This window comes from Cinclus cinclus, chromosome 36 (assembly GCF_963662255.1).
Source record: "Cinclus cinclus chromosome 36, bCinCin1.1, whole genome shotgun sequence".
Taxonomy (NCBI): Eukaryota; Metazoa; Chordata; class Aves; order Passeriformes; family Cinclidae; genus Cinclus; species Cinclus cinclus.
In genome coordinates this window covers 253,833-323,589 of record NC_085081.1, presented here as the reverse complement: position 1 = coordinate 323,589, position 69,757 = coordinate 253,833, and the positions used below count along the sequence as shown (strand labels likewise).

The window sequence follows — 69,757 nt, the reverse complement described above, 5'->3', positions numbered from 1 at the left end:
TGGTCTGGACACACCGTGGCCACCCGCTGACCATGTGACACACGTGACCTTTGCGGCACTGGACATCGTGACAGGACGGTGGCTGATGGACACACTGCGGCCACCCATCGGTCATCTTGCAGATGGTGTCCTTGGGACAGTGAAGGTCAGCACAGGACGGTCTCGTGATGGACGTCTTGGTCTGGACACACTGGGGGTGACCACTGACCATGTGACACGCGGTGTCTTTGGGACACTGGACATCGTGACACGAGGGTTGATGATGGACACACCGGGGTTGACCATCGGTCATTTTACACGCGGTGTCCTTGGGACAGTGAAGGTCAGCACAGGACGGTCTCTTTGGGGACACCTTGGTGGGGACACACCGCGGCCACCCACTGACCATGTGGCACATTGTCCCCTTCTGGCACTGGACATGGCGACAGGACGGTCGCTGATGGACACACTGCGGCCACCCATCGGTCATCTCACATCGGGTTCCTTGGGGACAGTGGAGGTCACTGCAGGATGATCTCCTGATGGACGCCTTGGTCTGGACACACTTTGGCCACCCATCAATCATCTGACACGAGGTGTCCTTGGGACAGTGGAGGTCACTGCAGGACGGCGGGCGATGGACACACCTGGGTTGACCGTTGGTCACCTGGCATGAGGTGTCCTTGGGACACTGGACATCATGACAGGACGGTGGCCTTGGGGACTCTTTTGTCTGGACACATTTTGGCCACCCATCAATCATCTGACATGAGGTGTCCTTGGGACAGTGGAGGTCACCGCAGGACGGTGGCCTTGGGGACACCTTGGGCTGGACACACTGTGGCCGAGCGTTGATGAGGTGACACGAGGACCCCTTCGGACACTGGATGTCCTGGCAGGTGGGCAGGTGATGGACACACCGGGGTTGTTCATCTATCAGGTGACACGAGGTGTCCTTGGGACAGTGGAGGTCACCGCAGGACGGTGGCCTTGGGGACACCTTGGGCTGGACACACCGTGGCCACCCATTGACCATGTGACACACGGTGTCCTTCCTGCACTGGACGTTGTCGCACGATGGCCGGTTGTGGACGCACCGGGGTTGACCATCGGTCACCTGGCACGAGGTGTCCTTGGGACATCGGAGGTCATCACAAGATGGAGTCTTGACGGACGCCTTGGCGGTCACACACCGGGGTTGACCATCGGTCATCTGGCACGAGGTTCCTTGGGGACATCGGAGGTCACCGCAGGACGGTGGCCTCGGCTCCACCTCGGTCCGGACACACCGTGGCCACCCTCCGAGCAGGTGACACGAGGAGCCCCGGGGACACCGGATGTCGTCACACGCCGGCGGCTCGTGGACGCACCGAGGGTCATCGTCCACCAGCTGGCACGAGGTGCCCCGGGGACAGCGCATGTCCCCGCAACCCGCTGGCCTTGGGGACACCTCGGTGGGGACGCACCTCGGCCACCCCCGGCTGACGTCACACGTGGTGCCTCGGGGACACCGGGGACACCAAACGCTCCGGCGGTGACGACGGACACAGACCGGCCACCCGTCGGCCATCTTGCATTGGGGACAGCCGGCCAGGGGACACGAGGGGACAGGGACACATCTGGGCCACCCTTCGGCCATCTTGCACCGTGTCCCCTCCCCACAGCGGACGTTGTCACACGAGGGGACAGGGACACATCTGGGCCACCCTTCGGCCATCTTGCACCGTGTCCCCTCCCCACAGCGGACGTTGTCACACGAGGGGACAGGGACACATCTGGGCCACCCTTCGGCCATCTTGCACCGTGTCCCCTCCCCACAGCGGACGTTGTCACACGAGGGGACAGGGACACATCTGGGCCACCCTTCGGCCATCTTGCACCGTGTCCCCTCCCCACAGCGGACGTTGTCACACGAGGGGACAGGGACACATGTGGGGCCAAGGTCGGTGACCTGGCAGGTGCCACCAGGGCCGCAGGTGACACCGGAGCAGCCGCGCCAGGACAGGGGATCGGCACCTGGGAATGGAGAAAAATGGGGGAAAATGGGAGAAATGGGGAAAAAGGGGGGGGAAGGGGCGGAAATGGGGAAAATGGGGAGAAGGTGAAAAGGGGGAAAATGGGGGAAAGAGAGGGAATGGGGAAAATGGGGAGAAGGGGAAAAGGGAAAAAGGGGGGAAGTGGGGAGAAAATTGGGGAAATTGGGAAATGGGGGAATGGGGGGAAAAGGGCAGAAAATGGGGAAAATGGGGGAAATGGGGGGAAATGAGGAAATGGGGAAAATGGGGGAAATGGGGGAAATGGGGAAAATGGGGGAAATGGGGGAAATGGGGGGAAATGGGGAGAAGGGAAAAAGGGGAGAAGGTGAAATGGGGGGAAATGGAGAAAATTGGGAAATGGGGGGAAATGAGAAGGGGGGGAAGGGGGGAAAAGGGGAAAATTAGGAAAATTGAGGAAATGGGGGAAATGGGGAAAAGGGAAAAAGGGGGAATGGGGAAAAAAGGGGGGGAAGGGGCGGAAATGGGGAAAATGGGGAGAAGGTGAAAAGGGGGGAAATGATGGAAATGGGGGAAAAGGGGGAAAGAGAGGGAATGGGGAAAATGGGGAGAAGGGGAAAAGGGGAAATGGGAAAAAGGGGGGAAATGGGGAGAAAATTGGGGAAATGGGGAGAAAAGGGCAGAAAAGGGGGAAAAGGGGAAAAATGGGGAAAATGGGAAGAAATGGCAGGAAATGGGGGGGAAAGGTGGAAAAGGGGGAATGGGGGGAAAGTGGGGAAAGGGAATAAATGGGGAAAGGGGAAAAGGGAAAAAGGGGGGAAATGGGGAGAAATGGAGAAAATTGGGAAATGGGGAGAAATGGGAAAATTGGGAAATTGGGAAATGGGGAGAAATGGAGAAAATTGGGAAATGGGGAAATGGGGAGAAATGGGGAAATGGAATGGGGGGAAATGGGGGGGAATGGGGAAAAGGGGAAAAGGGGGAATGGGGGAAAAAGGGGAAGAGAGGGAATGGGGGAAATGGGGAGAAGGGGAAAAGGGGAAATGGGAAAAAGGGGGGAAATGGGGAGAAATGGAGAAAATTGGGAAATGGGGAAATGGGGAGAAATGGAGAAAATTGGGAAATGGGGGAAATGGGGAGAAATGGGGAAAATTGGGAAATGGGGAAATGGGGAGAAATGGGGAAAATTGGGAAATGGGGAAATGGGGAGAAATGGGGAAAATTGGGAAATGGGGAAATGGGGAGAAATGGAGAAATGGAATGGGGGGAAATGGGGGGGAATGGGGAAAATGGGGAATGGGGGAAAAAGGGGAAGAGAGGGAATGGGGGAAATGGGGAGAAGGGGAAAAGGGGGAAATGGGGAGAAAATTGGGAAAATGGGGAAATGGGCGAATGGGGGAAAAAGGGCAGAAAATGGGGGGGAAATGGGGAAAATGGGGGAAAATTGGGAAAATGGGGGGAAATGGGGAGAAGGGGAAAAGGGGAAATGGGAAAAAGGGGGGAAATGGGGGAGAAATGGAGAAATTTGGGAAATGGGGGGGAATGAGAAGGGGGGAAGGGGGGGGAAAGGGGAAAATTAGGAAAATTGAGGAAATGGGGAAAAGGGGGGAAATGGGGGGAAAATTGGGAAAATTGAGGAAATGGGGGAAATGGGGAGAAGGGGAAAAGGGGGAAATGGGGGGAAAATTGGGAAAATGGGGAAATGGGGAGAAGGGGAAAAGGGAAAAAGGGGGGGAATGGGGAGAAATGGAGAAAATTGGGAAATGGGGAAAACGGGGGGAAATGAGAAGTGGGGGAAGGGAAAGGGGGAAAAGGGGAAAATCAGGAAAATTGAGGAAATGGGGGAAATGGGGGATTTGGGGGGATTTTAGAGGAAAATTGAGGAATTTGGGGGGATTTAGGACGGGAAATTGGGAGTTTGGGGGGTTTGGGGGATCTGGGGGGATTTTTGGGGGGAATTTGGGAGATTTGGGGCTGGAAATGAGGAATTTGGGGGAATTTGGGAGTGGGATTGGGGAATTTGGGGGAAATTTGGGGCTGGAAATTTTGGGCTGGAAATTGGGAATTTTGGGGGAAATTTGGGAATTTTGGGGGCAATGTTGGATTTGGGGTAGAAAAGGGGATTTAGGGGTGGGAATTTGGGGGGATTGGGGGAAGGAAATGAGAAATTTGGGGTAATTTGGGGGGGAAATTTTGGGGGAATTTGGGGCAAAATGGGGGATTTGGGGGAATTGAGGGAAAACGGGATTTAGGGCTGGAAATGGGGGATTTTGGGGGGATTTTTGGGGGATTTTGGGGGGGATTTGGGGCTGGAAATTGGGATTGGGGGGAATGAGGGGAGGGAGAACGGGGAATTTGGGGGGGAATGGGAGAAAAAAGGGAATTTGGGGGGGATTTGGGACTGGAAATTGGGAGTTTGGGGGGATTTGGGGGGAAATTTGGGGGGATTTTGGGGGGAATTTGGGAGATTTGGGGCTGGAAATGAGGAATTCGGGGGAATTTGGGAGTGGGATTGGGAAATTTGGGGGAAATTTGGGGGAAATTTGGGGGAAATTTGAGGGGAATTTGAGGGGAATTTGAGGCTGGAAATTGGGAATTTGGGGAAAATTTGAGGATTTTGGGGGCAATGTTGGATTTGGGGTAGAAAAGGGGATTTAGGGGTGGGAATTTGGGGGGATTTGGGGAGAATTTGTGGAAAACGGGGAATTTGGGGTGGGAAATGGGAATTCCGGGGGTAGAAATGTGAAATTTAGGAGCGAAGAATTCCAAAAATTTTGGGCTGGATAAATCGGATTTGGGTCAGAAATCACCAAATTTGGGTCGGAAATTATTGAATTTGGGGCTGGAAAAGCCAAATTTGGGGCTGGAAAAATCGAATTTTGGGTCTAAAACCCCTAAATCTGGGGTGGAAAAGTCGAATTTTGGGACAGAAAACCCCAAATTGTAGGCTGGAAAAGCCGAATTTGGGGGTGGAAAATTTGGATTTGGGTCGGAAATCCCCGAATTTGGGTCTGGAAAAGTCGAATTTTGGGTCTGAAATCCCCAAATTTGGGTCCAAAATCCCCATATTTGGGCTGGAAAAGCCGAATTTGGGGGTGTAAAAATTAAATTTTGGGTTGGAAATGCCCAAATTTGGGGTGGAAAAGCCGAATTTGGGACCTGAAAATTCGGATTTGGGCCGGAAATCCCCAAATTTGGGGCTGGAAAAGCCAAAATTTGGTCTGAAATCCCCAAATTTAGGTCAGAAATCCCCAAATTTGGGCTGGAAAAGCCGATTTTGGGGCTGGAAAATTTGGATTTGGGTGGGAAATCCTGAAATTTGGGGCTGGAAAAGTCGGATTTTGGGTCTGAAATCCCCAAATTTGGGTCAGAAATCCCCAAATTTTGGGCTGAAAAAGCCGAATTTGGGGCCGGAAAATTTGGATTTGGGTCGGAAAAAGTCGAATTTTGGGTCGGAAATCCCCAAATTTTGGGCTGGAAAAGTCGGATTTTGGGTCAGAAATCCCCAAATTTGGGGCGGGACAGGTGGGTCAGGGTGGGGGGAGGGGCAAGCCTGGGATTTGGGTGGGAAAATTTGGGATTTGGGACTCACGGCAGCCGAGCAGGACCCAGAGGAGCAAAAAAATCCTGGGGGGCCCCATCTGCCCGTGGGGGGAGGGGCGTGAGAAAATGGGGGGGGGGGGGACCCCGGGATTTGGGAATCTCCCGACCCCAAAAATCCCCCCCCCAAAAAAATTTAAGAGGAACCCAAAAAGTTTCCCCCAAAATTTTCCCCCAAAATCCAAGGGGAACCGCAAAATTCCCCCCAAAAATTTAAGAGGAACCCCCAAAATTCCCCCCAGATTTAAAGGGAACCCCAAAAATCCTGCCCCCCAAAAATCCCCGACCCCAAATTTAAAACGAACCCCAAAAAATCTCCCCAAAATCAAAGGGGAACCCCAAAAATTTTCCCCCAAATCCCCCCTCAAATTTAAGGGAACCCCAAAATCCCCCCCCAAAATCCAAGGGGAACCCCAAAAAATCCATCCCCGGATTAAAAGGGAATCCCAAAAATGTCCCCGAATAATCCCCCCCAAATTTAAGGGAACCCCAAAAATCCGCCCCAAAAATCAACCCCAAAAATCCCCCAAATTTAAGGGAACCCCAAAATCCCCCCCAAAATCCAAGGGGAACCCCAAAAATCCATCCCCGGATTAAAAGGGCAACCCCAAAAATCAACCCTACAAATCCCCCAAATTTAAGGGAACCCCAAAAATCCCCCCCAGAATCAAAAGGGAACCCCAAAAATCCCTCCCCGGATTGAAGGGGAACCCCCAAAAATGCCCCCCAAAATTTAAGAGGAACCCCCAAAAATTCCCCCCAGATTTAAAGGGAATCCCAAAAATTCTGCCTCCAAAAAATCCCCGCCCCCCAAATTTAAGATGAACCCCAAAAAATCTCCCCAAAATCCAAGGGGAACCCCAAAAATTTCCCCCCAAATCCCCCCACAAATTTAAGGGAACCCCAAAATCCCCCCCCAAAATCCAAGGGGAACCCCAAAAATCCATCCCCGGATTAAAAAGGCAACCCCAAAAATCAACCCCAAAAATCCCCCAAATTTAAGGGAACCCCAAAATCCCCCCCAAAGTCCAAGGGGAACCCCAAAAAATCCATCCCCGGATTAAAAGGGCAACCCCAAAAATCAACCCTAAAAATCCCCCCCAAAGGAACCCCAAAAATCCGCCCCAAAAATCAACCCCAAAAATCCCCCAAATTTAAGATGAACCCTAAAAAATCTCCCCAAAATCCAAGGGGAACCCCAAAAATCCCTCCCCGGATTGAAGGGGAACCCCCAAAAATTCCCCCCAAAATTTAAGGGAACCCCAAAAATCCCCCCCCAAATTTAAGAGGAATCCCCAAATCCCTCCCAAAGTCCAAGGGGAACCCCAAAATCCCCCTCCCCTCCCCCCAGGCTCACCTTGCCGCCTCCGGCTCCCCCCGAAATTCCCGGGAATTTAAAGGATCCCCGGAGCGGCCTCAGCCAATGGGAGGTGGCCACGCCCCCCCAGGTCACGCCCCCCAGGCCACGCCCCCTCCGGGATATCAGAGATAAGATCTTGGGGGGAGGGGCGGGGAGAGCGAGATAAGATCTGGGAGGGGGAGGGGGGAACTGGGAAGGACTGGGAAGGACTGGGAGGGACTGGGATGGACTGGGATGGATTGGGATGGACTGGGAAGGACTGGGAGGGACTGGGAGGGACTGGGAAGGACTGGGAGTGAACTGGGAGGGACTGGGATGAACTGGGAGGGGCTGGGATGAACTGGGAGGAACTGGGATGAACTGGGAGGAGCTGGGATGAACTGGGAGGGGCTGGGATGAACTGGGAGGAACTGGGAGGGACTGGGAGGGACTGGGATGAACTGGGAGGGGCTGGGATGAACTGGGAGGGACTGGGATGAACTGGGAGGAACTGGGAGGGGCTGGGATGAACTGGGAGGGACTGGGATGAACTGGGAGGGGCTGGGATGAACTGGGAGGGACTGGGATGAACTGGGAGGGGCTGGGATGAACTGGGAGGGACTGGGAGGGACTGGGAGGGGCTGGGATGAACTGGGAGGGACTGGGATGAACTGGGAGGGACTGGGATGAACTGGGAGGGGCTGGGATGAACTGGGAGGGACTGGGATGAACTGGGAGGGGCTGGGATGAACTGGGAGGAACTGGGATGAACTGGGAGGAACTGGGAGGGACTGGGATGAACTGGGAGGGACTGGGATGAACTGGGAGGGGCTGGGATGAACTGGGAGGGACTGGGATGAACTGGGAGGGGCTGGGATGAACTGGGAGGGACTGGGAGGGACTGGGAGGGGCTGGGATGAACTGGGAGGGACTGGGATGAACTGGGAGGGACTGGGATGAACTGGGAGGGACTGGACTCTTTCCCACCATGAATCCCTCAGATGATCTCTCACCTTCATCCTCATCTTCATCTTCATCCTCATCCCGTCCATCCCTTCATCTTCATCATCTTCATCTTCACCTTCATCTTCATCCCACCCACACCTGGAGATTCCTTCATCCTCATCCTCATCTTCATCTTCATCCCAGCCCATCCATCCTTCATCTTCATCATCTTCATCTTCATCTTCATCATCCTCATCATAATCCCCACCCAGCCATTCCTTCATCTCCATCCCTTCCATCACCTTCATCACCTTCATCATCTTCATCATCCATCCATCCATCATCATCTTCATCTTCATCATCCATCCATCATCTTCATCTTCATCTTCATCATCCATCCATCCATCCATCCATCATCATCTTCATCTTCATCTTCATCATCCATCCATCCATCCATCATCATCTTCATCTTCATCTTCATCATCCATCCATCCATCCATCATCATCTTCATCTTCATCTTCATCATCCATCCATCCATCCATCATCATCTTCATCTTCATCTTCATCATCCATCCATCCATCCATCATCATCTTCATCTTCATCTTCATCATCCATCCATCCATCCATCCATCATCATCTTCATCTTCATCATCCATCCATCCATCCATCTTCATCTTCATCTTCATCATCCATCCATCCATCCATCCATCATCATCTTCATCTTCATCTTCATCATCCATCCATCCATCATCCATCATCATCTTCATCTTCATCATCCATCCATCCATCCATCATCATCTTCATCTTCATCTTCATCATCCATCCATCCATCCATCATCATCATCTTCATCTTCATCATCCATCCATCCATCCATCCATCTTCATCTTCATCTTCATCATCCATCCATCCATTCATCATCATCATCTTCATCTTCATCTTCATCTTCATCTTCATCTTCATCTTCATCATCCATCCATCCGTTCATCATTGTCTTCATCCTCATCTTCATCCTGACCTTCATCTCCGTCCATCCATTCCATCATCCTCATCCTCCCATCCCCCATCCCCCACCCCCCATCCCCCATTTCCCATCCCCCATCCCCAATTCCCATCCCCCAACCCCCATCCCCCATCCCCCACCCCCCATTTCCCATCCCCCACCCCCCATTTCCCATCCCCCACCCCCCATTTCCCATCCCCCATCCCCAATTCCCATCCCCCATCCCCCATCCCCCATCCCCCATTTCCCATCCCCATCCCCAATTCCCATCCCCCATCCCCCATCCCCCATCCCCCATTTCCCATCCCCCATCCCCAATTCCCATCCCCCATCCCCCATCCCCCATTTCCCATCCCCCATTTCCCATTTTCCCATTTTCTTTAATTTCCCCAATTTCCCCCATTTTCATTTGTTTTTCTCCCCAATTTTCCCAAATTTCCCCCAATTTAAATTTTATTTTTCTCTCCAATTTCCCTTTTTCCCATTTTTTTCCCAATTTTATTTTTCTCCCCAATTTTCCCCATTTTTCCTAAATTTAAATTTTATTTTTCTCCCCAATTTTCCCCATTTTTCCCCAATTTAAATTTTATTTTTCTCCCCAATTTTTCCCATTTTTTCCCCAATTTAAATTTTATTTTTCTCCCCAATTTTCCCCATTTTTCCCAAATTTAAATTTTATTTTTCTCCCCAATTTTCCCCCCAATTTAAATTTTATTTTTCTCCCCAATTTTTCCCATTTTTTCCCCAATTTAAATTTTATTTTTCTCCCCAATTTTCCCCATTTGCCCCCAATTTAAATTTTATTTTTCTCCCCAATTTTCCCCATTTTTTCCCCAATTTAAATTTTATTTTTCTCCCCAATTTTCCCCATTTTTTCCCCATTTTTCCCAATTTTATTTTTCTCCCCAATTTTCACCATTTTTCCCAAATTTAAATTTTATTTTTCTCCCCAATTTTCCCCATTTTTCCCCAATTTAAATTTTATTTTTCTCCCCAATTTTCCCCATTTTTCCCAAATTTAAATTTTATTTTTCTCCCCAATTTTCCCATTTTCCCCCCCAATTTAAATTTTATTTTTCTCCCCAATTTTTCCCATTTTTTCCCCAATTTAAATTTTATTTTTCTCCCCAATTTTCCCCATTTGCCCCCAATTTAAATTTTATTTTTCTCCCCAATTTTCCCCATTTTTTCCCCAATTTAAATTTTATTTTTCTCCCCAATTTTCCCAATTTTCCCCAATTTAAATTTTATTTTTCTCTCCAATTTCCCTTTTTCCCATTTTTTTCCCAATTTTATTTTTCTCCCCAATTTTCCCCATTTTTTTCCCCCCCAATTTAAATTTTATTTTTCTCCCCAATTTTCCCCATTTTTTCCCCAATTTAAATTTTATTTTTCTCCCCAATTTTCCATTTTTTTTCCCTCCCCCAATTCCCAAATTTTCCCCAAATTTTCCCCTCCCCCCGTTCCCTTCCCGGGTCCCTCCGCTCCCTGCTCGGGATAATTGGGATCTTTGTCCTGGGAACAATGGGGGGAGGGGCACCCAAAAATCGGGGGGGGGGGGGGGGGGGGGGGAACCCAAAAATTTTGGGGGGGGGCGCCCTAAAATGTGGCTGGACCCAAAAATTTTGGGAACAGTCAAAAATTGGGGGGAGGGGTAAACCCAAAAATTTTTTTTGGGGGGGGGGGGGGGGACGACAAAAAAATTTGGGGAGGGTGAACCCAAAAAATGTGAGGGGGGGCATAAAAATTGGGGGGGGAACACAAAAATTTGGGGTGGGCACAAAAATTTGGAGGGGAGACCCAAAAATTTGGGGGGAGACCCAAAAATTGAGGGGTGGGACCCAAAAATTGGGGGGGAAGACAAAAATTGGGGGGGGATCCAAAAATTTTGGGGGGGGACCCAAAAATTTGGGGGGGGGGAGACCCAAAAATTTGGGATGGGGACCCCAAAAATTGTGGGGAGGGGGGGGACACAAAAATTTGGGGTGGGCACAAAAATCTGGGGGGGGAACCCAAAAATGTGAGGGGGGGAACAGAAAAATTTGGGGGGGGGGGGGACCCAAATATTTGGGGATGGGGAACCCAAAAATTTGGGGGGGTGAACACAAAAATTTGGGGTGGGGGAACCCAAAAATTGGGGGGGGACAAAAAAATTTGGGGGGGGGGGAAGGAACCCAAAAGTGGGGGGGGGGAACCCAAAAATTTTGGGGGGGGAACCCAAAAATTGGGGGGGGGAACACAAAAATTATGGGGGGACACAAAAATTTGGGGGGGGGGGGGGGGAAGGAACCCAAAAGTGCGGGGGGATCCCAAAAATTTTTTGGGGGGAGAACCAAAAATTGGGGGGGGGGGAAACCAAAAATTTGGGGGGGGGGGGGAGGGAGTGGATTCAAAAAATGGGGAGGACCCAAAATTCTGGGGGGAGGAGACCCCAAAATCGGGGGGGGGGACACCCAAAAATCAGAGGAGGGAGACCAAAATTTTGGAGGGGGGGGGGGCACTCACAAATTTGGGGGGCACCCAAAGAACCCCAAAAATGAACCTGCCCCCCCCCCCCCCCTCAGGAATTCCCAATAATTTTGGGGTCTCCCCGGGGAATTTTGGGGCCCATTGAGAATTTTGGGGACCCCCCCCCCCCCCCCCCCAGAAATTTGGGGGCCCCCCGGGAAATTTTTTGATCACACGCAGCCCCTCCCCCCCCCCCCAAAAAAAAAAAAAAATTGGGATTTTTTTTTTTTTGGGGTTCCTCGGGAATTTTTGGAACTTCCCCCCCCCCCCCCCCCCCCCCCCCCCCGAATTTTAGTTCCTCCCTCCCCCCCCCCCACCCCCGGGAATTTTGGGCCCTCCCAGTTCCGGTTCCGGTTCCGGTTCCGGTTTCTCCCTCCCCCCGGTAATTGCTGAGCAAAGCTCGGGCGGGGCTGGGGCACCACGGCCCGGGAACCTCACCTGGGCACACCTGGGCACACCTGGGACACCCCAAAAAAAATCTGGGGATCCCCCCCCAAATCACCTGGGATCCCCCAAATCACCTGGGAGCCCCCAAATCACCTGGGAGCCCCAAAAATCCCCGGAAAATTCCCCAAAATTCCATGGGTTGGGGACACCTGGATGGTTCCAAACTCACCTGGGCACTCCTGCGACACCCCAAAATCACCAGGACACCCCGAAATCACCTGGGACTCACCTGGGACACCCCCAAACTCACCTGGGCACTCCTGGGACACCCCAAAATCACCTGGGACTCACCTGGGCCACCCCAAAATCACCTGGGGCTCACCTGGGACACCCCGAAATCACCAGGGACTCAACTGGGACACCCCCAAACTCACCTGGGCACACCTGGGACACCCCAAAATCACCTGGGACACCCCCAAAATCACCTGGGACTCACCTGGGACACCCCGAAATCACCTGGGACTCACCTGGGACACCCCCAAACTCACCTGGGCACACCTGGGACACCCCCAAAATCACCTGGGGCTCACCTGGGACACCCCAAAAATCACCTGGGCACTCCTGGGACAACCCAAAATCACCTGGGACACCCCCAAAATCACCTGGGACTCACCTGGGACACCCCCAAACTCACCTGGGCACACCTGGGACACCCCCAAAAAAATCTGGGGATCCTCCCCCAAATCACCTGGGATCCCCCAAATTACCTGGGAGTCCCAAAAATCCCGGGAAAATTCCCCAGAATTCAAAGGACTGGGGACACCTGGATGGTCCCAAACTCACCTGGGCACTCCTGGGACACCCCAAAATCACCTGGGACAGCCCCAAAATCACCTGGGGCTCACCTGGGACACCCCAAAATCACCTGGACACCCCGAAAATCACCTGGGACTCACCTGGGACACCCCAAAATCATCTGGGACACCCCGAAAATCACCTGAGACTCACCTGGGACCCCCCCCAAACTCACCTGGGACACCCCAAAAATTTGGGTTCCCCCCAAATTACCTGGGAGCCCCAAAAATCCCCGGAAAATTCCCCAGAATTCAAAGGACTGGGGACACCTGGATGGTCCCAAAGTCACCTGGGCACACCTGGGACATCCCAAAATCACCTTGGACTCACCTGGGACACCCCAAAAAAATCTGGGGATCCCCCCCCAAATCACCTGGGATCCCCCAAATTACCTGGGAATCCCAAAAATCCCCGGAAAATTCCCCAAAATTCCAAGGGTTGGGAACACCTGGATGGTCCCAAACTCACCTGGGCCGCAGCTCAAGCTGGACTGGGAGCACTGGGATGGACTGGGATGTACTGGAAGGGCACTGGGGGGCACTGGGATGGACTGGGCAGAACTGGGCTGAACTGGGAGTGATCCGGGCTGAACTGGACTGAACTGGGTTGGACTGGGATCAACTGGGAGGGCTCTGGGGGGCACTGGGATGAACTGGGAGGGACTGGGGAGCACTGGGATGGACTGGGCTGAACTGGGATGGACTGGGATAAACTGGAAAGGACTGGGAGGGCACTAGGGGGCACTGGGCTGAACTGAGATGTACTGGGAGGCACTGGTTTGAACTGGGAGGCACTGGGCTGAACTGAGATGAACTGGGAGGCACTGGTTTGAACTGGGAGGCACTGGGCTGAACTGAGATGAACTGGGAGGCACTGGTTTGAACTGGGAGGCACTGGGCTGAACTGGGAGTGGTCTGGGCTGAACTGGGCTGAACTGGGAGTGCACTGATTTGAACCGGGAGTGCACGGGGCTGAACTGGGAGTGCACGGGGCTGAACTGGGAGTGCACTGGTTTGAACTGGTTTGAACTGGGAGCCGCCCGGACCGGCCGGGGCGGCTCCGCGGGGATTTAAAGGCAGCGGCGCCTTCCTCCCCTCCCCCTGCTCCTCCTCCTCCTCACCATGGAGCGGCTGCTGCGGCTGCTGCTGCTGGCCACTGGTTTGTACTGGTTTGTACTGGTTTGTACTGGGAGGGAGCGGGGGGCACTGGGAAAGGGCTGCGGCTGCTGCTGCTGGCCACTGGTTTGTACTGGTTTGTACTGGTTTGTACTGGGAGGGAGCGGGGGGCACTGGGAAAGGGCTGCGGCTGCTGCTGCTGGCCACTGGTTTGTACTGGTTTGTACTGGGAGGGAGCGGGGGGCACTGGGAAAGGGCTGCGGCTGCTGCTGCTGGCCACTGGTTTGTACTGGTTTGTACTGGTTTGTACTGGGAGGGAGCGGGGGGCACTGGGAAAGGGCTGCGGCTGCTGCTGCTGGCCACTGGTTTGTACTGGTTTGTACTGGTTTGTACTGGGAGGGAGCGGGGGGCACTGGGAAAGGGCTGCGGCTGCTGCTGCTGGCCACTGGTTTGTACTGGTTTGTACTGGTTTGTACTGGGAGGGAGCGGGGGGCACTGGGAAAGGGCTGCGGCTGCTGCTGCTGGCCACTGGTTTGTACTGGTTTGTACTGGGAGGGAGCGGGGGGCACTGGGAACAAACTGGTGGGGGGCACTGGTTTGTACTGGGAGGGACTCGAGCACTGGTTTGTACTGGGAGCACTGGGCGGGCGCTGCTACTGCTAGTGCTGGCCACTGGTTTGTACTGGGAGGGACTGGTTTGGACTGGGGGAGACTGGGAGGGCAGTGGAAAGGAACTGGGAGAACTGGGAGTGAACTGGGAGCACTGGGGGAAGTGGAATTGAACTGGGAGGGACTGGGAGGGACTGGGAGGACGCTGGGCCATACTGGGATGGAGCCAGAGGTGAACTGGGGACACTGGTTTGAACTGGGAGGGACCTGGGAGGGAACAGGGGTGAGTGGGAGGCGATCGAGGGGGTGGAACTGGTTTGTACTGGAAGGTGAACTGGGGGCACTGGGAGAGGAACTGGGAGGAAACTGGGAGAGGAACTGGGGATACTGGGAGCAACCGGGATGAACTGGGAGGAAACTGGGAGCAACTGGGAGGGAGTGGGTGGGAAGCAAGAGGTCACTGGGAGCACTGGGAGGGAACTGGGATGAACTGGGATTTACTGTCAGGGCCCTTTGAGGGCACTGGGAGGTCACTGGTCCAAACTGGTTTGAACTGGGATGATCTGGGGAGGTACTTGGTAGTAACTGGTCCAAACTGGTTTGAAGTGGGATGAACTGGGGAAGTACTTGGAGGTCACTGGTCCAAACTGGTCCATACTGGTCAGCAGCAGCTGCGGGCACTGAAAGAACTGGGGAAGAACTTTGGGGGCACTGGTTTGAACTGGGATGAACTGGTTTGAACTGGGATTCACCTTGGGGGGACTGGTTTGAACTGGTTTGAACTGGGATTCACTTTGGGAGTACTGGGCTGAACTGGTTTGAACTGGGATTCACCTTGGGGGGACTGGTTTAAGCTGGGATTCACTTTGGGGGGACTGGTTTGAACTGGGATGAACTGGTTTGAACTGGGCTGAATTGGGATTCACCTTGCGGGGACTGGCTTGAACTGGTTTGACCTGGGATTCACTTTGGGGGCACTGGTTTGAACTGGGATGAACTGGTTTGACCTGGGATTCACTTTGGGGGCACTGGTTTGAACTGGGATGAACTGGTTTGACCTGGGATTCACTTTGGGGGCACTGGTTTGAACTGGGATGAACTGGTTTGAACTGGGATTCACTTTGGGGGCACTGGGCTGAACTGGGGACAGCACTGGGAGATTACCAGTCTGAACTGGTCCATACTGGTTTATGCTAGTTTTAATTGGCCCATACTGGTTTTAACTGGTTTATAGTGCTCCATACTGGTTTTAACTGGTCTATACTGGATTTAATTGGTTTCTAATAATTTTAACTGGTCTGTACTGGTTATAACTGGTTTCTACTGGTTTTAACTGGTCCATACTGGTTGTAACTGCTCCATACTGGTTTCTACTGGTTTTAACTGCTCCATACTGGTTTATACAGCTCCAAACTGGTTTCTACTGGTTGTAACTGGTCCATACTGGTTGTAACTGGTTTCTACTTGTGGTAACGGGTTTATACTGGTATTAACTGGATTATACTGTTGGTAACTGGTTTATACTGGTTGTAATGGGTTCATACTGGGTGTAACCGGTTTATACTGGTTGCAATGGGTCTATACTGGTTTATACTGGTGGTAATTGGTGGTAACTGGTTTATATTGGTCCATACTGGTGGTAACTTCTTTCTACTGGTTTTAATGGGTTTATACTGGTTGTAACACGTCCATACTGGTTTCTACTGGTTCATACTGATTGTAACTGGTCCATACTGGTCCATACGGGTTCATATTATTTTTTTACTGGTCCATACTGGTCCATACCAGTTCATGCCAGTTTTTTACTGGTCCATACCGGTTCATACTGGTCCATACTGGTTCATACTGGTCCATACCAGTTCATGCCAGTTTTTTACTGGTCCATACCGGTTCATACTGGTCCATACTGGTTCATACTAGTCTTTTACTGGTCCATACTGGTTCATACTGGTTCATACTAGTCTTTTACTTGTCCATATTTATTCATACTGGTTCAAACTGGTCCATACTGGTTCATGCTAGTTTTTTACTGGTCCATACTGGTTCATACTGGTCCATACTGGTCCAAACCGGTTCATATTATTTTTTACTGGTCCATACTGGTCCATACAAGTCCATACCAGTTCATACAGGTCCATACCAGTTCATACTGGTCCATACCGGTTCATATTAGTTTTTTACTGGTCCATACTGGTCCATACTGGATCATAGAGGTTCATACTGGTTCATACTGGTTCACACTAGACTTTTACTGGTCCATATTGATTCATACCGGTTCATACTGGTCCATACAGGTCCATACTGGTTCATACAGGTCCATACTGGTCCATACCGGTTCATACTAGCCTTTTACTGGTCCATACTGGTCTGTACTGGATGATACTGGTCCATACTGGTTCATACTGGTCCGTACCAGTTCATACTATTTTTTTACTGGTCCATGCTGGTCCATACTGGTGCATACAGGTCTGTACTGGTTCATACAGGTCCATACCAGTTCATACTGGTCCATATCAGTTCATACTGGTCCATACCGGTTCATACTGGTCCATACCGGTTCATACTGGTCCATATCAGTTCATACTGGTCCATACCGGTTCATACTGGTCCATACCGGTTCATACTGGTCCATACCGGTTCATACTGGTCCATACCGGTTCATACTGGTCCATATCGGTTCATACTGGTCCATACCGGTTCATACTGGTCCATACCGGTTCATACTGGTCCATACCGGTTCATACTGGTCCATACCGGTTCATACTGGTCCATATCGGTTCATACTGGTCCATACCGGTTCATACTGGTCCATATCGGTTCATACTGGTCCATACCGGTTCATACTGGTCCATATCAGTTCATACTGGTCCATACCGGTTCATACTGGTCCATACCGGTTCATACTGGTCCATACCGGTTCATACTGGTCCATACCGGTTCATACTGGTCCATACCGGTTCATACCAGTCTTTTACTGGTCCATATTGATTCATACCGGTTCATACTGGTCCATACCGGTTCATACTGGCCCATACCGGTTCATGCTGATTTTTTACTGGTCCATGCTGGTCCATACCGGTCCAAACTGGTCCATACTGGTTCGCAGCGGCGGCGGGGGCGGACGAGAACCGGATCGTGGGCGGGGCCAGGTGCGAGCGGCGGCTGCACCCGTACCAGGTGCTGCTGCTGCAGCCAGGGGGCGCCATCCACTGCGGGGGCGTGCTGATTGGCCGGAGCTGGGTGCTGACCGCCGCCCACTGCCGCACCGACAGGTGAGACACACCTGGGCACAGGTGAGACACACCTGGGCACACCTGGGGACACCTGGGGACACCTGGGGACATGTGAGACACACCTGGGCACACCTGGGTACACCTGGGCACAGGTGAGACACACCTGGGTACACCTGGGTACACCTGGGCACAGGTGAGACACACCTGGGTACACCTGCGTACACCTGCGTACACCTGGGGACATGTGAGACACACCTGGGTACACCTGGGGACACCTGGGGACATGTGAGACACACCTGGGTACACCTGGGTACACCTGGGGACACCTGGGGACATGTGAGACACACCTGGGTACACCTGGGGACAACTGGGGACATGTGAGACACACCTGGGTACACCTGGGTACACCTGGGCACAGGTGAGACACACCTGGGTACACCTGCGTACACCTGGGTACACCTGGGGACATGTGAGACACACCTGGGTACACCTGGGCACAGGTGAGACACACCTGGGCACACATGGATACACCTACATACATGTGAGACACACCTGGGTACACCTGGGGACATGTGAGACACACCTGGGTGCACCTGGGTACACCTGGGGACACCTGGGGGGCGCCATCCACTGCAGGGCTGTGCTGATTGGCCGGAGCTGGGTGCTGACCGCCGCCCACTGCCGTACCGACAGGTGAGACACACCTGGGCACAGGTGAGACACACCTGGGCACACCTGGGGACACCTGGGGACACCTGGGGACATGTGAGACACACCTGGGTACACCTGGGGACATGTGAGACACACCTGGGCGCACCTGGCTACACCTGGGGGGCGCCATCCACTGCAGGGCTGTGCTGATTGGCCGGAGCTGGGTGCTGACCGCCGCCCACTGCCGCACCGACAGGTGAGACACACCTGGGCACAGGTGAGACACACCTGGGCACACCTGGATACGCCTACATACATGTGAGACACACCAGGGTACATGTGAGACACACCAGGGCACACCTGGGTACACCTGGGTACACCTGGGGACATGTGAGACACACCAGGGTACATGTGTGACACACCTGGGGACAGGTGAGACACACCTGGGAACAGGTGAGACATACGTGGGGACATGTGAGACACACCTGGGGACAGGTGAGACACACCTGGGGACATGTGAGACACACATGGGGACAGGTGAGACACACCTGGGCACACCTGGGTACACCGGGGGCATGTGAGACACACCTGGGGTACACCTGGGCACACCTGGGTATATGTGAAACACACCCGGGCACAGGTGAGACACACCTGGGCACACCTGGGGTACACCTGGGGACAGGTGAGACACACCTGGGTACACCTGGGCACATCTGAGATATGCCAGGCGCACCTGGTGCACACCAGGGGGAACCTTGGTACACCTAGGATACACCTGGGCTACACCTGGGCACACCAAGCCTCATCTGTCCCATTATAAATCCCCCAGTTACCTGTCCCAGGTGAGCTCAGTAATCCCAGGTGTGCTCACCTATCCCAGGTGTGCTCACCTGTACCAAGTGTGTTCACCTATCCCATGTGAGCTCACCTATCCCAGATGACCTCACCTGTGCTCACCTGTGCTCCCTTTTACCTGTCCAGCCCCCTGCGGGTCCTGCTGGGCGAGCACAGCCTGAAGGAGCGCGAGGGGGCGGAGCAATGCCTCACCTGGGCGCGCGCCTTCGTGCACCCGCGTTACCTGCCCGGCCGCCATGACAGTGACGTCATGCTGCTGCGCCTGAGCAGCCCCGCCCACCTGAGCCCCCGCGTGCGCCCCGTGCCGCTGCCCCGCAGGTGTCCCCAGGTAGGGGACAGGTGTGTGGTGTCCGGCTGGGGCAGCACCCGCAGCCCGCAAGGTGAGACCTGGGGACGGGTGAGGGGGTGGGAGGGACAGGTGAGGGGGTGGGGACACACCTGGGGCAGGTCAAGCGGTGGGGGACAGGGGACACCTGGAGGGGTCAGAAAAGGGGATTGGGTCAGGTGAGATTTGGGGGGACAAGTGAGGGACAAATGAAGAACATGGGAGGGGGCAGGTGACACTTGTCCTCACCTGTCCCACACCTGTACTCCTGTCACACCTGTCCTCACCTGTCCCACACCTGTACTCCTGTCACACCTGTCCTCCTGTCACACCTGTATTCCTGTCACACCTGTCCTCACCTGTCCCACACCTGTACTCCTGTCACACCTGTCCTCACCTGTCCCACACCTGTACTCCTGTCACACCTGTACTGCTGTAATACCTGTCTCTCACCTGTACTCCTGTCACACCTGTCCTCACCTGTCCCACACCTGTACTCCTGTCACACCTGTCCTCACCTGTCCCACACCTGTACTCCTGTCACACCTGTATTCCTGTCACACCTGTCCCACACCTGTACTCCTGTCACACCTGTACTGCTGTAATACCTGTCTCTCACCTGTACTCCTGTCACACCTGTACTGCTGTAATACCTGTCTCTCACCTGTACTCCTGTCACACCTGTACTGCTGTAATACCTGTCTCTCACCTGTACTCCTGTCACACCTGTCCCACACCTGTACTCTTGTCACACACCTGTCCTTCACCTGTCCCACACTTCTCCTCACCTGTCCCTAATCGTTCTGACCTGCACCAGGTGCGTTCCCGGATGTTCTGCAGTGTGGGGAGGTGTTCACCTGGTCCAACGCTGCCTGCGCTCACCTGTACCCAGGTGCCATCACTCCCAACATGCTTTGCGCCGGCGGCCGCGCCGGTGACAGCACTGACTCCTGCCAGGTGTGGCCAGGTGTGGGGGAAACACACCTGAGAGGGCGGGAGGGGATCAGGTGTGTGTGGGACTCACCTGTGTGGGGAGAAAGGGTGGGAAACACCTGGGGTGACTCACCTGTATGGGCAGGAGAGGATGGACTCACCTGAATGGGCGGGGAATGGAAATGGGATACACCTGGGGGGACTCACCTGTGTGGGGGAGCCTCACCTGTGTGAGATGGACTCACCTGTGTGGGGATGAATGGGAGTGGGACACACCTGGGGAACACATGGGGAGCATCACCTGTATGCAGGGGGAATGAGAGGGGGACACACCTGTGGGGACTCACCTGTAGGGGGAGGAAGGGGGCTGAGACTCACCTGTATGGGGGGAAATGGGTGGGACACACCTGTATGGGGACTCACCTGTATGGGGGGAAATGGGTGGGACACACCTGTATGGGGACACACCTGTATGGGGGGAAATGGGTGGGACACACCTGTATGGGGACTCACCTGTATGGAGGGAAATGGGTGGGACACACCTGTATGGGGACACACCTGTATGGGGACTCACCTGTATGGGGACTCACCTGTCTCACCTGTCGCAGGGAGACTCCGGGGGCCCGCTGGTGTGCGGGGGGTACCTGCAGGGCGTGGTGTCCTGGGGGCTGCAGGTGTGCGGCCAGGAGGGCAAGCCAGGTGTGTACAGCCGGGTCTGCGCCTTCACCAACTGGATCCGCCGCACCATCCACGACAACGGCGGAGACGAGACACCTGGGCACACCTGAGATACCTGGGCATACCTGGAGAGCATCTGGGGGGCACCTGGGACCTCCTTGACCTCACCTGTAACACCTGAAGGGCTCCTTTTAGCACCTGAGTGGTTTCTTGACTTCACCTGCTACACCTGAGGGGCTCCTTGTAATACCTGGGGGGACCTGGGGGCTCACCTGGCCCACCTGAACACACCTGGATGTCACCTGGTGCACCTGAGGGGCACCTGGTGGTCACCTGGCCCACCTGGGGGGCATAGGGATGTCACCTGGCACACCTGAGCGCATCTGAGCACACCTGGGGGGCTCCCTGTAACATCTAGGGGGTCACCTGGAGGGTCACCTGGGGGGCACTTGGTGACCTGGCCCACCTGAGCACACCTGGATTTCACCTGGCATATCTAGGGATGTCACCTGGCCCACCTGAGCACACCTGGATGTCACCTGGCACATCTAGGGATGTCACCTGGCCCACCTGAGCACACCTGGATGTCACCTGGCACATCTAGGGATGTCACCTGGCCCACCTGAACACACCTGGATGTCACCTGGCACATCTAGGGATGTCACCTGGCCCACCTGAGCACACCTGGATGTCACCTGGCACATCTAGGGATGTCACCTGGCCCACCTGAACACACCTGGATGTCACCTGGCACATCTAGGGATGTCACCTGGCCCACCTGAGCACACCTGGATGTCCCAGCAAGAACCCAAAATCCCTCCCAAGCCCCTCCCCCGCAAGAAAGAGGGAGGGGAGAAAAAGGCGGGAAATGGGAATTCTGAGGGGAAATGGCGGGAAACGCGAGGGGAGAAGGCTCCCAGTTGGCTCCCAGTGTTCCCAGTTCATTCCCAGTTGGCTCCCAGTAAGACTATCTGTTGGCTCCCAGTGTTCCCAGCTGGTTCCCAGTTGGTTCCCAGTGCTCCCAGTTGGCTCCTGGTTCTCCCAGTTAGCTCCCAGTTAGCTCCCAGTTGGCTCCCAGTGTTCCCAGTTAGCTCCCAGTTGGCTCCTGGTTCTCCCAGTTAGCTCCCAGTTGGCTCCCAGTTGGCTCCCAGTTGGCTCCCAGTGTTCCCAGTTGGCTCCTGGTTCTCCCAGTTAGCTCCCAGTTGGCTCCCAGTAAGGCTCTGGGCTGTCCCCAGATCCACCCATGACGTCACACCCTCCCCAGCCAATCAGAAGACGCAATGGGGGCGGAGCCAGACCAGCTCTGAGCTCTGATTTGTCTTTATTGCAAGGGGAGGGGTCAGAGGTCACTCGGGGTCAGAGGTCACTCGGGGTCAGAGGTCACTCGGGGGTCAGAGGTCACTTGGGGGGTCAGAGGTCACTCAGGGGTCAGAGGTCACTCGGGGTCACAGGCCGGGTCAGAGGTCACTCGGGGTCACAGGCCGGGTCAGAGGTCACTCGGGGGTCAGAGGTCACTCGGGGTCACAGGCCGGGTCAGAGGTCACTCGGGGTCAGAGGTCACTCGGGGTCACAGGCCGGGTCAGAGGTCACTCGGGGTCAGAGGTCACTCGGGGTCACAGGCCGGGTCAGAGGTCACTCGGGGTCAGAGGTCACTCGGGGTCACAGGCCGGGTCAGAGGTCACTCGGGGTCACAGGCCGGGTCAGAGGTCACTCCGTCGGCCCCCATGACCTGTCGGATCCAGGCCAGCTCGGGCTGGACGCGGGCGTAGACCCCCGGGCGGCCGGGCTGACCACAGGGGTGCCCCCCCCAGGACACCACGGCCTGGAGCCGGCCCTGGCACAGCAGGGGACCCCCGGAGTCCCCCTGGGGACAGAGGGGACAGTGAGGGGACACTGGGGACACTGGGGACACTGGGGACAGAGGGGACAGGGAGGGGACACTGGGGACAGAGGGGACAGAGGGGACAGAGGGGACAGGGAGGGGACACTGGGGACACTGGGGACAGAGGGGACAGAGGGGACACTGGGGACACTGGGGACACTGGGGACACTGGGGACAGTGAGGGGACACTGGGGACACTGGGGACAGAGGGGACAGGGAGGGGACACTGGGGACACTGGGGACACTGGGGACAGGGAGGGGACAGTGAGGGGACACTGGGGACACTGGGGACAGGGAGGGGACAGAGGGGACAGAGGGGACAGAGGGGACAGTGAGGGGACACTGGGGACACTGGGGACAGAGGGGACAGTGAGGGGACAGTGAGGGGACACTGGGGACATTGGGGACAATGGGGACACTGGGGACACTGGGGACACTGGGGACAGGGAGGGGACAGAGGAGACAGGGAGGGGACATTGGGGACATTGGGGACAGAGGGGTCACTGAGGGGCCGGGGGGTTCAGTGGGGACATTGAGGGGACCCCCAGAGTCACCCTGGGGACATTGGGGACACTGGGGGTTGGGGACAGGGTGGTGGCACCTGGGACAGGTGAGGGGCCATAGGCGACACAGGTGACACACAGGTGACACAGGTGACACAGGTGACACACAGGTGATACACGGGTGACAGATACAGGTGACACAGGTGACACAGGTGATACACGGGTGACAGATACAGGTGACACAGGTGACACACAGGTGACACACAGATGACACAGGTGACACACAGGTGGCACACAGGTGGCACACAGGTGACACACAGATGACACAGGTGACACACAGGTGGCACACAGATGACACAGGTGACACACAGGTGACACACAGGTGACACACAGGTGACACAGGTGACACACAGGTGACACAGGTGATACACGGGTGACAGATACAGGTGACACACAGGTGACACACAGGTGACACACAGATGACACAGGTGACACACAGGTGACACAGGTGACACACAGGTGACACAAGTGACACACAGGTGACACACAGGTGACACAGGTGACACACAGATGACACAGGTGACACACAGGTGACACAGGTGACACACAGGTGACACAAGTGACACACAGGTGACACACAGGTGACACAGGTGACACACAGGTGACACAAGTGATACACAGGTGACAGATACAGGTGACACACAGGTGACACACGGGTGACACAGGTGACACACAGATGACACAGGTGACACACAGGTGACACACGGGTGACACACCTGGCAGGAGTCCTTGCCGCCCTCGCTCACACCTGCACACAGCATGTCCGGGGTCACCTGCTCCCCGTAGGCCTCGCGGCAGGTGCTGTCCCCGAGCACGGTGACATTGAGGCACTGAGGGACATCCGGGTACGACTCTGGGGACAGGGACACACCTGGCACACCTGGGGACAGCTGGGACACACCTGGGGACAGCTGGGACACACCTGGGGACACACCTGGGGACAGCTGGGACACACCTGGGGACACCTGGGACACACCTGGGGACAGCTGGGGACACACCTGGGGACAGCTGGGACACACCTGGGGACACCTGGGACACACCTGGGGACAGCTGGGGACACACCTGGGGACAGCTGGGACACACCGGGGACACCTGGGGACACACCTGGGGACAGCTGGGACACACCGGGGACACCTGGGGACACCTGGGGACACACCTGGGGACACACCTGGGGACAGCTGGGACACACCTGGGGACACACCTGGGGACACCTGGGACACACCTGGGGACACACCTGGGGACACACCTGGCACACCTGGGGACACCTGGGACACACCTAGGGACAGCTGGGACACACCTGGGGACACACCTGGGGACACACCTGGGGACACCTGGGACAGGGATACACCTGGGGCCCTCCCAATCCCCTGCCAATTCATACCAGTCCCTCCCAGTGCCCTCCCAGTATGAACCAGCATAAACTGGTGTAAACCGGTCCCTCCCTGTCCCTTCCCAGTCCCTCCCAGTCCAAACCAATCCCCTCCCAGTATAACCCAGTACAAACCAGTGCTTCCCAGACCCTCTCAATCCCTTCCCAGTCCCCTCTGGATCCACCTCAGCCCCTCCCAGTCCTTCCCAGTATGACCCAGTCCCTCCCAGACCCTCCCAGTATAACCCAGTCCCCTCACAATCCCCTCCCAGTATAACCCAGTCCCTCCCAGTGTCTTCCCAGTACAAACCAGTGGCTCCCAATCCCCTCCCAGACCCTCCCAGTATAACCCAGTCCCTCCCAATCCCCTCCCAGTCCCTCCCAGTATAACCCAGTCCCTCCCAGTCCCTCCCAATCCCCTCCCAGTCCCTCCCAGTATAACCCAGTCCCTCCCAGTCCCTCCCAATCCCCTCCCAGTCCCTCCCAGTATAACCCAGTCCCTCCCAGTGTCTTCCCAGTACAAACCAGTGGCTCCCAATCCCCTCCCAGACCCTCCCAGTATAACCCAGTCCCTCCCAATCCCCTCCCAGTCCCTCCCAGTATAACCCAGTCCCTCCCAGTCCCTCCCAATCCCCTCCCAGTCCCTCCCAGTATAACCCAGTCCCTCCCAGTCCTCTCCCAATCCCCTCCCAGTATAACCCAGTCCCACCCAATCCCCTCCCAGTCCCTCCCAGTATAACCCAGTCCCTCCCAGTCCCTCCCAATCCCCTCCCAGTCCCTCCCAGTATAACCCAGTCCCTCCCAGTCCGTACCCTCGGGGCTGCTGGTGCTCCCCCAGCCCATCACGGTGCAGGTGGAGCCGGGGCTGGGCGGGGCCTCGGGGAGGGGGAGGGGCCTCACCTGCGGCCCGCAGGTAAAGGGCGGCTCCACCCTGAGCAGCATCAGGTCGTGGGAGCGGCCGGGATCGCGGGAATTCCCAAAAGAATTCCCGGAAGGAAAAGGGAGGGAGGAGAAGTTCCCGGAATTCCCGGGACCCGCCCCCGAATCCCGGGAATTTTCCTCCTCCCGCCCGAAGTCCGGGTGCACCACGAGCTCCACGGCGGCTGCGAACTGCTCGTGGCCGCTCACCTGAGCCAGGCTGTGCTCACCTGCGCGCACCTGCAGGTGGCTGGGGGGGTGGGACGGGCGTTCCCAGTTCCAACCGGTTCGAACCAGTTCAAACCGGTAACCTCCAGTCCCTCCCAGTGTCTTCCCAGTACAAACCAGTCCCTCCCAATCCCCTCCCAGTATAACCCAGTTCCCTCCCAGTCCCTCCCAATCCCTCCCAGTCCTTCCCAGTCCCTCCCAGTCCCCTCCCAGTCCCTTCCAGTATAACCCAGTCCCTCCCAGTCCATCCCAGTCCCTCCCAATCCCCTCCCAGTCCCTCCCAGTCCATCCCAGTCCCTCCCAGTCCCTCCCAGTCCTTCCCAGTCCCTCCCAGTCTATCCCAGTCCCTCCCAGTCTCTCCCAATCTCCTCCCAGTCCTCTCCCAGTCCATCTCAGTCCCTCCCAATCCCTCCCAGTCCTTCCCAATCCCTCCCAGTCCCTCCCAGTCCCTCCCAGTCCCCTCCCAGTCCTTTCCCAGTCCCTCCCAATCTCCTCCCAGTCCCTCCCAGTCCCTTCCAGTCTATCCCAGTCCCTCCCAGTCTCTCCCAATCTCCTCCCAGTCCTCTCCCAGTCCATCCCAGTCCCTCCCAGTCCCCTCCCAGTCCCTCCCAGTCCATCTCAGTCCCTCCCAATCCCTCCCAGTCCTTCCCAATCCCTCCCAGTCCCTCCCAGTCCATCCCAGTCCCTCCCAGTCCCTCCCAGTCCCCTCCCAGTCCTTTCCCAGTCCCTCCCAATCCCCTCCCAGTCCCTCCCAGTCCATCCCAGTCCCTCCCAATCTCCTCCCAGTCCCTCCCAGTCCCTTCCAGTCTATCCCAGTCCCTCCCAGTCTCTCCCAATCTCCTCCCAGTCCTCTCCCAGTCCATCCCAGTCCATCCCATTCCCTCCCAGTCCCCTCCCAGTCCCCTCCCAGTCCCTTCCAGTTTATCCCAGTCCCTCCCAGTCCCTCCCAGTACGGACCTGGCCCAGCAGTGGGCGGCGCTCAGCACCCACTGGGGGCTCAGCAGCGCCCCCCCGCACACGAACTGGTCAAACTGGAAGAGCCGAACCAGCCCCGCGTGCTCCCCCCGGGGGCACTCGGATCCCCCCAAAATCCGGGCGGGATGGGGCACGGCTGGGGGAGGGGAGGGTCAGCATTCCCAAAATTCCCAACATTCCCAACATTCACCCCCAAATTCCCGAAATTTACCCCCTCCCCCCCCCCCCCCAAAAAAAAAAAAAAAAAAAAATTAAAAAAAAAAAAATTTTCTGGCGTTTCTCAAAAAAATCCCCGCTCGGAAATCGTTCAAAACGACGGAAAACGCCCCCCCAAAAAAATAAAAACTCCCCAAAAAAATCGTCCCCAAATCGTCGTTAGATCCCCCAAAATTCCCGAAATTCCCGAAATTCCTGAAATCGCCCAAAAATCCCGAAATTTCCCCCCAAAAAAATCCCGGAATTCCTCAAAAAATCCCACTCGGAAAATTGTTCAGAATGATGGAAAACGCCCCCAAAAAATTCCCAAAAATTCGTCCCCAAATCGCCGTAAAATCCCCCAAAATTCCTGAAATTCCTGAAATTCCTGAAATTCCCAAAAATCCCGAAATCTCCCCCCAAAAAATCCCGGAATTCTTCAAAAAATCCCACTCGGAAAATTGTTCAGAATGACGGAAAACGCCCCCAAAAAATTCCCAAAAATTCGACCCCGTAAAATCCCCCAAAATTCCTGAAATTCCCGAAATTCCTGAAATCGCCCAAAAATCCCGAAATTTCCCCCCAAAAAAATCCCGGAATTCCTCAAAAAATCCCACTCGGAAAATTGTTCAGAATGATGGAAAACGCCCCCAAAAAATTCCCAAAAATTCGACCCCAATTCGCCGTAAAATCCCCCAAAATTCCCGAAATTCCTGAAATTTCCAAAAATCCCGAAATCTCCCCCCAACAAATCCAGGAATTCCTCAAAAAATCCCACTCGGAAAATTGTTCAGAATGACAGAAAACGCCCCCAAAAAATTCCCAAAAATTCGACCCCAAATTGCCGTAAAATCCCCCAAAATTCCCAAAATTCCTGAAATCGCCCAAAAATCCCGAAATTTCCCCCCAAAAAAATCCCAGAATTCCTCAAAAAATCCCACTCGGAAAATTGTTCAGAATGACGGAAAACGCCCCCCAAAAAATGTCCCAAAAAATCGCCCCAAAATCGCCATAAAATCCCCAAAAATTTCCCCCAAATTCCCGAATTTCCCAAAAAATTCCCAAAATTTTCCCCAAAAATTCCTGAAACAGCCAAAAAATCCGAGGTGGAATTGGTTAAAATGGTGAAATTTTCCCCAAAATTTCCCCAAATTTTTTCCCAAATCCCCCCCAAATTTCCCCGAATTTTTCCCCAAATTTCCCCAAAATTTCTCCAAAATTTCTCCAAAATTTCTCCAAAATTTCCCCAAATTTCCCCAAAATTTCCCCAAAATTCCAACTTTTTTCCCCAAATTTTCCCTAAATTTCCCCAAATTCCCCCAAATTTCCCCAAATTTTCCCTAAATTTCATCAAATTCCCCCAAATTTTCTCCAGATTTTCCCCAAATTTCCCCCAAATCTCCCTCAAATTTCCCCAAATTTTACCCCAATTTTTTTCCAACAAATTCCCCCCAAACGTCCCCAAATTTCCCAAATTTCCCCAAAATCCCCCAAATCCCCCCAAATTCCCAAATATTTTCCCCAAATCCCCCCAGATTTTCTCCAGATCTTCCCCAAATTTCCCCAAATTTCCCAAATCCTTCCGATTTTCCCCAAATCCCCCCAAATTTTCCCAAAGTTCCCCCAAATTTTCCCAAAGTTCCCCCAAATTTTCCCCAAATCTCACAATTTTCCCTAAAATTCCCCAAATCCCCCCAATTTTTCCCCAATTTTCCCCAGTTTCTCTAAAATCCCCCCAAATCCCCCCAAATTTCCCCAAATTTCCCCAAATTTCCCCAAATTTCCCCAAATTTCCCCAAATCCCCCCAAATTTAACTCTAAATTTCCAATTTTTTCCCCAAATCCCCCCAAAATTCCCCAAATCCCCCCAAATTTCCCCCAAATACCCCCAAAATTTCCCAGATTTCCTCAAATCCCTCCAATTTTTTCCACAAATTTCCAAATTTTTCCCTAAATTCCCAAAAAATCCCCCAAATTTTCCCCAAATTTCCCCAAAATCCCCCAAATTTTCCCCAAATTCCCCCCAGTTTTTCACAATTTTCCTGAAATTTCCCCAAATCCCCCCAAATTTTACCCCAAATTTCCAATTTTTTCCCAAAATCCCCCCAAAATCCCCCCAAATTTTCCCCCAAATTTCCCCGAATTTACCCCAAATTTCCCCAAATCCTCCCAAATTTTACCCCAAATTTTCCCCAACTTTCCCCAAATTCCCGCCAAATTTTACCCCAAGTTTTCTCCAGATTCTCCCCAAAATTTCCCCAAATTTCCCCCAAATCCCCCCAAATCCCCCCAAATTTCCCCCAAATCCCCCCAAATGTTCCCCAAATTTCCCCAAATCCCCCGAATTTTTACCCCAAACTTTCTCCAGATTCTCCCCAAATTTTCCCAAAATCCCCCCAAATTTCCCCCAAAATCCCCCAAATTTCCATTTTTTTCCCCAAATCCCCCAAATTTTCCCCCAAATTTCCAATTTTTTCCCTAAATTCCCCCAAAATCCCCCCAAATTTTCCCCCAAATTTCCCCGAATTTACCCCAAATTTCCCCAAATCCTCCCAAATTTTACCCCAAATTTTCCCCAACTTTCCCCAAATTCCCGCCAAATTTTACCCCAAGTTTTCTCCAGATTCTCCCCAAAATTTCCCCGAAATCCCCCAAAATGCCCCAAAATCCCCCCAAATTTTCCCCAATTTTCCCCAAATTTCCCCAGTTTCTCTAAAATTCCCCCAGATTCCCCCAAATTCCCCCAAATTTCCTCAAATCCCCCCAAATTTGCCCCCAAATTTCCCCAAATCCCCCCAAATTTAACTCTAAATTTCCAATTTTTTCCCCAAATCCCCCCAAAATCCCCCAAATCCCCCCAAATTTCCCCCAAATACCCCCAAAATTTCCCAGATTTCCTCAAATCCCTCCAATTTTTTCCACAAATTTCCAAATTTTTCCCTAAATTCCCAAAAAATCCCCCAAATTTTCCCCAAAATCCCCCAAATTTTCCCCAAATTCCCCCCAGTTTTTCACAATTTTCCTGAAATTTCCCCAAATCCCCCCAAATTTTCCCCCAAATTTCCAATTTTTTCCCAAAATCCCCCCAAAATCCCCCCAAATTTTCCCCCAAATTTCCCCAAATTTACCCCAAATTTCCCCAAATCCTCCCAAATTTTCCCCCAAATTTTCCCCAACTTTCCCCAAATTCCCGCCAAATTTTACCCCAAGTTTTCTCCAGATTGTCCCCAAAATTTCCCCGAAATCCCCCAAAATGCCCCAAAATCCCCCCAAATTTTCCCCAATTTTCCCCAAATTTCCCCAGTTTCTCTAAAATTCCCCCAGATTCCCCCAAATTCCCCCAAATTTCCTCAAATCCCCCCAAATTTGCCCCCAAATTTCCCCAAATTTTCCCCAAATTTCCCCAAATCCCCCCAAATTTTCCCCCAAATTTCCAATTTTTTCCCCAAATCCCCCCAAATTTTCCCCCAAATTCCCCCGAATTTACCCCAAATTTACCCAAATCCTCCCAAATTTTACCCCAAAATTTCCCCAACTTTCCCCAAATTTCCCCAAATCCCCCCAATTTTTACCCCAAACTTTCTCCAGATTCTCCCCAAATTTTCCCCAAATCCCCCCAAATTTTCCCCAAAATCCCCCAAATCCCCCCAAATTTTCCCCCAAATTTCCAATTTTTTCCCTAAATTCCCCTGAAATCCCCCAAAATCCTCCCAAATTTTCCCCAATTTTCCCCAAATTTCCCCAAATTTCCCCAGTTCCTCTAAAATTCCCCCAAATTTCCCCAAATCCCCCCAAATGTTCCCCAAATCTCCCCCCAAATTTCCAATTTTTTCCTTAAATTTTCCCCAAAATCCCCCATAATTTTCCCCAAATGTTCCCCAAATTTCCCCAAATCCCCCCAGTTTTTACCCCAAACTTTCTCCAGATTCTCCCCAAATTTTCCCCCAAAATCCCCCCAAATTTTCCCCCAAAATCCCCCCAAATTTTCCCCCAAATTTCCAATTTTTTCCCTAAAACCCCCCCAAAATCCCCCAAATTTCCCCCAAATCCCCCCAAATGTTCCCCAAATTTCCCCAAATCCCCCCCAATTTTTACCCCAAACTTTCTCCAGGTTCTCCCCAAATTTTCCCCCAAAATCCCCCCAAATTTTCCCCCAAATTTCCAATTTTTTTCCCTAAATCCCCCCCAGAATTTCCCCCAAATTTCCCCAAATTTTCCCCCAAAATCCCCCCAAATTCCCCCAAACCCCCCCAAATTTTGGGCTCCCTCACCGGGGGGCAGCAGAGCCAGGACCAGGGCGAGGCCCAGGTGCTCCATGGTGGGGGAGGGGCGAGCTCGGGGCTATTTTTGGGGGGCTCCGCCGGGCCCCGGTAATTAAAGGGGGCCTCGTTAATGATTAATTAATTTAATCGGCCCCGCCCCCACCTCACGCGGGAGGCGCCGGCCCAGGTGGGACCTTCCCACCCCTCCCCCACCCCGGGAAAATGGGATTTTGGGGGGATTTTGGGAGAATTTGGGGGATTTGGGGGGATTTCGGGGGAGTTTGGGGGATTTTGGGGGGATTTTGGGGGGATTTGGGGGATTTTGGGGGGGTTTGGGGGAATTTGGCGGGATTATGGGGGGATTTTTGGGGGGATTTTGGGGGATTTTGGGAGAATTTGGGGGGATTTTGGCGGGATTATGGGGGGATTTTTGGGGGGATTTTGGGGGATTTTGGGGGGATTTTAGGGGATTTTGGGGGATTTTTGGCGGGATTTTGGGGGGATTTTGGGGGGATTTTGGGGGATTTTTGGGGGGATTTTGGGGGGATTTGGGGGGGATTTTGGGGGGATTTTCGGGAAAATTTGGGGAAAATTTGGGTGGATTTGGGGGGGATTTTGGGGGATTTTGGGAGAATTTGGGGGGATTTTGGGGGGATTTTGGGGGGATTTTGGGGGATTTGGGGGGATTTCGGGGGAGTTTGGGGGATTTTGGGGGGATTTTAGGGGGATTTTGGGGGGATTTTGGGGGATTTTGGGGGATTTTGGGGGAATTTTGGGGGATTTTGGGGGATTTTGGGGGGATTTTGGGGGATTTTGGGAGAATTTGGGAGAATTTGTGGGGATTTGGGGGATTTGGGGGATTTTGGGGGGATTTTAGGGGGATTTTGGGGGATTTTGGGGGGATTTTAGGGGGATTTTGGGGGATTTTGGGGGGATTTTGGGGGGATTTTGGCGGGATTATGGGGGGATTTTGGGGGGATTTTGGGGGATTTTGGGGGGATTTTGGGGGGATTTTGGGGGATTTTTGGGGGGATTTTGAGGGGATTTTGGGGGATTTTAGGGGGAATTTGGGGGATTTTGGGGGATTTTGGGGGGATTTTGGCGGGATTTTGGGGGATTTTTGGGGGATTTTGGGGGATTTTGGGGGGATTATGGGGGGATTTTGGGATAATTTGGGGGGATTTTGTGGGATTTTTGGGGATTTTGGGGGATTTTGGGGGGATTTTGGGGGATTTTGGGGGATTTTGGGGGATTTTTGGGGGATTTTAGGGGGGATTTTGGGGGGATTTTTTGGGGGGATTTTTTGGGGGGATTTGGGGGATTTTGGGGGGATTTGGGGGATTTTGGGGGGATTTTGGGAGAATTTGGGGGAATTTTGGGGGATTTAAGGAAAAATTTGGGGGGAATTGAGGGGGTGCGGGGGGGAATTTGGGGAAAATCTGGGGAAAATTTTGGGGGGGGGTTGGGAAATTTGGGGGGAAATTTGGGGGGTATTTGGGAGAAATTTGATGAGATTTTTTTGGGGGGAATTGGGGGGGGTTTATGGGATTTTTGGAGGGGATTTTGGGTTTTTTTGGGCGGTTTTGGTGGGATTTTGGGGGGATTTGGGGAGATTTGGGGGGATTTTAGGGATTTTTGGGAGATGTTTGGGAGTTTTGGGGATTTTTGGGGGGATTTTGGGGGGATTTTCGGGAAAATTTGGGGAAAATTTGGGTGGATTTTGGGGGGTTTGGGGGATTTTGGGAGGATTTTTTTGGGATTTTTGGAGGGGATTTCGGGGGATTTTAGGGAATTTGGGGGGGATTTTGGGGGATTTTGGGGGGGGATTTGGGGGATTTTTGGGGGGGATTTGGGGGATTTTTGGGGGCTTTTAGAGAATTTTTGGGGGGTTTGGAGGATTTTGGGGGATTTTCGGGTGGGGTTGGGGAGGTCTGGCTGGAATTTGGGGTGATTTTGAGGAGTTTTCGGGGGATTTTGGGGAGATTTTGGGCGATTTGGGGGGAATTTAGACTGAAATCACCTCAAAATCTCCTCTGACGTTCCAAAATATCCCCTCAAGATTCCCCCAAATCCCCCTAAAATCACCCCAAATTCCCCCAAGAATTCCACCCAAATCTCCAGAAATCTCGACAAAACCCCCCAAAATTCCACCTGAATCTCCCAAAAATCCCACGAATTCCCCCCAAAATCCCATCAAAATCTTCCCAAATCCCCCAAAATCTCTCCAATCCCCCCAAATTCCTCCAAAATCCCATAAAACCCCCTCCTAATTCCCTCTAAATCCCCACAAAAATCCTCCAGAACCACCCCTGAAATCACCCCAAAAATCCCCCTCAGGTCTCTCCAAATCCCTCAAAATCGCCCCAAAATTCCCCTTAAATCTCCTTGAAATCCCCCCAAAATCCCTCTAAACCCCCCCCTCCCCCCCAATTTAACCCCGACAAAATCCACCCCCTCCCCCCCCCCAAAAAAAAATCTCCCTGAAATCCCTCCCCAAAAAACCTCCCCCGGGGGCCGGATTAACCCACAACGATCCCAAATTTCCACCGAACATCTTTAATGTCCCCTCCGTGGCCGGCGCGGTCCCCGCTGGTGGCCGTGGCCACCTCTCAGGTGTCCTCCATGGTGTCCCGGATCCACCGCGCGTACCGGCACACCTTGGTGTAGACGCCGGGGCGCCGGGGCTGCCCGCAGCGCTCCATGCCCCACGAGACGATGCCCTGCAAGGCCCCCCGGCACACCAGGGGCCCGCCCGAGTCGCCCTGAGGGGACAGCGCGGCACCCACGTCACCCCCGCGGTGGCCTCCGGGGCTGGGTGACGTCTTGGGGGTGGGGGGGAGGGGGGGGGGGGTTCGACGGAGCCATCGTTGGGTTGGCGGAACTCTTGGTGGAGGTCTTTGGGTTGGGTGAGCCCTTGGTCTTTCTCATTGGGTTGGGTCAACGCTTGGTTGACCTCGTTGGGTTGGGTGACCCTTGGGTGGCCCTTCTTGGGTTGGGTGACCCTTTTTGGGTCAATGGATCCTGCTTGGGTTGGAAAACCCTTGGTTGACCCCGTTGGGTTGGGTCAATCAAGACCTCGTTGGGTTGGGTCAGTCAAGGCCTCATTGGGTTGGTCAAACTCTTGGTGGTTCTCATTGGGTTGGGTCAACGCTTGGTTGACCTCGTTGGGTTGGGTGACCCTTGGGTGGCCCTTCTTGGGTTGGGTGACCCTTTTTGGGTCAATGGATCCTGCTCGGGTTGGAAAACCCTTGGTTGACCTCGTTGGGTTGGGTCAATCAAGACCTCCTTGGGTTGGTCAAACTCTTGGTGGATCTCATTGGGTTGGGTCAACGCTTGGTTGACCTCGTTGGGTTGGGTGACCCTTGGGTGGCCCTTCTTGGGTTGGGTGACCCTTTTTGGGTCAATGGATCCTGCTTGGGTTGGAAAACCCTTGGTTGACCTCGTTGGGTTGGGTCAATCAAGACCTCGTTGGGTTGGGTCAGTCAAGGCCTCATTGGGTTGGTCAAACTCTTGGTGGTTCTCATTGGGTTGGGTCAACGCTTGGTTGACCTCGTTGGGTTGGGTGACCTCGTTGGGTGGCCCTTCTTGGGTTGGGTGACCCTTTTTGGGTCAATGGATCCTGCTTGGGTTGGAAAACCCTTGGTTGACCCCGTTGGGTTGGGTCAATCAAGACCTCGTTGGGTTGGGTCAGTCAAGGCCTCATTGGGTTGGTCAAACTCTTGGTGGTTCTCATTGGGTTGGGTCAACGCTTGGTTGACCTCGTTGGGTTGGGTGACCTCGTTGGGTGGCCCTTCTTGGGTTGGGTGACCCTTTTTGGGTCAATGGATCCTGCTTGGGTTGGAAAACCCTTGGTTGACCCCGTTGGGTTGGGTCAATCAAGACCTCGTTGGGTTGGGTCAATCAAGGCCTCATTGGGTTGGTCAAACTCTTGGTGGATCTCATTGGGTTGGGTCAACGCTTGGTTGACCTCGTTGGGTTGGGTGACCCTTGGGTGGCCCTTCTTGGGTTGGGTGACCCTTTTTGGGTCAATGGATCCTGCTTGGGTTGGAAAACCCTTGGTTGACCTCGTTGGGTTGGGTCAATCAAGACCTCGTTGGGTTGGGTCAGTCAAGACCTCATTGGGTTGGTCAAACTCTTGGTGGATCTCATTGGGTTGGGTCAACGCTTGGTTGACCTCGTTGGGTTGGGTGACCTCGTTGGGTGGCCCTTCTTGGGTTGGGTGACCCTTTTTGGGTCAATGGATCCTGCTTGGGTTGGAAAACCCTTGGTTGACCCCGTTGGGTTGGGTCAATCAAGACCTCGTTGGGTTGGGTCAATCAAGGCCTCATTGGGTTGGTCAAACTCTTGGTGGATCTCATTGGGTTGGGTCAACGCTTGGTTGACCTCGTTGGGTTGGGTGACCCTTGGGTGGCCCTTCTTGGGTTGGGTGACCCTTTTTGGGTCAATGGATCCTGCTTGGGTTGGAAAACCCTTGGTTGACCCCGTTGGGTTGGGTCAATCAAGACCTCATTGGGTTGGTCAAACTCTTGGTGGTTCTCATTGGGTTGGGTCAACGCTTGGTTGACCTCGTTGGGTTGGGTGACCCTTTTTGGGTCAATGGATCCTCCTTGGGTAAGAAAACTCTTGGTGGATCTCGTTGGGTTGGGTCAACGCTTGGTTGACCTCATTGGATTGGGTCACCCAAGACCTCTTTTTGTTGGGTGACCCTTTTGGGGTCAACTGATCCCTTGCTGGGTTGGAAAACTCTTGGTTGACCTCACTGGGTTGGGTCAATCAACACCTCATTGGGTTGGTCAAACTCTTGGTGAATCTCATTGGGTTGGGTCAACCTTTGGTTGACCTCGTTGGGTTGGGTCACCCAAGACATCATTGGGTTGTGTTGGGTTGGGTTGGGTTGGGTTGAGTTGAGTTAGGTTGAGTTGGGTTGGGTTGGGTTGGATTGGGTTGGATTGAGTTGGGTTGGGTTGAGTTGGGTTGGGTTGGGTTGGGTTGAGTTGGGTTGGGTTGGGTTGAGTTGAGTTGGGTTGGGTTGAGTTGGGTTGAGTTGGGTTGGGTTGGGTTGGGTTGGATTGGGTTGGGTTGGGTTGGGTTGAGTTGGGTTGGGTTGAGTTGGGTTGAGTTGGGTTGGGTTGGGTTGGGTTGGGTTGAGTTGGGTTGGGTTGGGTTGGGTTGGGTTGGGTTGAGTTGAGTTGGGTTGGGTTGGGTTGAGTTGGGTTGAGTTGGGTTGGGTTGGGTTGGGTTGGGTTGGGTTGAGTTGGGTTGGGTTGGGTTGAGTTGGGTTGGATTGGGTTGAGTTGGGTTGGGTTGGGTTGAGTTGGGTTGAGTTGGGTTGGGTTGGGTTGAGTTGGGTTGGGTTGGGTTGGGTTGAGTTGGGTTGGGTTGGGTTGAGTTGGGTTGAGTTGGGTTGGGTTGGGTTGGGTTGGGTTGGGTTGGGTTGAGTTGGGTTGGGTTGGGTTGAGTTGGGTTGGATTGGGTTGAGTTGGGTTGGGTTGGGTTGGGTTGAGTTGGGTTGAGTTGGGTTGGGTTGGGTTGGGTTGAGTTGGGTTGGGTTGGGTTGGGTTGAGTTGGGTTGGGTTGAGTTGGGTTGGGTTGGGTTGGGTTGGGTTGAGTTGGGTTGGGTTGGGTTGAGTTGGGTTGAGTTGGGTTGGGTTGGGTTGAGTTGGGTTGGGTTGAGTTGGGTTGGGTTGGGTTGGGTTGGGTTGAGTTGAGTTGGGTTGGGTTGAGTTGGGTTGGGTTGGGTTGAGTTGGGTTGGGTTGAGTTGGTTTGGGTTGGGTTGAGTTGAGTTGGGTTGGGTTGAGTTGGGTTGAGTTGGGTTGAGTTGAGTTGGTTTGGGTTGGGTTGAGTTGAGTTGGGTTGGGTTGAGTTGGGTTAGGTTGGGTTGGGTTGAGTTGGGTTGGGTTGAGTTGAGTTGGGTTGGGTTGGGTTGAGTTGAGTTGGGTTGGGTTGGGCTGAGTTGGGTTGAGTTGGGTTGGGTTGGGTTGGGTTGGGTTGAGTTGGGTTGGGTTGGGTTGGGTTGAGTTGGGTTGGGTTGAGTTGGGTTGGGTTGGGTTGAGTTGAGTTGGGTTGGGTTGGGTTGGGTTGAGTTGAGTTGGGTTGGGTTGGGTTGGGTTGGGTTGGGTTGAGTTGAGTTGGGTTGAGTTGGGTTGGGTTGGGTTGAGTTGGGTTGAGTTGGGTTGGGTTGGGTTGGGTTGGGTTGAGTTGAGTTGGGTTGAGTTGGGTTGAGTTGGGTTGGGTTGGGTTGAGTTGAGTTGGGTTGGGTTGAGTTGAGTTGAGTTGGGTTGAGTTGGGTGACCCTTTTGGGGTCATCTGACCCCTCCTTGGGTTGGTCAAACTCTTGGTTGACCTCGTTGGGTTGGGTCAACCCTTGGGTGATCTTTTGGGGTCACCCAACCCAAGGAGGTTTTGGTTGACCCAACCCAACGATGGCCACCAAGGCTTTGACCAACCCGACCCAACCCGACCCAACGATGGCCACCAATGATCTCAACACGGCCTTGGTTGACCCCGGAAGGTTCCCTGACCCTGACCCTGTAACATCTAGTGTCCTCAGGTGTCCCCAGGTGTCCCCAGGTGTGCCCAGGTGAATCCCAGGGGTGTCCCCAGGTGTAACCCAGCTGTCCCCAGATACCCCCAGGTGTATCCCAGGTGTCCCCAGTTGTCCCCAGGTGTATCCCAGGTGTACCCAGGTGTGCCCAGGTGTATCCCAGGTGTACCCAGGTGTGCCCAGGTGAATCCCAGGGGTGTCCCCAGGTGTAACCCAGCTGTCCCCAGATACCCCCAGGTGTATCCCAGGTGTACCCAGGTGTGCCCAGGTGTACCTGGCAGGAGTCCGTTCCACCCTCCACGTTGCCGGCACAGATCATGTTGGCCGTGATGGAGCCGGGGTAGAAGCGGCGACACTCGGCCGAGGAGAACAAGGTGACGTTGACGCACTGCAGCACCTCGGGGTACGTCACTGCGGGGACAGGTGACCACCAGGTGACACAGGTAATCACCAAGTGACACAGGTGACCACCAGGTCAGACAGGTTAGCAGCAGGTGACACAGGTGTGCAGCAGGTGACACAGGTGGCCACCAGGTCAGACAGGTGAGCAGCAGGTGACACAGGTGAGCAGCAGGTGACACAGGTGACCACCAGGTCAAACAGGTGAGCACCAAGTGACACAGGTGAGCAGCAGGTGACACAGGTTACCAGCAGGTGACACAGGTGACCACCAGGTCAGACAGGTGAGCAGCAGGTGACACAGGTGTGCAGCAGGTGACACAGGTGACCACCAGGTCAGACAGGTGAGCAGCAGGTGACACAGATGTGCAGCAGGTGACACAGGTGACCACCAGGTCAAACAGGTGAGCAGCAGGTGACACAGGTGACCACCAGGTCAGACAGGTGAGCAGCAGGTGACACAGGTAATCACCAAGTGACACAGGTGAGCAGCTGGTCAGACAGGTGAGCAGCAGGTGACACAGGTTACCAGCAGGTGACACAGGTGAGCAGCAGGTCAGACAGGTAACCAGCAGGTGACACAGGTTACCAGCAGGTGACACAGGTGACCACCAGGTCAGACAGGTGAGCAGCAGGTGACACAGGTTACCAGCAGGTGACACAGGTGACCACCAGGTCAGACAGGTGAGCAGCAGGTGACACAGGTTACCAGCAGGTGACACAGGTGACCACCAGGTCAGACAGGTGAGCAGCAGGTGACACAGGTGTGCAGCAGGTGACACAGGTGACCACCAGGTCAGACAGGTGAGCAGCAGGTGACACAGATGTGCAGCAGGTGACACAGGTGGCCACCAGGTCAGACAGGTGAGCAGCAGGTGAGCCAGGTAACCACAAGTTGACCCAGATGACTGTGACATGACCCAGGTGATCAAGAAATGACACTGGTGGCCAGGAGAGGACCCAGGTGACCAGGAAAGGACCAAATTGACCAACAGGTGACACAGGTGACCAGCAGGTGACCAGCAGAAGTCCAAAGTGACCAGCAGGTGACACAGGTGACCAGCAGGTGAACCAGGTGACCAGCAGGTGACCCAGGTGGCCATGGGTAGGCCCAAATGACCAGGAGGTGCCCAGGAAGTGACCCAAGTGACCATGAGAGGTCCCAAGTGCCCATGAGGTGCCCATGAGGTGTCCCACGTGACCATGAAGTGTCCATGAAGTGTCCATGAGGTGACCATGAGGTGACCATGAGGTGCCCATGAGGTGTCCATGAAATGACCATGAGGTGACCATGAGGTGTCCATGAGGTGTCCATGAAATGACCATGAGGTGACCATGAGGTGTCCATGAGGTGCCCATGAGGTGACCATGAAGTGACCATGAGGTGTCCATGAGGTGCCCATGAGGTGTCCAGGAAATGACCATGAGGTGACCATGAGGTGTCCATGAGGTGTCCATGAAGTGCCCATGAGGTGCCCATGAGGTGTCCATGAGGTGACCATGAGGTGCCCATGAGGTGTCCATGAGGTGACCATGAGGTGTCCATGAGGTGTCCATGAGGTGCCCATGAGGTGTCCATGAGGTGCCCATGAGGTGACCATGAAGTGACCATGAGGTGTCCATGAGGTGCCCATGAGGTGTCCATGAGGTGCCCATGAGGTGCCCATGAGGTGCCCATGAGGTGTCCATGAGGTGACCATGAGGTGTCCATGAGGTGCCCATGAGGTGTCCATGAGGTGCCCATGAGGTGACCATGAAGTGACCATGAGGTGTCCATGAGGTGTCCATGAGGTGCCCATGAAGTGTCCATGAGGTGCCCATGAGGTGCCCATGAGGTGCCCATGAGGTGTCCATGAGGTGCCCATGAGGTGCCCATGAGGTGTCCCACGTGACCATGAGGTGACCACAAGCTGCCCCAGATGACCACCAGGTGCCCACACCGTGACCCTAAACCCCCTCCGGACGCCCCCCAGGTGCGCCGAGGCGACGTCCCCTCCCTTACCTTCAGGTGAGGTGGTGGCCCCCCAGCCCGAGGTGACGCAGGCGGTGCCGGGCTGGGGGAGGCACGAGGCCACCGGGATGGGCCGGACGCGCTCCGAGATGGCCGCGGGGGCCACCAGCTTGAGCAGCATGATGTCGTTGTCCTTGGTGGACGGGTCATAGCCCGGGTGGGCGACGCGGCGCGCAACCATACGGCGCTGCTCGCCGGCCTCGCGCGCGTACAGCCGGTGCTTGCCCAGGGCCACCGTGGTCACCCTGAGGGGACACGACAGGTGAGACAGGTGAGACAGGTGAGACAGGTGAGACAGGTGAGACAGGTGAGACAGGTGAGGGACACATGGAGAGGATAGGGACAGGGACAGGTGAGGGACAGGGACAGGTGAGGGACAGGTTGTGCTTGCCCAGGGCCACCGTGGTCACCCTGAGGGGACACAAAAGGTGAGACACAGACAGGTGAGACAGGTGAGACAGGTGAGACAGGTGAGACAGGTGAGACAGGTGAGACAGGTGAGGGACACATGGAGGGGACAAGGAACAGGGACAGGGACAGGTGAGGGACAGGTTGTGCTTGCCCAGGGCCACTGTGGTCACCCTGAGGGGACACGACAGGTGAGACAGGTGAAACAGGTGAGGGACACATGGAAGGGAGAGGGACAGGGACAGGTGAGTGACAGGGACAGGTGAGACACGTGAGGGACACATGAAGGGGACCAGGAACAGGGACAGGGACAGGTGAGGGACAGGTTGTGCTTGCCCAGGGCCACCGTGGTCACCCTGAGGGGACATGACAGGTGAGACGCGGACAGGTGAGACAGGTGAGACAGGTGAGGGACACATGGAGGGGACAAGGAACAGGGACAGGTGAGACACCGACAGGTGAGGGACAGGGACAGGGACAGGTGAAGGACAGGTGAGGGACAGGGACAGGTGGTGCTGGTCCAGGGCCATCGTGGTCACCCTGAGGGGAGACGACAGGTGAGACACGGACAGGTGAGAGAGGTGAGACAGGTGAGGGACACATGGAGGGGACAGGGGACAGGGACAGGTGACACACAGGTGAGGGACAGGGACAGGTGACACACAGGTGAGGGACAGGGACAGGTGAGGGACAGGTTGTGCTTGCCCAGGGCCACCGTGGTCACCCTGAGGGAACAAGGACAGGTGAGACAAGGACAGGTGAGAGAGGGAGAGGTGAGACAGGTGAGGGACACCTGACGGACATGAGGGACACAAGGAGGGGACAGGAACAAGGGTGGGACACCTGAGGGATGCATGGAGGGGACAGGGACAGGTGAAGAACACCTGAGGGACATGACAGACACCCTGAGGGGACTGGTGTGGGACAGGGGTACGGACAGGTGTGGGACCCGTGTGTCCTCCGAGATGTGCCCAGGTGTGTCCTTCCCCAGGTGTGTCCTTCCCCAGGTGTGTCCCCAAGTGTCCCCAGGTGTGTCCTTACCCAGGTGTGTCCCCAAGTGTCCCCAGGTGTGTCCTTCCCCAGGTGTGTTGTTACCCAGGTGTATCCCCAGGTGTGCCCAGGTATGTCCTTCCCCAGGTGTGTCTTTCCCCAGGTGTGTCCTTACCCAGGTGTGTCCTTCCCCAGGTGTATCCCCAGATGTGCCCAGGTGTGTCCTTCCCCAGGTATGTCCCCAGGTGTGCCCAGGTGTGTCCTTCCCCAGGTGTGTCCTTCTCCGGGTGTGTTGTTACCCAGGTGTATCCCCAGGTGTGCCCAGGTGTGTCCTTCCCCAGGTGTGTCCCCAAGTGTCCCCAGGTGTGTCCTTTCCCAGGTGTGCCCAGGTGTGTCCTTCCCCAGCTATGTCTTTCCCCAGGTGTGTCCCCAGGTGTGCCCAGGTGTGTCCTTCCCCAGGTGTGTCCTTCCCCAGGTGTGTCCGTCCCCAGGTGTGCCCAGGTGTGTCCTTCCCCAGGTGTGTCCTTCCCCAGGTGTGTCCCCAGGTGTGTCCTTTCCCAGGTGTCCCCAGGTGTGTCCTTCCCCAAGTGTGTCCCCAGGTGTGTCCTTTCCCAGGTGTGCCCAGGTGTGTCCTTCCCCAGCTATGTCTTTCCCCAGGTCTGTCCTTCCCCAGGTGTCCCCAAGTGTCCCCAGGTGTGCCCAGGTGTGTCCTTCCCCAGGTGTAGTGCAGTGCGCCACCCAGCGCGCTGATACCAGCACCCCCGTGAGCGTCCCCAGGTGTGTGCCCAGGTGCGTCCTTACCCAGGTGTGGTACAATGTGCCGCTGTCACCACCCAGCGCGGTGCCACCAGGACGCCCCCGCAGTAGAGTTTGTACATGTCCAGCACGGCCACCTGCCAGGGCTGCGAGTGCGGGACACAGGCGCGGCCACCGACCACCCGCGTGTCACCTGTCACACCTGGGGACAGCAACGAGAGACTCTGTCACCTGTCACCTGTCACCTGTCACCTGTCACCTGTCACACCTGGGGACAGCAACGAGACACTCTGTCACCTGTCACCTGTCACCTGTCACACCTGGGGACAGCAACGAGAGACTCTGTCACCGGTCACCTGTCACCTGTCACACCTGGGGACAGTAACGAGACACTCTGTCACCTGTCACCTGTCACCTGTCACCTGTCACCTGTCACACCTGGGGACAGCAACGAGACACTCTGTCACCTGTCACCTGTCACCTGTCACACCTGGGGACAGCAACGAGACACTCTGTCACCTGTCACCTGTCACCTGTCACCTGTCACCTGTCACCTGTCACACCTGGGGACAGCAATGAGAGACAGCTCTGTCACCTGTCACCTGTCACCTGTCACCTGTCACACCTGGGGACAGCAACGAGACACTCTGTCACCTGTCACCTGTCACCTGTCACCTGTCACACCTGGGGACAGCAACGAGACACTCTGTCACCTGTCACCTGTCACCTGTCACACCTGGGGACAGCAACGAGAGACAGATCTGTCACCTGTCACCTGTCACCTGTCACCTGTCACACCTGGGGACAGCAACGAGACACTCTGTCACCTGTCACCTGTCACCTGTCACACCTGGGGACAGCAACGAGAGACTCTGTCACCGGTCACCTGTCACCTGTCACACCTGGGGACAGCAACGAGACACTCTGTCACCTGTCACCTGTCACCTGTCACACCTGGGGACAGCAACGAGACACTCTGTCACCTGTCACCTGTCACCTGTCACACCTGGGGACAGCAACGAGACACTCTGTCACCTGTCACCTGTCACCTGTCACACCTGGGGACAGCAATGAGAGACAGCTCTGTCACCTGTCACCTGTCACCTGTCACCTGTCACCTGTCACACCTGGGGACAGCAACGAGACACTCTGTCACCTGTCACCTGTCACCTGTCACACCTGGGGACAGCAACGAGACACTCTGTCACCTGTCACCTGTCACCTGTCACACCTGGGGACAGCAATGAGAGACAGCTCTGTCACCTGTCACCTGTCACCTGTCACACCTGGGGACAGCAACGAGACACTCTGTCACCTGTCACCTGTCACCTGTCACACCTGGGGACAGCAACGAGACACTCTGTCACCTGTCACCTGTCACCTGTCACCTGTCACCTGTCACACCTGGGGACAGCAAGGAGAGACAGATCTGTCACCTGTCACCTGTCACCTGTCACACCTGGGGACAGCAACGAGACACTCTGTCACCTGTCACCTGTCACACCTGGGGACAGCAACGAGACACTCTGTCACCTGTCACCTGTCACCTGTCACCTGTCACCTGTCACACCTGGGGACAGGTGGGGACAGCAAGGAGAGACACTCTGTCACCTGTCACCTGTCATCTCCTGAGTTTCACCTGTCACCCCTCTCCAAGCACCTGCCTGTCACCTGTCACACCTGGGGACATCAGTGAGAGACAGGTGACATTGTCCTGTCATCTGTGTGCCACCTGTCACCTCCTGTCACTTCCTGTCCCCTCACCTGCCCCCCACCTGTCACCTGTCCCATTGTCACCTGTCTCCTCACCTGTCCCATTGTCACCTGTCCCTCACCTCTCACCTGTCCCATTTTCCTGTCCCCTCACCTGTCCCCTCACTTGTCCCATTGCCACCTGTCCCTCACCTGTCCCACTGTCACCTGTCCCTCACCTGTCCCATTGCCTCCAGTCCCCTCACCTGTCCCTCACCTGTCCCACTGTCACATGTCCTATTGTCACCTGTCCCTTCACCTGTCCCATTGTCACCTGTCCCCTCACCTGTCCCACTGTAACCTGTCCCTTCACCTGTCCCATTGCCCCCAGTCCCCCACCTGTCCCATTGTCACCTGTCCCCCACCTGTCCCATTGTCACCTGTCCCCTCACCTGTCCCTCACCTGTCCCATTGCCCCCTGTCCCCTCACCTGTCCCTCACCTGTCCCTCACCTGTCCCATTGTCCCCTGTCCCCTCACCTGTCCCATTGTCCCCTGTCCCCTCACCTGTCCCCTCACCTGTCCCCTCACCTGTCCCACTGTCACCTGTCCCTCACCTGTCCCACTGTCACCTGTCCCCTCACCTGTCCCTCACCTGTCCCATTGTCCCCTGTCCCCTCACCTGTCCCTCACCTGTCCCATTGCCCCCTGTCCCCTCACCTGTCCCTCACCTGTCCCATTGCCCCCTGTCCCCTCACCTGTCCCATTGCCCCCTGTCCCCTCACCTGTCCCTCACCTGTCACCAGCAGCAGCGCCATTGTCCCCACCAGGGGCACCGCGGGGGCCGCCAGGGGGCGCCACGTCATCGCCGCTGCAGGGGGCGGAGCCAAAAATTTGGGGTCAGATCGGGGAAATTTGGGACATTTGGGGGAAATTTGGGCAAATTCGGGGGAGGTTTGGGATTTTTGGGGTCGTTTTAAAAGAATTTGGGGTTTTTGGGGTGATTTTGGGTCATTTCGGCGGAATTTGGGATATTTTGGTTATTTTGGGTGATTTTGGGTCATTTCGATGGAATTTGGGGTATTTTGGTTATTTTGGGTCATTTTGGGTCATTTCGGCAGAATTTGGGATATTTTGGTTATTTTGGGTCATTTCGGCGGAATTTGGGATATTTTGGTTATTTTGGGTGATTTTGGGTCATTTCGGCGGAATTTGGGATATTTTGGTTATTTTGGGTGATTTTGGGTCATTTCGGCGGAATTTGGGATATTTTGGTTATTTTGGGTCATTTTGGGTCATTTCAGCAGAATTTGGGGTATTTTGGTTATTTTGGGGTATTTTGGGTCATTTCGGTGGAATTTGGGATATTTTTGTTATTTTGGGTCATTTTGGGTCATTTTAGTGGAATTTGGGATATTTCGGTTATTTTGGGTCATTTTAGTGGAATTTGGGGTGATTTGGGGATTATTTTGGGATTATTTTGATTATTTTAATCATTTTTGGGTTATTTTGCTGTCATTTCAGTGAAGTTTGATTTCTTTTGGCTATTTTTAAAATTTGGGTTATTTTGGGTCATTTCAGTGGAATTTGGGATGATTTTGTTTATTTTGGGTCATTTCAGTGGAATTTGGGGTGATTTTGTTTATTTTGGGGTGATTTGGGCCGATTTCAGAGCGGTTTGGGTTATTTAGGTGTGGTTTGAGGTTTTTTTGAATCTTTCGGGCTATTTTTGGGTAATTTTGGGTCATTTTGGGGAATGTTGGGGCATTTTGGGACATTTTGGGACATTTTGGGGTAATTTTGGGACATTTTTGGGGGCAATTTGGGTCATTTTGGGATATTTTGGGACATTTTGGGGCCATTTTGGGGCATTTTAGGATATTTTGGGGCCATTTTGGGCCATTTTGGGGCATTTTGGGGCATTTTAGGACATTTTGGGGCAATTTTGAGACATTTTGGGGCATTTTGGGGCAATTTTGAGACATTTTGGGGCAGTCTGGGCCGTTTTGAGGCATTTTGGGGTCATTTTGGGACATTTTGGGGTCATTTTGGGCCATTTTAGGATATTTTGTGGTATTTTGGGGTCATTTTGGGCCATTTCGAGACTTTTTGGGGTAATTTGGGGCATTTTAGGACATTTTAGGACATTTTGGGGTCATTTTGGGACATTTCGAGACATTTTAGGACATTTTGGGACCATTTGTGGCCATTTTGAGACATTTTGGGGTAATTTTGGGCAATTTTGAGACATTTTGGGGTAATTGGGGCCATTTTGGGCCATTTTGGACCATTTGAGGACATTTGGGGTCATTTTGGGACATTTGGGGTCATTTTGGGGTAATTTTGGGCCATTTTTGGACAATTTTGGGCCATTTTGGGGCCATTTGTGGCCATTTTGAGACTTTTTGGGGTCATTTAGGGCCATTTTAGGTCATTTTGGGCCATTTTGGGTCATTTTGGGGCAGTCTGGGCCGTTTTGAGACATTTTGGGGTCATTTTGGGACATTTTGGGGTCATTTTGGGCCATTTTAGGATATTTTGTGGTATTTTGGGGTCATTTTGGGCCATTTCGAAACTTTTTGGGGTAATTTGGGGCATTTTAGGACATTTTAGGACATTTTGGGGTCATTTTGGGACATTTCGAGATATTTTAGGACATTTTGGGACCATTTGTGGCCATTTTGAGACATTTTGGGGTAATTTGGGGGCATTTTGGGTCATTTTGGGTCATTTTGGGGCAGTCTGGGCCATTTTGAGACATTTGGGGGCCATTTTGGGGTCATTTTAGGACATTTCGAGACATTTTAGGACATTTTGGGCCATTTTGGGGACCATTTTAGGACATTTTGGGGCCATTTTGGGCCATTATAGGTAATTTTGGGGCCATTTTTGGACAATTTTAGGACATTTTGGGGCCATTTTTTGCAATTTTGAGACATTTTGGGGTAATTTTGGGCAATTTTGAGACATTTTGGGGTAATTGGGGGCATTTTGGGCCATTTTGGACCATTTGAGGACATTTGGGGTCATTTTGGGACATTTGGGGTCATTTTGGGGTAATTTTGGGCCATTTTTGGACAATTTTGGGCCATTTTGGGGCCATTTGTGGCCATTTTGAGACATTTTGGGGTCATTTAGGGCCATTTTAGGTCATTTTGGGCCATTTTGGGTCATTTTGGGGCAGTCTGGGCCGTTTTGAGACATTTTGGGGTCATTTTGGGACATTTTGGGGTCATTTTGGGCCATTTTAGGATATTTTGTGGTATTTTGGGGTCATTTTGGGCCATTTCGAGACTTTTTGGGGTAATTTGGGGCATTTTAGGACATTTTAGGACATTTTGGGGTCATTTTGGGACATTTCGAAACATTTTAGGACATTTTGGGACCATTTGTGGCCATTTTAGGACATTTTGGGGTAATTTGGGGGCATTTTGGGTCATTTTGGGTCATTTTGGGGCAGTCTGGGCCGTTTTGAGACATTTGGGGGCCATTTTGGGGTCATTTTAGGACATTTCGAGACATTTTAGGACATTTTGGGCCATTTTGGGGACCATTTTAGGACATTTTGGGGTCATTTTGGGCCATTATAGGTAATTTTGGGGCCATTTTTGGACAATTTTAGGACATTTTGGGGCCATTTTTTGCAATTTTGAGACATTTTGGGGTAATTTTGGGCAATTTTGAGACATTTTGGGGTAATTGGGGGCATTTTGGGCCATTTTGGACCATTTGAGGACATTTGGGGTCATTTTGGGACATTTGGGGTCGTTTTGGGGTAATTTTGGGCCATTTTTGGACAATTTTGGGCCATTTTGGGGCCATTTGTGGCCATTTTGAGACATTTTGGGGTCATTTAGGGCCATTTTAGGTCATTTTGGGCCATTTTAGGTCATTTTGGGCCATTTTGGGTCATTTTGGGGCAGTCTGGGCCGTTTTGAGACATTTTGGGGTCATTTTGGGACATTTTGGGGTCATTTTGGGCCATTTTAGGATATTTTGTGGTATTTTGGGGTCATTTTGGGCCATTTCGAGACTTTTTGGGGTAATTTGGGGCATTTTAGGACATTTTAGGACATTTTGGGGTCATTTTGGGACATTTCGAGATATTTTAGGACATTTTGGGACCATTTGTGGCCATTTTGAGACATTTTGGGGTAATTTGGGGGCATTTTGGGTCATTTTGGGTCATTTTGGGGCAGTCTGGGCCATTTTGAGACATTTGGGGGCCATTTTGGGGTCATTTTAGGACATTTCGAGACATTTTAGGACATTTTGGGCCATTTTGGGGACCATTTTAGGACATTTTGGGGTCATTTTGGGCCATTATAGGTAATTTTGGGGCCATTTTTGGACAATTTTAGGACATTTTGGGGCCATTTTTTGCAATTTTGAGACATTTTGGGGTAATTTTGGGCAATTTTGAGACATTTTGGGGTAATTGGGGGCATTTTGGGCCATTTTGGACCATTTGAGGACATTTGGGGTCATTTTGGGACATTTGGGGTCATTTTGGGGTAATTTTGGGCCATTTTTGGACAATTTTGGGCCATTTTGGGGCCATTTGTGGCCATTTTGAGACATTTTGGGGTCATTTAGGGCCATTTTAGGTCATTTTGGGCCATTTTAGGTCATTTTGGGCCATTTTGGGTCATTTTGGGGCAGTCTGGGCCGTTTTGAGACATTTTGGGGTCATTTTGGGACATTTTGGGGTCATTTTGGGCCATTTTAGGATATTTTGTGGTATTTTGGGGTCATTTTGGGCCATTTCGAGACTTTTTGGGGTAATTTGGGGCATTTTAGGGCATTTTAGGACATTTTGGGGTCATTTTGGGACATTTCGAGACATTTTAGGACATTTTGGGACCATTTGTGGCCATTTTAGGACATTTTGGGGTAATTTGGGGGCATTTTGGGTCATTTTGGGGCAGTCTGGGCCATTTTGAGACATTTGGGGGCCATTTTGGGGTCATTTTAGGACATTTCAGGCAATTTTGGGGTAATTTTTTGTTCTCTCTCTCCCCCCCTCCCCCCCCCCCCAAGTCTCCCCTCCCCCACCCCCGCGGCCCTTTCGTAACGATGACGTCATCGGGCCCAACCCGCCCCATTAACGAGGGCGTTAATTGCCCTTAATTAGCGGCCTCAATTAGCGGCCACCGCCCCGCCCCTCCCCCACCCCGGGGCTCCCTGACCTCCGGGGACCCCGCGGGGGCTGATGGGAAAAGGGGAGGGGCCCAGTTTGGGATCCCAGTTTGGGGTTCAGGTCCCAGTTCGGGTTCCCAGTTTGGGTTCCCAGTTTGGTTTCCCAGTTTGTGATCCCAGTTTGGGGTTCAGGTCTGGGTTCCCAGTTTGGTTTCCCAGTTTGTGATCCCAGTTTGGGGTTCAGGTCCCAGTTCGGGTTCCCAGTTTGGGTTCCCAGTTTGGGTTCCCAGTTTGGGGTTCAGGTCCCAGTTTGGGTTCCCAGTTTGGGGTTGCATTCCCACTTTATGGTTGGGTTCCCAGTTTGTGATCCCAGTTTGGGGTTGCATTCCCAGTTTGGGTTCCCAGTTTGTGATCCCAGTTTGGGGTTCAGGTCCCAGTTCGGGTTCCCAGTTTGTGATCCCAGTTTGGGGTTGCATTCCCAGTTTGGGTTCCCAGTTTGTGATCCCAGTTTGGGGTTCAGGTCCCAGTTCGGGTTCCCAGTTTGTGATCCCAGTTTGGGGTTCAGGTCCCAGTTTGGGTTCCCAGTTTGGGGTTGCATTCCCACTTTATGGTTGGGTTCCCAGTTTGTGATCCCAGTTTGGGGTTCAGGTCCCAGTTCGGGTTCCCAGTTTGGCTTCCCAGTTTGTGATCCCAGTTTGGGGTTCAGGTCCCAGTTTGGGTTCCCAGTTTGGGTTCCCAGTTTGGGTTCCCAGTTTGTGATCCCAGTTTGGGGTTCAGGTCCCAGTTCGGGTTCCCAGTTTGTGATCCCAGTTTGGGGTTCAGGTCCCAGTTTGGGTTCCCAGTTTGGGATTCCAGTTTGGGGTTGCATTCTCAGTTTGGATTCCCAGTTTGGGTTCCCAGTTTGGGTTCCCAGTTTGGGGTTCAGGTCCCAGTTTGGGTTCCCAGTTTGGGTTCCCAGTTTGTGATCCCAGTTTGGGGTTCAGGTCCCAGTTTGGGTTCCCAGTTTGGGGTTTAGGTTCCTACTTTGTGATCCCAATTTGGGGTTGTGTTCCCAGTTTGGGTTCCCAGTTTGGGGTTGTGTTCCCAGTTTGGGTTCCCAATTTGGGGTTTGGTTCCCAGTTTGGGGTCACGTTCTCAGTTTGGGGCCCCAGTTTGGGTTCCCAGTTTGGTGTTCAGGTCCCAGTTTGGGTTCCCAGTTTGGGGTTTAGGTTTCCAGTTTGGGGTTGTGTTCCCAGTTTGTGTTCCCAGTTTGGGTTTGGTTTCCCAGGCTGGGTTCCCAGTTTAGGGCTGGCGGGTCCCAGTTTGGGATCAGGTTCCCAGTTTGGTATCCCAGTTTGGGATTGGGTTCCCAGTCTGGGTTCCCAGTTTGGGGTCAGGCCCCACCCACTGGAAGTTTTCCCCGCCCCTTCCCCGTGGGAACCAGAACCAGGGAGGGACTGGGCCAAACTGGGAGAGAAAGACACCTGGACTGGGTCAAACTGGGCCAAACTGGGAAGAGAGGCATTGGAGAACTGAGCCAAACTGGGAGAGACTGGGCCAAACTTGGAGAGGAGGGACAGTGAGACTGGGACAAACTGGGACAAACTGGGAGAGAAGGACACCTGGACTGGGTCAAACTGGGCCAAACTGGGAAGAGAGGCATTGGAGAACTGAGCCAAACTGGGAGAGGAGGGACAGTGAGACTGGGACAAACTGGGACAGGAGGGATCAGGGGCCACTAGACTGGGACAAACTGGGGCAAACTGGGTCAGGAAGAACCTGGGAACTGGGACAAACTGGGCTAAACTGGGACAGGGCGACAGTGGAGAACTGGGACCAACTGGGAGAGAAGAGACACCAGGAACTGGGGTCAAACTGGGCCAAACTGGGCCAGGGTGATTTTGGGACTGGGTCAAACTGGGACAAGCTGAGACAGGGCCAAACTGGGCCAAATTGGGCCAGGGTTACACTGGGAACTGGGGCCAAACTGGGGGAGGAGGACACTGGACTGGGTCAAACTGGGACAAACTGGGAGGGAAGGGATTGAGGCCAAATTGGGACTGAGCCAAAATGGGAGAGGGCCAAACTGGGAACTGGGGCCAAACTGGGATGGGGTGACACCAGGAACTGGGGCCAAACTGGGACAAACTGGGAGAGGGACAAACCAGGACTGGGCCAAACTGGGATGGGGTGACACTGGGAACTGGGATCAAACTGAGACTGGGGCCAAACTGGTACCCTGGGACTGGGCCAAACTGGGAAAGGGTTCAACTGGGGACTGAGACTGGGCCAGACTGGGACAGGATCAAACTGGGAACCGGGGCCAAACTGGGATGGGGTGACACTGGGAACTTGGCCAAACTGGGACAAAGTGACACCGGGAACTGGGGTCAAACTGGGACAGGGTGACATGGGACTGGCACAAACTGGGACAGGAAGAACCCAGGAACTGGGGCCAAACTGGGACAGGATGAAACTGGGACCCTGGGTCAAACTGGGAAAGGGTGACACCGGGAACTGGGGCCAAACTGGGACAGGGCCAAACTGGGACCCTGGGACTGGGCCAGACTGGGAAAGGATGACTCCAAGAACTGGGGACAAACTGGAAGAAGATCAAACTGGGAACTGGGGCCAAACTGGGAAAGGGTGACACCGGGAACTGGGGCCAAACTGGGACAGGGCCAAACTGGGACCCTGGAACTGGGCCAAACTGGGACAGAGTGACACCAGAACTGGGGCCAAACTGGGACAAGATCAAACTGGGAACTGGGGCCAAACTGGGAAAGGGCCAAACTGGGACCCTGGAACTGGGCCAAACTGGGACAGAGTGACACCAGAACTGGGGCCAAACTGGGACAAGATCAAACTGGGAACTGGGGCCAAACTGGGACAGTGACTCCAGGAACTGAGACCAAACTGGAATGGGGTGACACCAGGAACTGGGACTAACTGGGACCCTGGGACTGGGACAAACTGGGATAGGGTGACACTGGGAACTGGGGCCAGACTGGGACAGGATCAAACTGGGACCCTGGGCCAAACTGGGACAGGATGAAACCGGGAACTGGGACCAAACTGGGACAGGATCAAACTGGGAACCGGGGCCAAACTGGGACAGGATGAAACTGGGGACTGGGCCAAACTGGGACAGGATGAAACCGGGAACTGGGACCAAACCGGGACAGGATGAAACTGGGACCCTGGGCCAAACCGGGACAGGATGAAACTGGGACCCTGGGCCAAACTGGGACAGGATGAAACTGGGGACTGGGCCAAACTGGGACAGGATGAAACTGGGACCCTGGGCCAAACTGGGACAGGATGAAACTGGGAACCGGGGCCAAACTGGGACAGGATGAAACTGGAGACTGGGGTCAAACTGGGAAAGGGTGACACTGGGAACCAGGACCAAACTGGGACAGGATGAAACTGGGACCCTGGGCCAAACTGGGAAAGGGTGACACCAGGAACCGGGGCCAAACTGGGACAGGATGAAACTGGAGACTGGGGTCAAACTGGGAAAGGGTGACTCCAGGAACTGGGGCCAAACTGGGACAGAATCAAACTGGGAACCGGGGCTGAAATGGGAACCGGGACCGAACTGGGACAAGAAGAAACTGGGGACTGGGCCAAACTGGTACAGGATCAAACTGGGAACTGGGGCCAAACTGGGACAGGATCAAATTGGGAACTGGGGCCAAACTGGGAACCGGGTCCAAACTGGGACAGGGTGACACCAGGAACCGGGGCCAAACTGGGACAGGATCAAACTGGGGACTGGGGCCAAACTGGGAAAGGGTGACTCCAGGAACTGGGGCAAACTGGGACAGGGTGACAGCAGGAACTGGGGCCAAACTGGGACAGGATGAAATTGGGGACTGGGGCCAAACTGGGACAGGATCAAACCAGGAACCGGGGCCAAACTGGGAAAGGGTGACTCCAGGAACTGGGGCCAAACTGGGGACTGGGGCCAAACTGGGACAGGATGAAATTGGGGACTGGGGCCAAACTGGGACAGGATCATACCGGGAACCGGGACTAAACTGGGAAAGGGTGACTCCAGGAACTGGGGCCAAACTGGGAACCGGGGCCAAACTGGGACAGGGTGACTCCAGGAACTGGGGCCAAACTGGGAACCGGGGCCAAACTGGGACAGGATCAAACTGGGGACTGGGGCCAAACTGGGACAGGATCAAACCGGGAACCGGGACTAAACTGGGAAAGGGTGACTCCAGGAACTGGGGCCAAACTGGGAACCGGGGCCAAACTGGGACAGGGTGACTCCAGGAACTGGGGCCAAACTGGGACCCTGGGCCAAACTGGGTTATACTGGGCCGCCCTCCCCCCTCTCCCCCCTGCCCCTCCCCCCCCCCAAACCTCTGCGCCGCCCCTCGGGGGGGCCGGGGGGGGGTGGGGCCACCCCGGCTCGTGTCTCGCTCGCCGCTGTCGCCTCCGTTGTCCCCTCGCCGTCCCCGCGCTGTCCCCGCTGTCCCCTCGCTGTCCCCGCGCTGTCCCCAAAGGGGGACACGCCCCTCCCCCCCCCCTCGGCCACGCCCCTCCCCTCCCCCACCCCCCCTCCCCAAATTTTTAATTGGGGCGTGGGGGACGCGGCTTAAGCCGGGCGGGGCCCCCGGGGTGGGGGAGGGGAGGGAGGGGTGGAGGGGGAGGGGGAGGGGCGGGGAGGGAAGGGAAGGGGGGAGGGGAGGATTTTGGGGGGAAAGGGGGGAGGGATTTTTTTGGTGGGGAGGGGGGGGGGAGTCCTGATTGGCTGAAGGGGAATTTTGGGGGGAACTTTGGGGAATTTTGGAGCGATCCTGAGAGGCTGAGAGGGAATTTTGGGGAGATTTGGGGGGGATCCTGATTGGTTGAAGGGAGATTTTGGGGAATTTTGGGGAGATTTGGGGGGATTCAGAGTGGCTGAGAGGGAATTTTGGGGAATTCTGGGGGGATTTTGGGGGAAACTGATTGGTTGAAGGGGGATTTTGGAGAATTTTGGGGGGATCCAGAGTGGCCGAGAGGGAATTTTGGGGAATTTTGGGGAAATCTGGGGGATCCAGAGTGGCTGAGAGGGAATTTTGGGGGGATTTGGGGGGATCCTGAGTGGCTGAGAGGGAATTTTGGGGAATTTTGGAGAATTTTGGGGGGATCCAGAGTGGCCGAGAGGGAATTTTGGGGAATTTTGGGGAATTTTGGGGAATTTTGGGGGATCCAGAGTGGCTGAGAGGAAATTTTGGGGAATTTTGGGGAATTTTGGGGGATCCAGAGTGGCCGAGAGGGAATTTTGGGGAATTTTGGGGAAATCTGGGGGATCCAGAGTGGCTGAGAGGGAATTTTGGGGAATTCTGGGGGGATCCTGAGTGGCCGAGAGGGAATTTTGGGGAATTTTGGGGGATCCAGAGTGGCTGAGAGGAAATTTTGGGGAATTTTGGGGAATTTGGGGGGATCCAGAGTGGCCGAGAAGGAATTTTGGGGAATTTTGGGGAATTTTGGGGGATCCAGAGTGGCTGAGAGGGAATTTTGGGGAATTTTGGGGAATTTGGGGGGATCCAGAGTGGCTGAGAGGGAATTTTGGGGAATTTTGGGGGGATTTGGGGGGATCCTGAGTGGCTGAGAGGAAATTTTGGGGAATTTTGAGGGGTCCTGATTGGTTCGGGGGGGATTTTGGGAGGAATTTTAGGGAAGATTTTGGTTGGTCCTGATTGGCTGAGGGGGGAATTTGGGGGCAGGGGATAAAATTTGGGGAGGGGGAGGTGGAAATTTGGGGGTCGTGATTGGTTGGGGAAGGATTTTTTGGGGAGGGGAGGAATTTTGGGGGGATCCTGAGTGGCCGAGGGGGAATTTTGGGGGAATTTTTGGGGAATTTTGGGGGGATTTGAGTGGCTGAGAGGGAATTTTGGGGGGATTTGGGGGGATCCTGATTGGTGCAGGGGGGGGAATTTTGGAAAGAAATTTTTGGGAAGATTTTGGGCGAGGGGGCTGAGGGGATTTTATAGGGGTGATTTGGGGGGGGGGGGGGGGGGGATCCTAATTGGCTGAGGAGGATTTTGGGGGGGATTTTGGTGTGTTCTGATTGGCTGACGAGGGGTTTGGGGAAGAGGGAAATTTTTGGAGAGGATTTTGTTGCGTTTTTGGGGGGATTTTTGGGGGGATCCCGATCAGTTGGGTGCAAGATTTGGAGGAGATAGAAAATTTGGGGGGAGGATTTGGGGGGTTCTGATTGGCTGGAGGGAGGAATTTTGGGGGAGGGGAGGAATTTTGGGGGGATTTTGGCAGGATTTCATTAAGGGACCCCTCCCCCTTCCCGCCATTTCCCCCCTTCCCATTTTCTCTTTTCCTTCCGTTTTCCCTCCATTTCCCCCCCTCACAATTCCCAAACTTTTCCCATTTTTCCCTTCTTTCCCCCCTCATTTCCACCATTTTACCAATTTTTCCCACTTTTCACATTTCCCACCTTTTTTTTCCCCCGTCACTTTCCTCATCTTTCCCCTCAGAATTCCCATTTCCCCCCTCACGTTTCCCGCCATTTCCCCCTCACGTTTCCCGCCATTTCCCCCTCACGTTTCCCGCCATTTCCCCCCTCACGTTTCCCGCCATTTCCCCCTCACGTTTCCCGCCATTTCCCCCCTCACGTTTCCCGTCTTTTTTTTGCCTCTTTTCCCACAGTTTTCCCATCACATTTCCTGCCATTCCCCTGATTTTCCCACCCTTTTCCCGCCTCTCATTTCCTGCCTTTTCCCCTCACATTTCCCCATTTCCCCCTCACATTTCCCACTCTTTTCCCGCCATTTTCCCCTTGGATTTCCCGCCATTCCCCCCTCACATTTCCCACCCTTTCCCCATCATATTTCCCACAATTTCCCCCCCCACGTTTCCCGCCATTTCCCCCTCACCTTTCCCGCCATTTCCCCCCTCACGTTTCCCGCCTTTTTTTTGCCTCTTTTCCCACAATTTTCCCATCACATTTCCCGCCATTTCCCCCCCACGTTTCCCGCCATTTCCCCCTCACGTTTCCCGCCATTTCCCCCCTCACATTTCCCGCCATTTCCCCCCTCACATTTCCCGCCATTTCCCCCTCACCTTTCCCGCCATTTCCCCCCTCACGTTTCCTGCCATTTCCCCCCCACGTTTCCCGCCATTTCCCCCTCACGTTTCCCGCCTTTTCCCCCTCACCTTTCCCGCCATTTCCCCCTCACCTTTCCCGCCATTTCCCCCTCACCTTTCCCGCCATTTTCCCCCTCACGTTTCCCGCCTTTTTTTTGCCTCTTTTCCCACAATTTTCCCATCACATTTCCCGCCATTTTCCCTTCACATTTCCCGCCATTTTCCCCTCACGTTTCCCGCCATTTCCCCCTCACGTTTCCCGCCTTTTCCCCCTCACCTTTCCCACCATTTCCCCCATCACCTTTCCCGCCATTTTCCCCCTCACATTTCCCGCCTTTTTTTTGCCTCTTCTCCCACAATTTTCCCATCACATTTCCCGCCATTTTCCCTTCACATTTCCCGCCATTTTCCCCTTGGATTTCCCGCCATTTCCCCCTCACGTTTCCCGCCTTTTCCCCCCTCACCTTTCCCGCCATTTCCCCCCTCACCTTTCCCGCCATTTTCCCACCCTTCCCCCCCTCTCAGACTTCCACCCTAAAAATGGTGGAAAAGGAGTTTTCTCCTCTATTCCGTGCCCCCCAAACCCCAAAAATCCAGAACCGCCCGGTCCAATCAATGTCTTTATTGTGGGCGGAGCTTGCGCCGCCTTTAAATTAAAATACAAAACCCTAAACTCCCAAAAACACCCGGAAAATGCCCCAAAAATTCTGCGGGGGGAGGGGCTGGACCCATTTTGGGGGGGAAAAAATCGGGGGAGGGGCCCACGGGCAGGGTTTGAGGGGGGCCCATGGGGGGGGTCTGGGGGTAGGGGAAGGGTCTCCAGGGCTGGGAGGTGGCACTGGGAACATCCCAAAATCCCTTTCCAGGAGGTCCCCAGGGTTGGGGGCGTCTCGAGAACTTCCAGGAGCGCCCCAAAATTTCATTCCCATGATTTTTGTGACTTTCCGGTTGACTGGAGGCACCTCAAGGACTTCCAGGAGCACCCTAACAACATTTTCCCAGGACTCTCGGATGACCACCATGACTCTTGGTTGACCACCATGACTCTTGGTTGACCACTACAACTCTTGGACACCCACCACGATTCTTGGTTGACCCCAATGTCTCTTGGTTGACCTCCATGATTCTTGGTTGACCCCAATGTCTCTTGGTTGACCTCCATGATTCTTGGTTGACCACCACGACTATTGGCTGACTTCAATGACTCCTGGTTGACCACCATAACTCTTGGTTGACCCCAATGACTCTTGGTTGACCCCAATGTCTCTTGGTTGACCACCACGACTATTGGCTGACTTCAATGACTCCTGGTTGACCACCATAACTCTTGGTTGACCCCAATGACTCTTGGTTGAACTCAATGACTCTTGGTCAACCCCAGTGATTCTTGTTGACCACCAAGACTCTTGGTTGAGCTCCAGGATTGTTGGATGGCCACCATGATTATTGGTTGACCATCACGACTCTTGGTTGACCACCACAACTCTTGTTTGATCTCCAGGACTCTTAGATGACCATCATGATTCTTGGTTGACCACCACGATTCTTGATTGACCCCAATGACTCTTGGATGGCCACCATGATTCTTCATTGACCACCATAATTCTTCATTGACCACCAGAACTCTTGGTTGACTACAACGACTCTTGGTTGATCCCAATGACTCTTGTTGACCACCAAGACTCTTGGATGGCCACCATGATTCTTCGTTGACCACGATTACTCTTGGTTGACTACCATGATTCTTGACTGACCTCCAGAACTCCTAGATGACCACCATGGCACTTTGTTGACCACCAGGACCCTTGGTTGACCCCAATAACTCTTGGATGACCACCACAACTCTTGGTTGATCATCATGATTCTTGATTGACCACCATGACTCTTGGATGATCACCATGATGCTTGGCTGACCACAACTATTGGTTGACTACAACGACTACTGGTTGACCATCCTGATTGTTGGTTGACCTCAATGTCTCTTGGTTGACCACCATGACTCTTGGTTGACCACCACGACTCCTGGTCGACCAGAGCCACCTCCGCAACTTTCTCCAAAACGCCCCCTGAACTCCCAATCACCTCCACCCACCTCCAGAACCTCTCCACCCTCCCACACCTCCATCCCACCACCCCTAGGACACCTCAAGGACTCCTCCCGGAGACCCTTCCCAGCTCAGTTGAGGAAGCGCCGGCAGCGCCGGGCGCCGCAGTTGCAAGGTAGCTTGGCCGCCGGCTCCTCGATGGGGAACTTGTAGTCGTAGGTGAGCTCCTCGCCGCGCAGGATGCGGCGCAGGGCGAAGATGACGATGCGCTTGTGGCCCTCGACGTGGATGACGCGCGAGTAGCAGTTGGGCTCGCACGAGTGGTTGATGAAGCGCGCGGCGCTGCCGTGCATGGTGGCGTCCACCACCTCGGCCTCGTCGATGCGGAACATGTAGCAGCCGATGCCCTGCGGGGACGGCGAGAGGGTCAGCGCGGTGGGAAGTGACCGGAGGTTGGGGGTGTGGTGAACGGTTGTGACACGGTCAGGAGCTGGGGACAGTCATGGGTTGGGGATGGTCAAGAGTTGAGGTCATGGTCAAGGGTTGGGGTCGTGGTCAAGGGTTGGGGTCATGGTCAAGGGTTGGGGTCATGGTCAAGGGTTGGGGTCGTGGTCAGGGGTTGGGGTTTGGTCAAGGGTTGGGGTTTGGTCAAGGGTTGGGGTTTGGTCAAGGGTTGGGGTCGTGGTCAGGGGTTGGGGTCATGGTCAAGGGTTGGGGTCCTGGTCAAGGGTTGGGGTTTGGTCAAGGGTTGGGGTCGTGGTCAGGGGTTGGGGTCATGGTCAAGGGTTGGGGTCATGGTCAAGGGTTGGGGTCTGGTCAAGGGTTGGGGTCATGGTCAAGGGTTGGGGTTTGGTCAAGGGTTGGGGTCGTGGTCAAGGGTTGGGGTCATGGTCAGGGGTTGGGGTCGTGGTCAGGGGTTGGGGTCATGGTCAAGGGTTGGGGTCATGGTCAAGGGTTGGGGTTTGGTCAAGGGTTGGGGTTTGGTCAAGGGTTGGGGTTTGGTCAAGGGTTGGGGTCATGGTCAAGGGTTGGGGTCGTGGTCAAGGGTTGGGGTCATGGTCAGGGGTTGGGGTCATGGTCAGGGGTTGGGGTTTGGTCAAGGGTTGGGGTTTGGTCAAGGGTTGGGGTCGTGGTCAGGGGTTGGGGTTTGGTCAAGGGTTGGGGTCATGGTCAAGGGTTGGGGTCATGGTCAAGGGTTGGGGTTTGGTCAAGGGTTGGGGTCATGGTCAAGGGTTGGGGTTTGGTCAAGGGTTGGGGTCATGGTCAAGGGTTGGGGTCGTGGTCAAGGGTTGGGGTTTGGTCAAGGGTTGGGGTTTGGTCAAGGGTTGGGGTCATGGTCAAGGGTTGGGGTCATGGTCAAGGGTTGGGGTCTGGTCAAGGGTTGGGGTCATGGTCAAGGGTTGGGGTTTGGTCAAGGGTTGGGGTCGTGGTCAAGGGTTGGGGTCATGGTCAAGGGTTGGGGTCATGGTCAGGGGTTGGGGTCATGGTCAGGGGTTGGGGTCGTGGTCAGGGGTTGGGGTCATGGTCAGGGGTTGGGGTCATGGTCAAGGGTTGGGGTCATGGTCAAGGGTTGGGGTTTGGTCAAGGGTTGGGGTTTGGTCAAGGGTTGGGGTTTGGTCAAGGGTTGGGGTCATGGTCAAGGGTTGGGGTCGTGGTCAAGGGTTGGGGTCATGGTCAGGGGTTGGGGTCATGGTCAGGGGTTGGGGTTTGGTCAAGGGTTGGGGTTTGGTCAAGGGTTGGGGTCGTGGTCAGGGGTTGGGGTTTGGTCAAGGGTTGGGGTCATGGTCAAGGGTTGGGGTCATGGTCAAGGGTTGGGGTTTGGTCAAGGGTTGGGGTCATGGTCAAGGGTTGGGGTTTGGTCAAGGGTTGGGGTCATGGTCAAGGGTTGGGGTCGTGGTCAAGGGTTGGGGTTTGGTCAAGGGTTGGGGTTTGGTCAAGGGTTGGGGTCATGGTCAAGGGTTGGGGTTTGGTCAAGGGTTGGGGTTGTGGTCAAGGGTTGGGGTCATGGTCAGGGGTTGGGGTCATGGTCAAGGGTTGGGGTTTGGTCAAGGGTTGGGGTCGTGGTCAGGGGTTGGGGTCATGGTCAAGGGTTGGGGTCGTGGTCAAGGGTTGGGGTCATGGTCAGGGGTTGGGGTCATGGTCAAGGGTTGGGGTCGTGGTCAAGGGTTGGGGTCATGGTCAAGGGTTGGGGTTTGGTCAAGGGTTGGGGTCGTGGTCAAGGGTTGGGGTCATGGTCAAGGGTTGGGGTCATGGTCAAGGGTTGGGGTCTGGTCAAGGGTTGGGGTCGTGGTCAAGGGTTGGGGTCATGGTCAAGGGTTGGGGTCGTGGTCAAGGGTTGGGGTCATGGTCAAGGGTTGGGGTCATGGTCAAGGGTTGGGGTCGTGGTCAAGGGTTGGGGTCATGGTCAAGGGTTGGGGTCGTGGTCAAGGGTTGGGGTCGTGGTCAAGGGTTGGGGTCGTGGTCAAGGGTTGGGGTCATGGTCAAGGGTTGGGGTCGTGGTCAAGGGTTGGGGTCATGGTCAAGGGTTGGGGTCGTGGTCAGGGGTTGGGGTTTGGTCAAGGGTTGGGGTCATGGTCAGGGGTTGGGGTCATGGTCAACAGCTGTGGACACTGGAAAGGGTTGATTTCCCTTCACGTTTCCCTCCATTTCCCCTCACGTTTCCCGCCATTTCCCCTCACATTTCCCGCCATTTCCCCTCACATTTCCCGCCATTTCCCCTCACATTTCCCGCCATTTCCCCTCACATTTCCCGCCATTTTCCCCCTCACATTTCCCGCCATTTCCCCTCACATTTCCCGCCATTTCCCCTCACATTTCCCGCCATTTTCCCCCTCACACTTCCCACTTTTCCCCCTCCTTTTTCCCACCGTTTTCCTTCCCTGTCTCCCGTTAGGAACGTGGCCAAATGTTGGGATCATTCCCTCGAGTTTTTGGGCTTTCCTTGCCAGTTTTTGGGGTTTTTCCTCCCAATTTTCGTGCCCTGTCCTTTCCCATTTTCCAGTGCATCCCAAATTTTTGATGTGTCCCTCTCATTTTTGGGGTCTCCTCCCTCATTTTTTTTGGCATTTTTTTCCCCCCTCCTACTTTCGTGGCTTCCCCCCATTCTTGGAATCTCCTCCCAAACTTTTAAGGTATTCCCCCAATTTTTAGGCCGTTCCTTATTTTTCAACCTTTTTTTTGAGATACTCCCCCGATTTTTGCGCTTTCCCTCCCAATTTTTTCAGCTTTCTCCCCCAATTTTGGGGCTTTCTCCCTCGATTTTTGGGGCGTCCTTCGCGTTTTTCCATTATTTCCCTATTTCTTAGAGCGCCCCCAATTTTTTTGACTTCCCCCCATTTCGGAACGTCCCCTCTCCATTTTTTCAGGTGTCCCCCCCCGTCCCTATTTTTTGAGGCATTCTCCTCTTTTTTTTTTTTCCTGTTTTTTTTTTTTTTGGGGTGTCGTTGCCATATTTTGGGGTCTTTCCACCCGAATTTCGGGGTCCCCCACCCCCCCCCCCCCCCCGTGCCCACCTTGCTGTCGTAGAACTTCTCCCGCTTGTCGGTGAGCACGGAGCGCACGACGATTCCGGAATATTCGATCACCATCTCCCCGGCCTCGATGTTCCTCTTGCAGAACAGGCCCCGCCCGTGGATGGCCGAGCTGGAAATGGGGGATCAGGGTCACCCCCAAATCTGGGGAACCCCCCCCCCCCCAAAAAACAAATCCCAAAATCCCCACAAAAATTCACCTGGGAATGGTGAAAACCCCACAAGAATCCCACTAAAAACACCCCAGGCCTGCTAAAAATCCCCCCCAGGTGTGCCCGAAAGCCCTCCAGGTGTTGCCCAGGTGCCCCCAGCTGTGCCCAGGTACCCTCCAAGTGTGCCCACGTCTGTCCCGTATGTCCTCAGGTGCCCCCAGGTGTATCCCAGGTATGCCCGGGTGTGCCCATGTGCCCCTCAGGTGTCCCCAGGTGCCCCCGGGTGTAACCCAGGTACCCCCAGGTGTCCCCAGCTGTCCCTCAGGTGTGCCCAGGTGCCCCTCAGGTGTGCCCAGGTGCCCCCAGGTGTATCCCAGGTGCCCCTCAGGTGTGCCCAGGTGCCCCCAAGTGTAACCCAGGTGCCCCTCAGGTGTAACCCAGGTACCCCCAGGTGTCCCCAGCTGTCCCTCAGGTGTGCCCAGGTGCCCCTCAGGTGTGCCCAGGTGCCCCCAGGTGTATCCCAGGTGCCCCTCAGGTGTGCCCAGGTGCCCCCAAGTGTAACCCAGGTGCCCCTCAGGTGTAACCCAGGTACCCCCAGGTGTCCCCTGCTGCCCCTCAGGTGTGCCCAGGTGCCCCTCAGGTGTGCCCAGGTGTCCCCAGGTGTATCCCAGGTGTGCCCAGGTGCCCCCACTCACCGATAGACCCCCACTGCCTCCTTGGCCGTTCTCTTCAGGTGCCGGAAGCGCATGGCCATGGGCAGCTCCAGGCTGGTGGCGCGGCTGGGAGGGTGTCAGGGGGTCCCCAAAATCGGGGGGACCCCCCAAAACCTCCCCCGAGAAACCCCAAATCCCAAAAAAACCCCAAATCCCTCCCCCCAAAAAAAACCCTAAAAGCCCCCACGGGAACCCAGTAACCACTCCCAAAATTCCCCCACCATGGGCAGATCCTCATTAGGGCGATCCCCTAAAATTGGGGGAACCCCAAATCATCCCAGATAACCCCAAATCCTCCCCCAAAATAACCCCCAATCCCCCCCCCAAATACCCTAAAATCCCAAAACTGCCCCCCAGAATCCACCCCCACAGTGGGACGCTCCTCGTCAGGGGAGGTGCCAGGGCATCCCCAAAAATTGGGGGGGGGCACTCAAAAATAAAAAATCCCAAATAACCCAAAACCCCACAAAAATCTTTCCTCTCCAAAAAACCCCATATCTACCACACCCCAAAATCCCAAAAATCACCCCCAGATCCCTCACGGGGACACCAAACCCATCCCTAAATCCCCCAAATTTTGCAGAACCCTAAAGATAACCTTCAGGTGTGTGACAGGCACCAGGTCTACCCATTGATTTCTAGGGGGGTGATTTTGGGGGGGCGTCTAATTGGATTTTTGGGGTCTCTGAGGGGGATTTTGGGGTTTCAGGTGCTTGGGAGTGCCTGGAGGTGTCACCCAGGGGTGCTTGAGGGGGGTCCCCAGTATTTTGGGGGGTAGCTATGAATAATGATGGGAAAATGAGAAGTGCTTAATATATAGAGACATCAGGTCTACCCACAAATTGTTAATAGACATCAGGCCCACCCCTATGGTTAAACTGGAGAAGCATCAGGTCTACCTATAGGGTTAGAGCAGAGAGACACCAGGTCTACCTACGCAACAATGCCATTGCAGACAGACACCATGTCTACCCATGCAACACTAGCGCTCCAGCCTCCCCATAAACTTGAATTGAACTGACATCAGGTCTACCCATGGCAAGGGTGTGTGACCACTGGAGAGACACCAGGTCTACCTAAATGAAAGACATACTTGTTTCCTTATAGCTAATTACGGCATTAATGTCATCACTCTCATTGATCATCTCCAAAACCACTTAATCTGGGAAGGGGACAATATCTGGGAATAATGTAAAATAGTGAAGTTTAAAGCAATACATGTCATCCTTGTGTTCTTGAACTGTCCATGCTACCACGTGCAAAGCAACCTGCCTTCTGGAGGACAGTTCCTTTAAAATTAAAGCTTTTCTGGATTTGTGGTATCTAAAGCAGGCAGACTGGATATATGCTGGGTGTTACCCCTCTTGCCTTGTGCTGTTCTGGCATAGGTCCTTGCTGTCCCTCAGTTTCTGTGCATGGATATATTGTAGTGCAGCTTTAAATGGTGTGTCCATCCTGTCCTGAAAATTCTTAACAGATTGATTCTAAAACTGTTTTCTCAGAATAGCAAAAATCCAATTAAATGAGATGAAAAAAACAGGTTTTTTACCACCCTGCCAGAAGAAATTAACGTTTGTGAAAGTGTGTGTGTCAGAGCAATACATAAACATTTGTCACCAGCCCATCAGGTGCATGCAAACCATGTGGCACAGTGGTAGGCAGCATAAAAAACCAAGACGTTTGCTTGGGCAAAACTTTCCCTGACCTCCTGACAGGTACTTCCATAATGTTCCCTGCGACCCATTCTCCTGCACTATTGAAAATGGAAGGATTTCTCCAGTTCCTTCTGCTTGGCAAAACTTCCTGCCTCAATAATTTTAACAGACAAAAATGACGTTTTAGAAAGGTCATCAGGTCTACCCGCATAGAAATGCACGGGAGGGACATCAGATCTACCTACGTAGAAGTACAAAAAAGCCATCAGGTCTATCCACAACGTAGTACAGGAATGACATCAGGTCTACCCATAGACAACAATGAAAATGACAGCAGGTCTACCCACATAAACGTGTAAGAGAATGACATCAGGTCTACCCACAGACAGCAATGAAAGCGACAGCAGGTCTACCCACATAAACGTTTAAGAGAAGGGCATCAGGTCTACCCATGGACTGGACGTGCAATGGAACAACATCAGGTCTACCCACAGCAATATGAAAATGTCATCAGGTCTACCTACACACCGATACGGGAATGACAAGTCTACCTATATAAACCTATAAGAAACTGACATCAGGTCTACCCATGGACTCTTGGGGGCGGCAGAACAATTTTGGGAGGGAGGTGCCCCCAAAATTCGCGGGGTGGGGGAGGGGCACCCATGGGTGGGTGGGGCCTCACCGGGTGGGCTTGAGCTGCACCTCATCCTCCTCCTCCTCGCGGGGGGGAGGTCCCTGGGGGAGGGCGCGGTGCTGGGACGCCAGGAAGCTGAACATGTCGAAGGTGCACTTCCTGTGGGGGAGGGGCAGGGTTAGGAGGGACCCCTCCCCCACCCACAGGGACCGACCCCCCCCCCCCCCCCCCCCCCCCCGAGTTGTCCCCACCCCTGTGGTGACACCAAAGGGGGCTCTATGGAGCGGGAGAACACGGGTGAGCCCTCCCAGTATGGCCCAGTGCCCTCCCAGTGCCTCCCAGTATGGCCCAGTGCCCTCCCAGTGCCTCCCAGTATGGTCCAGTGCCCTCCCAGTGCCTCCCAGTATGGCCCAGTGCCCTCCCAGTGCCTCCCCAATCCCCTCCCAGTACGGCCCAGAGCTCCCCAGGCCCATCCCAGTCTCCCCCCCCGCCAAGTCCTCTCCCAGTCCCTCCCAGTTCAGCTCACCTCAGGTAGAGCTCAGCACGGGCGCAGCCCGAGGGGTTCCGGGGCGGGGGCGCGTGGGGGGGGTCCCGGCGGGGGGGGTGGTACCGGAACCGGTACCGGGAGCAGCTCCCGGCCCCCGGCAGCTGCTCCAGCAGGAAAACCACGGCGTCGTGGTGGATGCCCAGCAGCCGCAACCCGCTCATCCCTGGGGGGGGAGGAAATGGGTCTGGGGGCTTCAAAGGGGGTCTGGGGGGGGGGTGTAAAATGGGATCTGGGGGGTGTAAAATGGGGTCTGGGGGGGGGGAAAATGGGGTCTGGGGGGGTGCAAAATGGGGTCGGGGGCTCAAAATGGGGTCTGGGGGTTTCAAAATGGGGTCTGGGGTCTTCAAAATGGGATCGAGGGGGTGTAAAATGGGTCTGGGGGTGTAAAATGAGGGCTAGAAAGGGTCTGGGGGATCAAAATGGGGTCTGGGGGATCAAAATGGGGTCTGGGGTCTTCAAAATGGGATCTAGGGGGTGTAAAATGGGTCTGGGGGGTGTAAAATGGGGTCTGGGGGTGGAAAATGGGATCTGGGGGGTGCAAAATGGGGTCTGGGGGCTCAAAATGGGGTCTGAGGGTTTCAAAATGGGGTCTGGGGGCCTTAAAATGGGGCCTGGGGTCTTCAAGTGGGGTCTGGGGGGTTTCAAAATGGAGTCTGGGGTCTTCAAAATGGGATCTAGGGGGTGTAAAATGGGTCTGGGGGATCAAAATGGGGTCTGGGGGCTCAAAATGGGGTCTGGGGTCTTCAAATTGGGGTCTGGGGGCTCAAAATGGAGTTTGGGGGCATCAAGATTTTGGGGTGGTTTCCGGGTTTTTGGGATGATTTTGGGGTGATTTATGATGGTTTTAGGGTGACCTGGGGTAGTTTTTGGGGTGGTTTTGGGATGATTTTGGGGTGATTTAGGGGGATTTTAGGGTGACCTGGGGTGGTTTTTGGGGTGCTTTAGGGTGATTTTGGGGTGGTTTTGGGATGATTTAGGGTGGTTTTGGGATGATTTTGGGGCGATTTAGGGTGGTTTTGGGATGTTTAGCGGTGGTTTTAGGGTGACTGGGAGAGATTTTGGGTGGTTTTGGGGCGATTTAGGGTGGTTTTTGGGGTGATTTTGGGTGGTTTTTGGGGTGATTTGGGGTGCTTTAGGGTGATTTTGGGGTAGATTTGGGGTGATTTAGGGTGGTTTTAGGATGATTTTGGGTGGTTTTGGGGTGATTTTGGGTGGGTTTGGGGTGATTTAGGGGTGGTTTTAGGATGATTTTGGGTGGTTTTGGGGTGATTTAGGGTGGTTTTTGGGGTGATTTTGGGTGGTTTTTGGGGTGATCTGGGGTGCTTTAGGGTGATTTTGGGGTAGATTTGGGGTGATTTAGGGTGGTTTTAGGATGATTTTGGGTGGTTTTGGGGTGATTTTGGGGTGGTTTTGGGGTGATTTTGGGTGGTTTTGGGGTGATTCTGGGGTGGTTTTGGGGTGATTTTGGGGTGGTTTTGGGATGATTTTGGGTGGTTTTGGGATGATTTTGGGTGGTTTTGGGGCGATTCTGGGGTGGTTTTGGGATGATTTTGGGTGGTTTTGGGGCGATTCTGGGGTGGTTTTGGGGTGATTTTGGGGTGGTTTTGGGATGATTTTGGGTGGTTTTGGGATGATTTTGGGTGGTTTTGGGGCGATTCTGGGGTGGTTTTGGGATGATTTTGGGGCGATTCTGGGGTGGTTTTGGGGTCTCACCTGCAAAGCTCAGGTGCTTCAGGTGGGCGTTGGCTCGAGCCTCCTGCACCTGCTCCAGCACCGCGCGCCAGGCTCCTGGGGGGACGGGGAGGGACCCCAAATTCATCCCAAATCATCCCAAAAATAATCCCAAAACATCCCCGAATTCATCCCAAAAATCATCCCAAAAGATCCCCGAAAATCATCCCAAAATGCTCCCAAAAATCCCCACCAGAACCATCCCAAAATCATCCCCAATTCTTCCCAGAATCGTCCCCCAAAAAAAATCAACCCAAAATCATCCCAAATCAGCACAAAAATGATCCCCAAATTAATCCCAAAAAATCATCCCAAATCATCCCCAAATTCCCCCAAATCATCCCAAAAAATCACCCCAAATCATCCCAAAAAATCACCCCAAATCATGTCCAAAATCATCCCCCAAAATCATTCCCAAATCCCCCAGAATTATCCCAAAATCCCCCCAGAACTACCCCAAAACCCCAGAAAATCATCCCCAAAATCATCCCCAAAATCATCCCCAAATTCATCCCCCAAATCCCCCAAATCCCAAAATCATCCAAAAATCCCTCAAATCATCACAAAATCGTCCCAAATCATCACAAAATCATCTAAAATTCCCCCAAATCCCCAAATCATCCCAAAATCATCTCCAAAAATCCCCAAAATAATTCCCAAATCATCCCCAAAACCACCCAAAATCATCCCAAAATCATCCCCAGATCCCCCAAAATCATCCCCAAATAATCAAAAAATCCCCAAAATCCCCCACATCATCACAAAATCGTCTCCAAATACCCCAAAAAAATCCCACAATCGTCTAAAAATCCCCCAAAATCATCTCCAAATTCCCCAAAATCCCCAAAATCATCCCAAAATCATCCAAAAATCCCTCAAATCATCCCCAAATCATCTAAAAATCCCCCAAATCATCCCAAAATCATCCCCAAATCATCTAAAAATCCCCCAAATCATCCCAAAATCATCCCCAAATCATCTAAAATTCCCCCAAATCCCCAAATCATCCCAAAATCATCTCCAAAAATCCCCAAAATAATCCCCAAATCATCCCCAAAACCACCCAAAACCACTCAAAATCATCCCAAAATCATCCCCAGATCCCCCCAAATCATCCCTAAATAATCAAAAAATCCCCAAAATCCCCCAAATCATCACAAAATCATCCCAAAATCGTCTCCAAATACCTCAAAATAATCCCAAATCACCTAAAAATCCCCCAAAATCACCTCTAAATTCCCCAAAATCCCCCAAATCATCCCAAAATCATCCAAAAATCCCTCAAATCATCCCCAAATCATCCAAAAATCCCTCAATTCATCCCCAAATCGCCCAAAACCATCCCCAAATCATCCCAAAATCCCCCAAAATAATCCCAAAATCATCCAAAAACCCCCCAAAATCATCCCCAAATCATCTCCAAATTCCCCCAGATCCCCCAAAACCAACCCCAAATCATCCCCAAATAATCAAAAAATCCCCAAAATCCCCCAAATCGACCCCAAATCATCCCCAAATAATCAAAAAATCCCCAAAATCCCCCAAATCATCCCCAAATTATCCCCAAATCCCCCAAAAATCATCCTCAAATCATCTAAAAATCCCCCAAAATCTCCCCAAATCATCCCGGAATCGTCCCAGAAACGCCCCAAAAATCCCCCTAAAAAAATCCCCAAAATCCTGCCCTGGGAAACCCCAAAATCCCCCCGAACCAGCCCAAAAAAATCCCAAAACCCAGTAAAAACCAGTATGAACCAGTATAAACCAGTATAAACCAGTACCCTCCAAACTGGGAGCCGTTATTCTCAGCCCCTCCCAGTATAAACCAGTATAAACCAGTATAAACCAGTACCCTCCAAACTGGGAGCCGTTATTCTCAGCCCCTCCCAGTATAAACCAGTATAAACCAGTACCCTCCAAACTGGGAGCCGTTATTCTCAGCCCCTCCCAGTATAAACCAGTATAAACCAGTATAAACCAGTACCCTCCAAACTGGGAGCCGTTATTCTCAGCCCGTCCTCGCTGCTGATCTCGAAGCGCAGGTGGGGGAGGGGCGGGGAGGGGGCGGGGCTGGGGGGAGGGGAGGTGGCCCCGCCCCCTCCCGGGTGGGGGAGGGGCTCGTCCTCGTCCTCGGAGCTGGGACCTGTGGGGGAGGGGAGGGGAGAGACCCAAAATCAGCGGAAATCGACCCAAAATTGACCCCAAAAAGACCCCAAAATGACCCCAAAGTTACCCCAAAAATGACCCCAAAATCAGCGGAAATCGACCCAAAATTGACCCCAAAATCACCCCCGAAATCACCCCCAGAATGGCCCCAAAATCAGCAG

At 53.9% G+C, this 69,757-nt stretch overlaps 4 protein-coding genes across 4 annotated transcripts in view; 2 read left to right on the top strand and 2 right to left on the bottom strand.

Annotated features, from left to right (window-relative positions):
• Positions 1 to 13,731: 13,731 nt before the first annotated feature.
• On the top strand, positions 13,732 to 21,119 carry LOC134055868 (kallikrein-6-like). The gene is made up of 5 exons (XM_062512337.1): positions 13,732 to 13,768; positions 17,441 to 17,606; positions 19,200 to 19,453; positions 20,216 to 20,355; positions 20,940 to 21,119. The coding sequence occupies exons 1-5, from the start codon at positions 13,732 to 13,734 to the stop codon at positions 21,117 to 21,119; spliced, it is 777 nt and encodes a 258-aa protein (XP_062368321.1).
• A 1,568-nt stretch (positions 21,120 to 22,687) lies between these two features.
• Positions 22,688 to 45,067, bottom strand: LOC134055867 (transmembrane protease serine 9-like). Its single transcript, XM_062512336.1, has 10 exons — positions 44,998 to 45,067; positions 42,556 to 42,712; positions 40,735 to 40,767; positions 40,348 to 40,601; positions 38,221 to 38,357; positions 34,013 to 34,163; positions 26,927 to 27,080; positions 25,636 to 25,991; positions 24,171 to 24,325; positions 22,688 to 22,873 (listed from the first exon to the last, which is right to left on the bottom strand). The coding sequence occupies exons 1-10, from the start codon at positions 45,065 to 45,067 to the stop codon at positions 22,688 to 22,690; spliced, it is 1,653 nt and encodes a 550-aa protein (XP_062368320.1).
• A 13,496-nt stretch (positions 45,068 to 58,563) lies between these two features.
• KMT2B (lysine methyltransferase 2B) lies at positions 58,564 to 69,507 on the bottom strand. The gene is made up of 7 exons (XM_062512382.1): positions 69,415 to 69,507; positions 67,413 to 67,487; positions 65,679 to 65,862; positions 65,201 to 65,311; positions 62,843 to 62,926; positions 61,978 to 62,107; positions 58,564 to 58,872 (listed from the first exon to the last, which is right to left on the bottom strand). Exons 3-7 carry the CDS (start codon positions 65,858 to 65,860, stop codon positions 58,597 to 58,599), a joined length of 783 nt encoding a protein of 260 aa, XP_062368366.1. The 5' UTR covers positions 65,861 to 65,862; positions 67,413 to 67,487; positions 69,415 to 69,507; the 3' UTR covers positions 58,564 to 58,596.
• Positions 69,508 to 69,738: 231 nt separating this feature from the next.
• LOC134055866 (B-cell lymphoma 3 protein homolog) overlaps positions 69,739 to 69,757 on the top strand; it is a 10,366-nt gene continuing 10,347 nt past the window's right edge. Inside the window, exon 1 of the mRNA XM_062512335.1 lies at positions 69,739 to 69,753. Coding sequence (XP_062368319.1) covers positions 69,739 to 69,753 — 15 coding nt within the window. The remainder of the gene's footprint in view (positions 69,754 to 69,757) is intronic.

What these genes read in the sequence shown, in the direction of transcription:
- LOC134055868 (XM_062512337.1), top strand. Translation starts at nt 13,732, where the DNA reads ATGGAGCGGCTGCTGCGGCTGCTGCTGCTGGCCACTG. An exon ending in GCCCACTGCCGCACCGACAG is followed by an intron (nt 17,607 to 19,199) that starts GTGAGACACACC and finishes TTACCTGTCCAG; the next exon opens with CCCCCTGCGGGTCCTGCTGG. An exon ending in ACAGCACTGACTCCTGCCAG is followed by an intron (nt 20,356 to 20,939) that starts GTGTGGCCAGGT and finishes CACCTGTCGCAG; the next exon opens with GGAGACTCCGGGGGCCCGCT.
- LOC134055867 (XM_062512336.1), bottom strand. Translation starts at nt 45,067, where the DNA reads ATGACGTGGCGCCCCCTGGCGGCCCCCGCGGTGCCCCTGGTGGGGACA. An exon ending in GCCGCCCACTGCTGGGCCAG is followed by an intron (nt 25,992 to 26,926) that starts GTCCGTACTGGG and finishes CCACCCCCCCAG; the next exon opens with CCACCTGCAGGTGCGCGCAG. An exon ending in GCGGCAAGGACTCCTGCCAG is followed by an intron (nt 22,874 to 24,170) that starts GTGTGTCACCCG and finishes CTCTGTCCCCAG; the next exon opens with GGGGACTCCGGGGGTCCCCT.
- KMT2B (XM_062512382.1), bottom strand. Translation starts at nt 65,860, where the DNA reads ATGAGCGGGTTGCGGCTGCTGGGCATCCACCACGACGCCGTGGTTTTC. An exon ending in CGTGCTGAGCTCTACCTGAG is followed by an intron (nt 65,312 to 65,678) that starts GTGAGCTGAACT and finishes CCTCCCCCACAG; the next exon opens with GAAGTGCACCTTCGACATGT. An exon ending in GTGCAGCTCAAGCCCACCCG is followed by an intron (nt 62,927 to 65,200) that starts GTGAGGCCCCAC and finishes ACACCCTCCCAG; the next exon opens with CCGCGCCACCAGCCTGGAGC.